Consider the following 72,089-nt stretch of genomic DNA (forward strand, 5'->3'; position numbering starts at 1 on the left):
CGAGAATGAATGTCGACTTGGAAAATCTTGTCAATTCTTAGTTCCAAAAATATTAAATTCAGGACAGACATTTAGAGTTTGATTTTTACATTAACTTACCATTCTTTTTTATTCTTTTTTAAGATTGTAGAATTAATTTTGTATTTGTAAAAAAAAAAAGTTCTTCCAATTTTAAAATTTAAACTAGCAATAATATTTGAGTGTTTATTTTATTTAGTTGTTGTAACAATGATAGGTTAGTTTATTTTACCACTGCAATATTTAAACTATTAACAAAAATCGAAACAAAATCTGCACTATGTCAGTGGTGTTACCCTGGGCAACATCAAAAGTACGATGTCAGTGGTGTAACCACTACTTTCTTTATACTCAGTTGTTTAACCATTTGTTTGATCAAGAAAACAGTGGTGTTATATTCAGTTGTTTATCCATTTGTTTGATCAAGAAAACAGTGGTGTTATATTCAGTTGTTTATCCATTTGTTTGATCAAGAAAACAGTGGTGTTATATTCAGTTGTTTAACCATTTGTTTGATCAAGAAAACATTGGTGTTATATTCAGTTGTTTATCCATTTGTTTGATCAAGAAAACAGTGGTGTTATATTCACTTGTTTAACCATTTGTTTGATCAAGAAAACAGTGGTGTTATATTCAGTTGTTTAACCATTTGTTTGATCAAGAAAACAGTGGTGTTATATTCACTTGTTTAACCATTTGTTTGATCAAGAAAACAGTGGTGTTATATTCAGTTGTTTAACCATTTGTTTGATCAAGAAAACAGTGGTGTTATATTCAGTTGTTTATCCATTTGTTTGATCAAGAAAACAGTGGTGTTATATTCAGTTGTTTAACCATTTGTTTGATCAAGAAAACATTGGTGTTATATTCAGTTGTTTAACCATTTGTTTGATCAAGAAAACAGTGGTGTTATATTCAGTTGTTTATCCATTTGTTTGATCAAGAAAACAGTGGTGTTATATTCAGTTGTTTAACCATTTGTTTGATCAAGAAAACAGTGGTGTTATATTCAGTTGTTTAACCATTTGTTTGATCAAGAAAACATTGGTGTTATATTCAGTTGATATGCTCTAAGAATAAAATAAGGCGTTGTACACAATTGTAATATTAAAGAATTATATAAAATATGATAAAAAAAAAGAAATGCAAAAATTGTAAATCTAAATAATTTGGTCTTTCCTGAGGTTTATTTGCATATATTAAGCATTCAAATGTGACATATAAACACTTGAACGTTAGCAAATACCATTTTTGTTTTAAATCTTATCATTTTGCGCTAATCCCAAATGCATTTTATTGTGTGTAACACCACTGACAAAATGTCCTGAGTTATATGTCTTTTAAAAAAAAATTCTAGTTCGGATCAATCATTTAAGCTGTAATTTTCACAAGTTCAGACTGTCTATATATTTTAAATTCACATATAGAAATCGTTTTCCGATTTTATACAACCCATAAATTCATTTCTTTATGGCTTAAAACTTGCACTTAATGCAGAATGACCCAGCTACTCTTTTTGTTGTTAAACTTAAATCATGTTTTTTGTTGTTGTTTTTCTTCTGTTATAACATGGGAAGCAGATCGAGTAGACATAAAACAAAAAAAAAAATATAATTTCAATAATTAAATAATAATAATTTAAAGCAGAAGAAATAATTTGAGTAAATAATAACAATAATTAACTACTTATTAATACCACTAGTATTTAGTAGCTTATTATAAGAAAAAGAAGATGATATTGATTTTGATCAACTTCTTCATCATCATCATCATCATAATAATAATCATCATCATCAATCATCATCATCATCATCATCATAATGCAGGTTTTCCTTAATACTTTAATACCGAAGTAGCTGCATCATCATCAATCATCATCATAATGCAGGTTCTCCTGAATACTTTAATACCGAAGTAGCTGCATCATCATCAATTATCATCATCATCATCATCATCATCATCATCATAATCATCATAATGCAGGTTCTCCTGAATACTTTAATACCGAAGTAGCTGTATCATCATCATCATAATCACCACTACCATCATCATCATCACCACCACTATCATCATCATCATCATCACCACCACTATCATCATCATCATCACCACCACCATCATCATCATCACCACCACCATCATCATCACCACCACCATCATCATCATCATCATCACCACCACCATCATCATCATAATCATCATCATCATTATCATAATGCAGGTTCTTTTAATACTTTAATACCGAAGTAGCTTCATCATCATCATCATCATCATCATCATCATAATGCAGGTTCGTTTTAATACTTTAATACCGACGTAATTGCCAGTCATAACCCCTAGAAGCAAACATCCACGGTCCCCTTATGAAAATGTACTCGTAAACAATAGTCTTTGAAACATCACTGCTCACTCTACAACATCCTTCCTGATTTTATTTCATGATTTACACTTTGTGTTACTGAACGGTGTGATGATTCTTACCAGCAGGCTTGCACTGTTCAGCTTGTCCATCAAAGCCACATCTAGGAACGTTGCTGGGTGGGTACAGAACACCTCCCGCCCAGTGAATATGCATCCCGTCGACTGGCGTATACCCCGGGCGTTCTCCCCAGTAGTTAGCTACAACCTAAACACAACTGGTTGTCATCAGTACTGGAATACTTTAAATTATCAATACTAAAATACTGCAGATACGGTTAATACTAAAACAAAATATATGCATACGATTAAAGGGACATTCCTGAGTTTTCTGTATTGTAAGATGTTTCCGACTAATAAATACTTCTACAATTAAACTTACATATTAAATATGACATTGTCTTCTTGTTTAGAATATCAGTGTCTATATATTTAATGTGTTTCTCGTCGTCTTAATATTTGTAAGAAGCCCAAACTGGATTTTGTCTCCAAATAATTTCGTACGTACAAAAAAAAGTATTATTTTAGGAAACAAAATAAAATTCAACATAGTACAAATATTAGAACGATCAGAAACACGTTTAATATACAGCCACTAATATTTTATGCAGAAAAATATATTTGATATGTAATTACAATTGTTAAAAAGTCTGTTAGTCGATAACATCTTAAAAACTCAAACTCAAACTTAGGAATGTCCCTTTAAAACTGAAATTATGTACATGTGGTTAATATGAAATACCGTTCATATAATTAATTATAAACTACTGTATATATGATGAACACTGAATTATTGAATTATTGTACATACTATTAATACTATATATATATATATATACTGAACAAAATAAGAAACTTCCGCTAACTTTGCTTGAACATAACTTGATGAAAACAAACCGGGGGAATAATTGTTATATATGCGTTTAAAGAGTGTTCCATGATGCATCGTTTGATGCAAAAATCATGGCCATAGGTTAACAGAAACTGGGAGAAATTTTGACCAAGTGTGGTAGGGGTTAAAAAAAAAAAAACACTTAATAACGGGTATGACCACCTCTTGAATTGACAACTGCAGTGCATCGCAGGCGCATAGAATTGACTAAAGTGTTGATTTCTGCCTGTGGAATATTGTTCCATTCCTGAATGAGCGCTTGACGAAGTTCGTTGACGTTAGCGGGTGGGTTGGGACGACGCCTCAATCGTCTGTCCAGACTATCCCAGACATGCTCGATGGGGTTGAGATCAGGACTTTTAGCGGGCCAGTCATTAATGAAATCAATGTTATTTGTCCTAAGAAAATGTATCGAGATGTTGGCGTTGTTATGGAACAGAGGAATGACGTGATGAGCGAGAATGTCATCGCGGTAACGTTGAGCATTTAAATTGCCATCAATGACGACTAGTGGTGAACGATAACCATGGGCAATGGCTGCCCAGATCATGACACAACCCCCACCCCCGAAACGATCTCGTTCAAGAACACAACAGTCAGCATAGCGTTCATTTCTCCTACGGTAGACGCGCACCCTGCCATCACCACGTTGTAAAGAAAATCTGGATTCATCCGAAAAAAGAACGGTATTCCAGCGTCGGCGTATCCAACGAGTGTGTACACGTGCCCAATTAAGACAATTTAGACGATGACGTTGCGTTAAAACGCATCCGACGTATGGACGTCGTGCATGCAAACCGTTCTCCCGCAGACGATTACGGACAGTTTGCCCACTGATTCGGTTATTATGAAGCCCAGGTGTGTTAGCAGCAGTAGCGTGGCAGTTTGGAATCGATTGCGCAAATGCGTGTTCATGATATAGCGGTCTTGACCACGCGTTGTAACACGCGGACGTCCACGACGTGGCAAGTCGTTGGTGCTTCCTGTCTTACGCGAAGATTTCGTATCGCTCGACTAGAACTCCCAACATGCCTTGCAACGTCTTCTGTCGACATGCCAGCATCAAGCATGCCAATCGCCCGTTCGCGTAACTTATTGGGTATTCTTGGCATACTAAAAATGCTACAATGTAAAAAACGTTATTTTTTTTTACAAATTTTGAAGCGTTTTCGTTCACTTGACAACAGTGTCAGTAAGTCAAGTAAAACAAATTGACCGAATACTACACGGGACATGTCGAACCATGCATGCACGTACAAATTGAATTTCACGTTGTCGACGATTAACAGTGCAAAAATAATCGATAAAATTCATGAATCCTGATAATACAGCTCAAGGCTAATACTACCTATATAATTTCATTACACAATGAATTCTTTAACACAACAAAAACTTATATGTACAAATCGGAAGTTTCTTTTTTTGTTCTGTATATATATATACTGTACATATTAATACTGAAATATTGTAAAATATTATTAATACTAAACTACACAACATATGATTAACACTGAAATAGTGAAAATATTATTAACACTGAAATAATGCATATTATTATGATTAACGCAGAATTACTGTGCGTATGATTAAAACTGAACTACTGTACATAAGATTAACAGTGAAAAACTTTACACATTATTAATACTGTACATATGATTAAACGTTAAATAATGTATATTATTGTGATTAACACAGGATTGCTGTACAAATGATTAACATGAAAATAAATATACATGTTTGTTATTAACAGTGACATTCTGTACATAGTACTAAGACTGAAATGTTGGACACCCGATTAACACTGACATAAGGTACGCATTGTGTTTAATACTGAAACACTGCGCATATGATTAGTTTACACTGTAACACTGAAGTGCACCTTGTATTAACGCTAGAAAGAAAGAAAGAAATGTTTTATTTAACGACGCACTCAACACATTTTATTTACGGTTATATGGCGTCAGACATATGGTTAAGGACCACATAGATATTGAGAGAGGAAACCCGCTGTCGCCACTTCACGGACTACTCTTTTCGATTAGCAGCAAGGGATCTTTTATATGGACCATCCCACAGACAGGGTAGTACATACCACGGCCTTTGATATACCAGTCATGGTGCAATGACTGTAACGAGAAATAGTCCAATGGGCCCACCGACGGGGATCGATCCCAGACCGACTACGCATCGAGCGAGCGCTTTATTGGAGTTCGTCTTAAATTGTAATTAAAATTAACACTGAAAGATTGTCACAGTGCTAAGATTTCAACGTTGTAACATTACAGTTTATATATTTAGTTTTACCTGTACATTAAGACTTATCTAAATGTTAATCTGACGTCTTTCATCTATTCTCCCCTGCGCGTGCTGTAACCTCACCGTGGTGCAGGGGTGTAACATTCTCTTTGAGAATGGCCAATACAGCACAAATTGAAGTTTAGAGTAAAATTCGGTGTCCGTAAAATTCTGTGATATTTGTATTTGTATTTTTGCACAGTTCTTTACACTGTTTTTGTTTAAACCTTGAATTTTTATATTGATGTTGATCATCACTTTATTTATTTGCATTACCTTAGTTTGACACCCAATAGCCGATGTATTTTTCGTGCTGGGGTGTCGTTAAACATTCATTCATTCATTCATTCATTCATTCATTCATCTATTCTATTAACATGGTCTCCACTTAGTTGGCGACCTGCTAATCAGACCAATGAGTGTCATGCTATAATAAAAATAAAAATATGAGCAATCAAAACCACAATGTATTTTAATTTACGGGTATACCATGACAGCGAAATATCACAACATGGATATGTGTTTATAGCGACTTTTGTACAAAGATGGCGGCCTCGGTGGTGTCGTGGTTAAGCCATCGGATATATATGGCTGGTAGGTACAGGGTTCAGGGATCGCAGCCCGTTGCCGGCTCCCACCCAGTTTTAACGACTCAGTGGGTAGGTATAAGACCACTATACCCTCTTCTCTCTCACTAATCACTAACCCCTAACACGCTGTCCTGGACACATAGCCCAGATAGCTAAGATATGTGCCCAGGACAGCGTGCTTGAACCGTAATTGTATATAAGCATGAAAATAAGTTGAAATCAAATCGATGGCGGCGTCCAATAAGGTTGTATTTATGGAATTACGCAATATTTAGTAATTGACCTCAGTGCAAAAAGATCTTTGCGAAATGCGGTATCGGTAAGTACAAGGAAGGAAATGGAAAAGTTTTATTTAACGACGCACTCAACACATTTTATTTACGGATATATGGCGTCAGACATATGGTTGAGGACCACACAGATATTGAGAGAGGAAACCCGCTGTCGCCACTTCATGGGCTACTCTTTTCAATTAGCAGCAAGGGATATTTTATATGCACCATCCCACAGACAGGATAGTACATACCACGGCCTTTGTTACACCAGTTGTGGAGCACTGGCTGGAACGAGAAATAGCCCAAATGGGTCCACTGACGGGGCGGTAAGTACAAAATGTGCAGTGCAGTGCAGATGAAAAGAAGAGATGCGATCAGAACGATCGGAAGTGTTGAAGCCTTGCATATTATTATATATTATATATATTACTTTGTACTGTGTTAATCTAGCCAGGGCTCGAATAATTCAGTAGCAAAAAAAAAAAAAAAAAATTAAAAAAAAAAAAAAAAAAAAGTCTGCCATCGACAAAGCCACTGACCTACGGCAATTTGTATCGCAGTTACGGCAATTGCTGTTTGTGCCGTCGTTAATTTCAAGCCCTGTCATGCTGTTAAATAAAAAATATTTTTCGGGACAAACTAAGTATTTCGTTGTTCTGGTAGATGAACAGACGTGCCTCCTTGAATATAAAAGTAAAAACAATGAGTCGACGAAATAAAAGAAAGCCCTGATAATTACAGTCTCTTGTTACTACCACAGAATGTTCACTATAATTATAATAATCATCGTGCATTTCTAATTAGTCTGTTGTACATGGATAATTACCGTCGTTGTGATTTAATTGATGTCGAGAGGGAAATTGGCCGCGATGGGCATGTATACATTATCTCTGTACTTTATTGATTACGGTCAGAATAACAAGCCTAAAGATAGCGTGTGATTAAATAACTCCCCACACGTTCACGTTGTGGCTAGTGTCAGCAAAGATAAACATACTATTTTATAAGTCTCTTTCTCTCTCTCTCTCTCTCTCTCTCTCTCTCTCTCTCTCTCTCTCTCTCTCTCTCTCTCTCTCTCTCTCTCTCTCTATATATATATATATATATATACACACACACACTTCAAAAATGTAGGGGAACTCTAATAAGAATTTACAGTTGCCAAAATTGTAAGGTATATTAGCTGTGGGGGATGGTTATATGATAATTATGAATAAATTGGGCAAACATTACAACTGGTAGTTCAGTATTACAGTAGGTTTTATGACCACCAAAGATCTTGAAGGACGATTGGGGTCTGAAGTCAAATTTGAAAGTTGACGTTTTTATCGGTAAATCGCAAATTCAAACAATAAAAATGACTATAACAAAACAATAACAACTGTATAATCAACAGAATGAAAAATATTTATTATTTCAGGTTCCCCTACTTTTTTTGAAGAGTATATATTATGTCTGACGTCATATAACCGTAAATAAAATGTGTTGAGTGCGTTGTTAAATAAAACATTTCTTTCTTCCCTTCTAGTACAATATTTTCGTGTTCAGTATATGTCTACCAAACATAACAGCAATTGCACTAATTTATGCGAGGGTGTTAATATACTCATTAGTTGATGTATCCGTACCCAGCTGGTCCCATCAGCAAATACCACGTACACACACACAATTATACGCACATACATATATACCCGATCACCTCGCACGTCATTAATTATATACGTTTACATCTCCTAATAAAGGTACTTGTACGAACACAATGCGAGTGTTTTTGTTTTCTTGTGAACGTGGGACTGTTGTCCATTAACGGGGAGAAGGTCACGAATCTCTTATCATAGCGTGGGCGATGATGGACAGTTTTTAAATGGGTCTTTATAGAATTGAAATCTTAAGTGGAATCGCATGACGTAAATCGTTGTTTCAGTTCGGGGTGGGGGTGGTTAGGGTTTTGTTATAGTATTTTTAGTCTCATCACTCCATGATGAGTGACTTTTAGCATGTTTAATAAACAGATAATATTTCATTTTTTTTGTCAAATATGATTTATATCTCATCGTGCAGTTTGCAATAATATCTCACAAGTAGCGCTTGCGCGACTAGTGTGATATGATAGCTAACTTTACGAGACGAGATATAAATCATATTTGACCAAAAAAACAAACACGAAATTCTCTATTTATTATATAACTTTTGGCAATTTACCTTTATGTTTTTAAATGCCAGCAGCAAAATAGTTCCGGCTTCTTACAGTGAAGATAGCACTTTCTACAGTGACGATAACACATTTTAGAGTGAAATAGTTAACTTTTCACTCTAAAATGTGTTATCGTCACTGAGTGACTGATAACACTTTTATTTCACTGATATTTTAAGATATTTCACTAAATATTATATCATAAGAATGTTTCTTATCTGTTTTATTGTATATGCGCATGTATCTATTACTTATTAGTACAAGAGCATTAGGGTTTGGGGTGGGAAAAAATGTAGAAAGCTGATTTTTTTTTCAGGAAACATTTCTGAAACATCCCTGATCACAAATCTGATGAGTTCCCAAAAATCCTCTTTGGGCATTTTGCATAATTAACCTAATTTGCATATTAATGAAAAAATTCCCCAAAAGTCCGAAAATGGACATGTGAAAATTCAACCCCAGTCAATTATGATGACAGTAAATAAAGATTCGCAATCACTATCAGGATTTAACTTTAATCAGTCATATCTAAGTTTCCATAAAAGATATCTAAGAATTTGATGATCAAGTTCTGTTATTTTATTTTGTGATGTGGATCGTCATCCCTCATTTTCCTTTAAATTATTTATTTCTGAATGGCACAATTATGCTAATCATATCATATTTTTCAATATTCACATTCCTGCACATATTGCAGTGCAAAAGCTCAGAGAAAAACTGTCCCACATTTCCCTGAAAAACAAATTAGATGCTCCAATAGTAATAGTATATAATTTGTCTGATTTTGGCCATTTTGCATGCAAATTATGCAATGTTCTGATTGGTCTGTAAGGCCCATAAATACTAAAAGTTTTAATAAAATATTATTAAACTCAAGTGTTTTTACTCAATTCAAAGTAATGGTTGATGATGCTGTGAGCTGTTTGGTCCATTTTCTGACTTTTGGGGCATTTGCTCATTAATATGCAAATTAGGTTAATTATGCAAAATGCCCAAAGAGGATTTTTGGGGACTCATCAGACATGTAATTGAGGATGAGTCAAGAATGTTTCCTGAAAAAATCAGCTTTCTAAAAAAAATTTCCAACCCCATATTTATAAACTGGCTAATGCTCTTGGGTGAGACTTTAATAAAATATGTCTGTCTGTTAGCGTTATTTTGATTCTTTGTTTGTTGTTTTGGGGGGTTCATCTTCTTCTTTGTTTTTTGGTGGAGGATCCTTTTTGTTCGTTGTTTTTGAATTTTTGTCATAGTTTTTTATGTTTGTTTGTTTGTTTGTTTGTTTGTTTTAATATCGGCTATGCTCTACTCCAATAACACCTGTATTTCCCACTCCTTTCATATTTTCCTGTCGGCCGATAAAACGCCTCATAGAAAGTGTACCCCCCCCCCCCCCCCACACACACACACACACATACACACACAAACAAACACACACACACACACACACACACACACACACACACACACACACACTCCCGTGTGTATGGCCCCTCCAATATAAATTCCTGTTTACGCTCATTCTAAGCACAAAGTATTAACCTCCTCTTTTTCACTAACCACTAATTGTTAGGCTCTGTCTCACTAACCAATAAGCTCTGTCCTGAGTTCAGCCAGACCGAGCAGAAAAACGTCCGCTAGACTGGTTTATGTGCTTCACGTTAAACCAAATGGCCACGTCGGGAACCAATCAAAGACCTCGTGAACGTTAGCGAAACGTTTGCCGGCTGAACATGGGGCTGGATAGATAACCCAGATAGCTAAGATGTGTAACGTGGGTGTACCCAGAACAGCGTACTTGAACCTTAAGTGGATACAAGGACGAAAATAACTAAAAAATGAAATGAAAACGCTTTTCAGTTAATATAACTATATCAAATGTAATTATTCTGCCCCCGGGTATGGCATATTGATTACTAATTACAACTGACTGAATCCAGGTGAAAATGTTTACATTGTGTGTTCCAGCATTAATTGTCATCATCTCACTATTAAAACTAGAGATTTATAAATCTATGGAGTTTGATGGTAATTTCTAAGAAACCTTTTCTATTATTAATTACACTGGAATTGTTTGGGTTTTTTTGTTTTGTTTTTTGTGGGGGGTTTTTGTGGGGGACGTTTGATGAGAATTGGTACGGGTTTAAAGGCAAATAAAATGTTTTACATAAGATGTATTATTATTCAGTATACAGTTATCGGTCGGTTAATCGGTTTCCTTTTGATGCAAACGGACTAAGAATAACCTAAATGTCAGCCAATAAGGATGCAGCCGAAGATCGGATGACGGTGGTTAATTAACGGTTTGTAATTGATGTTCAAATCAGAAATGAGTAGTTCACGCCACATAATGGCAAGGCAGAAGTCTTTGTTATATATTAAGGGGCGTAGACTAGTGGTAAAGCCCTCGCCTGATGCTCGGTTGGTCTGGGATCGATCTCCATCGGTGGGTCCATTGAGATATTTCTCGTCCCAGCCAGTACCCCACGACTAGTATATCAAAGGCCAGGTATGTGCTATCCTGTCTATGGGATGGTGCATATAAAAGATCCCTTGCTGCTACTAGAAAAATGTGTCGGATTTCCTGTCTAACAATATATGTCAAAATTACCAAATGTTAAACACCCAATAGCCGATGATTAATAAATCAATGTGCTCAAATGGTGTTGTTAAACAAAACAAACTTTCACGTTTTTATTTTATTCAATTTTTAGATTTTCGTGTATGGACCCCCAAGCACCATTTAACGACGTGACAGTCAAACATTTGATTTTGTATTGAAAATCTCCTGTCACTTATACTCACAAATGAAGCCTTAATCAAATTCAGTGTCTGATTTCATTGTGTAAGTCACGACGTTTCTTTTATTTAAAGCCGCACACCCTAGTTCCATCCAGCGAAAATAAATTATAATTTGGTTAATCTACAAACCTGTAACACACTTAGATCACGTTTTTATCAAATGGAGTGAAAAAGCAGGTTTTATATCGATAAATACCATGGGAATCCCCATGTCCCAATTGCTTGAAATAATTTTGAAAGTTAGTATTCTGATGTCACCGGTAGAAGCACAACAATGCCTACGTCACGACAAATTTCACAGACTTGGGGTGCGTTCGTTTCACCTCTCCTGGACATGTTCCAACTGTTCTGTCCTGGTTGTATCCCCTCTCCAGATATCGTAAGACTTAGCAAAATTATTGGTTTTAAGGGTTTGTAACGTTTTGTATTGAGACACTTACTTGTCTGAACTTTATTGTTACTGAAAATGTTCACGAACTGTGAAGAAAAATCTCACAAATGAACAACAACAAATCGGATATTGATTGCGCGAACCGTGCACGAGAAAACAAACCGAACCAAAATGATAACGGTCACGTGGTATACCAACGTCTGTGACATTAAAAATAGATTGGACCTCGCTTGCTTAACGGTTTTTTCTCAACAACACGTTTTGTGAAAAAATGCAAAAAATGCATTTCGTGGTTTTACAAACATCAGGATTACCAAAAAGCACTTCAGGTGAATGGAAATGTGTTTTCTAAATAATAAAATGTAAGTAAAGTGCAATTTTATTTGTGAAAAATGGGGTTTAATAGCGAAAAACAACGCCGTAATGGTTAACAAATAAACGTAACTAGGGCGTGTCCCTTTAAGCACATTTACCACATTGCTCAACCTTTTTTGGCTAAATATATATTTCAAAGCGGCTTGTTTCATTCCAGCTTATTTCCGTGCTTATATCCAATTAAGGCTTAAGTGCGCTATCATGGGCACACACCTCAGCTGTCTAGGCTGTCTGTCTAGGACATATAGTTAGTTGTTAGTTTTTAGTATCGAATCGAGTACATGTTCGCTTGGATGTAGGTGGTGTTGGTGTATATTACTATTTTCACTAATTAATGAGGAAAATCATCGGCGCGCCAAATACAGAGTATCATTACCTTTATGCGTGTGTAAAAATCTGTTCAAGGAATATCCTAGTATTAGCTTTGTAAACACTTCGATCCAATATTTTGGAATAGCTGTAAGGATGTGGTGTAGGGCATACTTAATTCGCACAACTAGTAAAATAAATAGTGTTTAAAAATGTCGAGACATTTCCGGACAACATTTTAACATGCGCATAAATCTAATCATATTTTGTCGTTCGAATGTATACTGAGACATTTTGTCACAATCAGTGGTCTCTCTCTCTCTCTCTCTCTCTCTCTCTCTCTCTCTCTCTCTCTCTCTCTCTCTCTCTCTCTCTCTCTCTCTCTCTTCTTTCTCTCTCCCCTCTATCTTCTCAAATAAAAATACAAATACAAACACAAATATAAACACAAACATAAACATAAACAAATACAAACATAAACATAAACACAAACACAAACACAAACAAATACAAATACAAACACAATCAAATACAAACATAAACATACACAAACACAGACACAGACACAGACACAAACACAAACACAGACACAAACACAAACACAAACACAATCAAATACAAACATAAACATACACAAACACAGACACAGAAACAAACACAAACAAATACAAACACAAACACAATCAAATACAAACATAAACATACACAAACACAAACACAAACACAATCAAATACAAACATAAACATACACAAACACAAACACAATCAAATACAAACATAAACATACACAAACACAGACACAGAAACAAACACAAACACAAACAAATACAAATACAAACACAATCAAATACAAACATAAACATACACAGACACAGACACAGACACAAACACAAACACAGACAAAGACACAGACACAAACAAAAACACAAACACAAACACAGACACAGACACAAACACAGACGCAGATACAAACACATACACAGACACAATCAAATACAAACATAAACATACACAAACACAGACACAGAAACAAACACAAACAAATACAAACACAAACACAATCAAATACAAACATAAACATACACAAACACAAACACAATCAAATACAAACATAAACATACACAAACACAAACACAAACACAATCAAATACAAACATAAACATAAACATACACAGACACAGACACAGACACAAACACAAACACAGACAAAGACACAGACACAAACAAAAACACAAACACAAACACAGACACAGACACAAACACAGACGCAGATACAAACACATACACAGACACAAACACAGACACAAATACAAACACAAACACAATCAAATACAAACATAAACATACATAAATACAGACACAGACACAGACACAAACACAAATAAATACAAATACAAGCACAATCAAATACAAACATAAACAGACACAAACACAAACACAAACATAATCAAATACAAACATAAACATACACAAACACAGACACAGACACAAACACAAACATAAACATAGACACAAACACAGACGCAGATACAAACACGAACACAAATGCAAATACAGACACAGACACAAACACAGACGCAGACACAGACACAGATACAGACACAAATACAAACACAAACATATACACAAACACAAACACAAATACAATCAAATAGAAACACAAACACAAACACAAACACAAACATAAATACAGACACAGACACAAAAACAAACACAAATACAAATACAAACACAAAGACAGACACAAACATAAAATCAGACACACACACACACACACACACACACACACACACACACACACACACACACACACACAAAACATAAACATAGACACAGACACAGATACAAACGCAAACCTTGAATTTTCCAGTTAGGGGGTCCATGTCTAAAATAGCGAAGTCGGTGTCACGGTCGCCGTTGTTATCTATGATGACGTTGCCACTGACACCTGAACAAATGAATGAATGAAATGTATGAATGAATGAATGTTTCACGACACATCAGCACAAAAGATACATCGGCTATTGGGTGTCATATAACAGTAAATATACGAGATAATGAATCGATGATTGATTTCAATATTAAAATTAAAATACTAAATCTTGGATATCGCTGTCAAAGTTATAGATAAACTATTAAAAATTTGAAGATGGTAAAAAAAATATGTAACACCGCATATTTGTGTAAATTGTATAACCAATTTCCAATAAATTAACCTACTTGTATTCAGTATACAGTTGTTTTGCAGAATACACTAGAGGTCAAAAGCATGAAAGTGTCATTTTCTTGCAAATTGGTTTCTGTTATTCAAAGTCACATTATTTGTTTTCTTCTTGTATGCCGAGGACAGCGTACGGTGATGTTCATACATAATTATTCGTATCAAAGTTAAATAATACCTATCTTCAAATCTGAAATTAGTCCCTTTAAAAACAGGTAATATTGTCAACTCTAGAATCGATTTCTCCGATCGGACCTTTAATGACGGATGATTGGAGGAAATTATGTCTGCTAGGAAATAACACAATGTTGACTCAGAAGAAATACTTCCAAGATGAAAAGATGACATTTGGAAAATAATGAATATTACTCTCTGACGGTACTAAAGAAGATCAAGAGACAACGTGGTGAATTGTTTAGTTTTACTTTCATTTTGAAATCACTGAACTTACTGAAGTCATTTAAGCTTATTTTAGTGTTTATATCAAATTAAGGTCCAAGCACTCAGTCCTCGCACACACCTCAGCTACCTTTGCTGTCTGTCCAGGACAGTGGGTGAGTGGTTAGTGAGAGAGTAGTCGGTGTAGTGGCCTTACAGCTACGCACCATTGCATCGTTAAATTTCTTCTGGATAGGTACCGGGATACGAATCCATACACCTTACGGGGCGGGACGTAGCCCAGTCGTACAGCGCTCGCTCGCTGCGCGGTCGCTTTGGGATCGACCCCCGTCGGTGGGCCCATTGCGCTATTTCTCGCTCCAGCCAGTGCACCACGGATGGTACTTCAAAAGGCCGTGGTATGTGCTATCTTCTCTATGGGATGGTGCATATAAAAGATCGCTTGCTGCTAATTGAAAAAGAGTAGCCCATGAAGTGGCGACAGCGGGTTTCCTTTCTCAATATATGTGTGGTCCTTAACAATATGTCTGACGCCATATAACCGTAAATAAAATGTGTTGAGTGCGTCGTTAAATAAAGCATTTCCTTCCTCACACCGTACAGCCTTTAAAGCCATCAAACGTGTTCAACATGTCCATGATCGTACAAAGCGTACGACGAGGGGCAGGGGCTTGTCAGTCATGTACGACTTTTATACTCCAATAAAATGTCGATATTTTTCAGACGACGGAACTTCTATTTTTCACACAGCAGAACTCACACTCGAGCTCCTACGGCTCGGTCCGGCGGTTTGAACAGACCACCAACTTAATATACATCCTTTTGCGTCACGCGTACCAGATACAGGCAAAGATTCAAGCATGGCGTGCCATCGTCTTATGGATTTGCATGCCTAAGTCTTAAAATGTGTGTGTATACTTAAGTCATTAAGTTCGTTTGTTTACACTTATTATACTCGTGCTGGTATCCATTTAAGATTCAAGCACGCTGTCCTGGGCACACACCTCAGCTATAGGGGCTGTCTGTCCAGGGTAGAGGGTTAGTGGTTAGTTGGTGAAGAGTTGATGAGCAAGAGAAGTTGGTGTAGTGGTCTTACACCTTCCCACTTAAACTCGCATAGCGTGGGCGCCGGCACAGGGGGGCGAACCCAGTACCTACCGGCCTTGGGTCAGATGGCAAAACCACTACACCACTAAGGCCTGTAGTTACTTAACTCCTTTTAAGATTTTTGTAAAACATATTTGTACAACCACCACCCACAAAATAACATTTTATTGAAACTTAGAATGAATATGAAAATGGCAGTCCTGTTGCTGGTGTAATTGGAACCATATATCGTGGTGAAGACCGGCTTTGTTAGACAGAGCACCTGACTGTTAGTTAGAACTGAACACCCTCAAGATTTCGAGATTTATTAAATAACACCCAGACACATTACAATGTAACACGAGGACAATACCAATACATAGTTAACATACATGACAAGGACAGACATCAGCATAGAACTCGTTCCAGCCAGTGTTCCACAACTGGTGTAACAAAGGCCGTGGTATGTACTATCCTGTCTGTGGGATGGTGCATATAAAAGACCCCTGCTGCTAATCGAAAAGAGTAGCCCATGAGGTGGCGACAGCGGGTTTCCTCTCTATATATCTGTGTGGTCCTTAACCATATGTCTGACGCCATATAACCGTAAAAATAAAATGTGTTGAATGCGTCGTTAAATAAAACATTTCCTTCCTTCTTCAGCATAGAAATATAGAAATAGCACCGGATATATAATGAAAATAGCTCAATATTGCGGACAAACGTCAGTTCACAAGATTAGATAATGTTGTAATAAATATAGCAAGGTTGGGGTTTTTTTTCAATGATGGTACTTTACACAAAGGAAACATACTTTTTATTTTTAAAAAACGTTGAGCCGAATTTTCATAGTCTGTTTTTCTTAAACGCAGGTGTTTAAGCATTGTAAATGAATGTAGTTACAAGCGTATAAGACATAAACAAGCTTTGTAAATTCGGTCCACTAGGATGAGTTCTATAATATTGGCAATATTACTTAAAGAGTCCAGTTTAAAGAGTCCAGTTTAAAGAGACCAATTTACCCATCTAAAGATAGGTATTATTTTCTTTTAAAGGGACATTCCTGAGTTTGCTACAATTTTTAAGAATGAATGAATGAATGTTTAACGACACCCCAGCACGAAAAATACATCGGCTATTGGGTGTCAAACCAATTTTTAAGATGTTATTGACTAACAGAGACTTTTTAACGATTTTAATTACATATCAAATATATTTTTCTTCATAAAATATTAGTGACTGTATATTAAAACGTATATTGATCGTTCTAATATTTGTACTAGGTTAAATTTCATTTTATTTCCTAAAATATATTTTTAATTATTTTGAAGACAAAATCCAGTTTGGGCTTCTTAGAAATATTAAGATGACCAGAAACACAATAAATATACAGACACTGATATTCTAAACAAGAAAATATATTTAATATGTAAGTTTAATCGTAGAAATATTTTATAAGTCGGAAACATCTTACAATGCAGCAAACTCGGGAATGTCCCTTTAATGTTCAATGTTATGATTTTTACAATTGAATACATAACAGTATTAAATCTCCAATATCAATATTACAGAGTTTGCACAGTCTTATTTTCTTTAGGAACGTTAACCCATCTATCAGTTTCAATCGGAATAAGTTTCAAAGTAAAATTCTGTTATAAATCATTTATAAGAATTCAACCCTAGGAGAGTTTGTAATATCCTAAAAACACTGTGGTATAAACTGATCGCAGAGTTTTCGTTTTAATTCTTGTTTATAAGATCCCATCATAACTTCTTTTGGAAGGAAGGAAATGATTTACTTAACGACGCACTTAACGCATTTAATTACGGTTATATGGCGTCGGACATATGGTTAAGGACCACACAGATATCGAGAGAGGAAACCAGCTGTCGCCACTTCATGGGCTACTCTTTCCGATTAGCAGCAAGGGATCTTTTATATCGATTATCCCACAGACAGGAAACTTCTTTAGGGAGCAGATTAACATTTGTGCAAAGATGCTGTATTGAATACGCTAATGGCGGGTTCCTGATCGTTACGTATTTTACGGCTTCGATCACACATTTGCATATTGTATTGCTGTATCACTGATTATCATCAATTGTCTAGAAGAGAAAACATATATCTTCCTGTTGAGGGAGAAGTCCATTTAAAATAAAATGTAGCATTGGATAGCGTGATTCTGGCCATTTATGAAACCAATTGCTTAAAACGGCGATCTACCGATTCGTTTTAAAGGAACTACGAGCCTATTATATCAATGTGTTTTACCCTTTTTTTAACATTAAGCGAAGCGTTACAATGACTTGCATCCTGAGTACCGGCCTCGGTGGCGTCGTGGTTAGGCCATCGGTCTACAGGCTGGTATGTACTGGGTTCGGATCCCAGTCGAGGCATGTGATTTTTAATCCAGATACCGACTCCAAACCCTGAGTGAGTGCTCCGCAAGGCTCAATGGGTAGGTGGTTCAACAAAGGCCATGGTTTGTGCTATCCTGCCTGTGGGAAGCGCAAATATTAGATCCCTTGCTGCCTGTCGTAAAAGAGTAGCCTATGTGGCGACAGCGGATTTCTTCTAAAAAAAACCAGTGTCAGAATGACCATATGGTTGACGTCCTATAGCCGATGATAAGACACAAAAAAAAAAAAAATGTGCTCCAGTGGCGTCGTAAAATAAAACAAACTTTTTTTGCATCCTGAGTTGGATCCTGAATATGAAATTCATTTAGCGCTGTGAAAACGTATTGTATGGATAAAACACCTTTTCAAATGTGTGAGGCTGACAGAGATAGTGTTATTAATAAAACAAGAAATTGGAGGACAGAATCGCGTCCTTCACCTTTAGTTGTTTGTATGTTGCAAGTAGTGAGCGTCAAGGTTATTATATGACTGTCACGGGGATCCTATAATACCCGTAACTGAATAAAACACGATTATCCAAATATTTCTCCTAACTGTATATCTATTAGATCTCTCTGTATCGGGCAGTCCAATACCCGAGTGGCTCGGCTCTAGGTATAATCAGAGATAAGATCTTATATAAATAAATATATATATAGCACGTTTAGTTCACTAGAAAACACAACAAAACACAATACATCTTGGAATCTGTATTAACACTACGCTGACAAATGTACTTGTCGCAGTAGTTAATTAACAACAACAAATATAACAACCCAGAACTAATCACTTAATTAGTTAATCATTAGGTGTCTAGTTTACACAATGTTCTAATCACTTCACCGTGATACAACACACACACGTGTGATAATTGAGAAACGCTTCCAGGGGAACAAAGGAATTACAACTCTATTCCTAACTGGTTAATTTTTAATTAACCCTTAACTACTCATTCAGTAACCTTGTAATACAGAATTAATACTGGTACCTATCACAATAAAGACAATAAACTACAGTTTACCTAGGTCCTCTAGGATGACCGGCTAAGCTTTATATTACCAAATACTCGTATAAAAATATTAGAACAGTGAAGCCTACAATTTACTTCGTCAGATTACCGGAAACACTGTCTAAAGAATATTGCTATAATACAGTATTAAAATATTTAAAGTCACATCAATCACATCAAGGTTATACAACAGAGCAGAAAAATATATTTACCAAGTCCGGACTGAACTTATATATTTCGTTCAGTGGACGACGTCCGTTCCCCAGGATACTTCCAGTGTTTCTCCTCGATATATCTAAAATCCTATCTATTTATTCAAAAATCTCAGAGACAGAGAATATCGCCTGGGGGCACAACGCGGTACCTCACCTATCATGTGAATTTCCACAACTCCCAGAGTCGGTATATTTTCTTAGAAGCCTAGACTGGTCGTCGCCTAGTTCGCTAGAGATTCCATGGTCGCGTGGAGGTATTATGTAACCACTCTCCACATGGCCTCCACACGTGGTCTGGGTGTGTATTAGTGTGTATTAATGTCATGTCATGTCATGTCATATGGTTTTACGTGCACATTCAAAACAAGCTGTTGTAGCGCACGCCTCTTCTGGGCGCAGGTGCCGACCTCGACCACCTTCTCCCTCCAGGACAAATGGGTGTAAAACTGTCCACCATTAAGACGAGAGTAGCAATGATGTTAACCTGGGGCCTAATTCACTTTATTACTCTTATGGGCTCAAATATACGGGGTAATATGTTTTCGATCTCTGCACAGTATACAAATTGCTTTTACAGCCACTGATTGGCTGATTTAAAAATCATGACGTTTGGTTGGTTGTCAGATTACACATACGTCATACGATCTACAAATATTTATAGAACAGTTTTTACTCATATGTTAATGGCTGATGGAACAAACAAGAATTAAAGTGACACTATTTTAACAATTTCATTAAAGTGCCTTTATCAGGGAATTGGTTTTGGTCCCCTCCCTGAAATATTTATTCAGTTCGCCCTTGTAAGAGAGTTTTGTAAACTAGACCCTATTCTATGTGTAAGTTTCTTTTCAGCTAACGCTCTCTATCATAAGCCGTTTAACAAATATTTTAAACAGGCAGCGTTAGGTAAAAATTATATTTTCTGATTCATGGCTACGAAGACATGACTTAATTATTTATCATATCATGAACATAAAGGGGAATTTGACGGCTATGTACCTGGTTGAATAAAATGAACAGAAAGAAAGAAACTACGCAACATATTTTCAGTTACGGTTGTTTGGCGTCGGGCATATGGTTAATGACCACGGAGATCACTGGAGAGGAACCAGCTACCGCCATTATTTTCCATTAGCAGCGAGGGATTGTATATGCATCATCCCAGAGACAGCATGGTATTCATCATCATCATCATCATCATTATGATCATCATTATTATCATTATCATCATAATTATGATTACAATCATTACCATCATTAACATATCATTATCACCATCATGATCATTATCATCATCATTATGATTACAATCATTGGCATCATTAACATTGTATCATTATCATCATCATCACTGTTATTATTATAATCATTATCACCATCATCATCATCATCATCGGTATTATTATCATCAACATATACCCTATTGACAAAGCGCATGGCAGTGATTCGTGGTATTCAGTATAAAATGCTTCCCTTTGATTCTGCCATGTTCCGAAATACGATTTCTGATTACGGTTGTCATTGTTGTGTCGTTCGGAGTGTTTACCTTGTGTGGTTTTGTTCCACATCCTCCTTGTAACAGTGTACCCATCCCGGATATCCATCCCCAGTTCCAGCGTCTCTTGAATGGCCGTCCCGTAATTAATCACCGCGTCGTGAAATGCGCCAATAAAGTAGTTCACCTAAAATTAATTCAAGGAAGACATTTATCACCTACTAAAGAAGAGTTTTTGGTAAGTATTTAACTGTACGTGTTTATAACGCGATGTTTGTTCACTGAGAGAAACAAAAACAAGAAGAAACGAAGTGAAAGGAACAAAGAAGAGAGGATTGGGGCGAGGAAGAAGAAAAGAAGAAAGAAGTAAAAAAAAACCGAAGACAAGAGTTTTAACATCCCTGCCCATTAATAAAGAAGAATGAGGAAAAAAGGGAAGAAGAAATGAAAGAAACGTTTTGTCAACACCTCTGATAATTTATAAATTTCATGTCTAACATATACAGCGAATACTGGTTACTATACCGTTAAGCCTATAAGCTAGTGGCATGATTCTGCGAAGGTTAGAATTGTAATGAAATAAATAAACATCACTTGCCATTCGACCTGGAGCCTATTTCACTAAACCCTCGTAACTTTGCGATCTCGCAGTACAGTTAAATGAAAAAGGAATTACAAAGACGATGCAATATTGCTTAAGAGAGATTAAAAGAGCTTTGTAGATTCGGACCTAGATCAGGATAAAGCCGATATCATAAGACTTTGTATGAAAACAACACATAGAGGACAGTCCATACTACGGTCTTTGATGTACCAGCGGGGGGCACTGGTACTGGTTGGAGGGGCACCTTGGCGGGTTTCCGTGGGTGAATTTATCTTGCGAGCGATCTACAAGTGCCCGACGATACTGACGGCTGGGATGGGGCAGCTATATATTCCTTCACAAATGAGGTGGGGCAATGAATCTCTAACTTGAATGGGGATCCCTCCCTCCTGCCCTCTCCCTCCCGCTTTCGACGCCTTTGCCACTGCAAATCAGACAAACGTTCTACCACTTGTCCCAAGAAGAAAGAAGAAGAAGAAATAGAAGAAGGAGAAATAGAGGAAGAAGACACAAGAAGAAGAAGAACTAGATGAAATAGAAGAAGAAAAACAAAACAAGAACAAGAAATAGAACAAGAACAAGAACAATAAGAAGAAGGAAGAAGAAGAAGAAGGAATTGTAGAAGACACAGAAGAGCAAAATGTGTTATTGGAATTACCCTCTCTGATCCGAAAGTAAAGTTGTACATATCACTCGACACCGTGATGACGTCACAGGTGAAATTGATCCACGTTTCGCTCTCAGGTTCGTGCAGGGAAATCTTCAGAAGCGATTCGTACGCCGACTTCGCCGATTCGTCCAGGCTGTCGCCTCTCGACCAGCTGTGGTCGCCCCAGTAGTCACCCGGAAAGGGAAACAGTTCGACATCCATGAAGACGAATTCCCCACTTTCCGTGTATCCCATGTCATGCGCAGTGAGCATAAACTCCCTGAGTGAGTTGCCCGGAAGAATCAAGATGATAACTAGTGAAATGAAAGACAACATTTTACAACTAGTGAAATTAAATTTCAGTTGTGTAAGATCTAAACTTAAGTTTCAGGACCCTTAGAATTGGTGGGGTGTTGGGGATTTGGGAAATCATGTTGCTAAAGGGACGTTCTCGTTATGCAGTTACTCGCACTGACTTGTCGCATGCGATCCAATCATACTGTGAGAACACATAAATCGGAACGGCTTTTGTCTTTGTCATACATTCCGATTTTTTGTATGGCCAACAAATCACATACCACAAGTCGGTGCAACTAATAGCAGAATGAGAACGCCGCTTAATGATCAGGGGCCTAATTCACTAAACTCTCGCAACTTTGCGATCTCACAGTGCAATGCTAAAAGACTTACAAAGAGGATGATTTGTTGTCTAGCAGAGCCTAAGAGACCTTTGTGAATTGCAGGGGTTGAATTGATATAAATATTCTGTGGTTTATGTTTGTTTTCTTATGTCCGTAAAGAAGGAGGGAAATGTTTTATTTAACGACGCACTCAACACATTTTATTTACTGTTATACGGCGTCAGACATGTGGTTAAGGACCACACATATATTGAGAGAGACAAGACTTTATTTACACTCGCGCCGTTACACAATGTGAGAGACAATTTACTGATATGAAAGATTATCTTATCCAGATATCACCCATTCCCAAATTATTCGGTGTGTTTTTAACAGTATTAATCCAGTTATAGTTAGTTCCGTTAGTAAGGTGATCATTTAACATAATTTTGTATAAAAGAGTAGACAATTTTGATTGTTTTCCTGATATCAGTCGCGCCCAGGAACCCGCTGTCGCCACTTCATGGGCTACTCTTTTCGAGTTCCAGCAAGGATATTTTATATGCACCATCTCACAGACAGGATAGTACATACCACGGCCTTTGTTACACCAGTTGTGGAGCACTGGCTGGAACGAGAAATAACCCAATGGCTCCACCGACGGGGATCAATCTTAGACCGACCGTGCATCAAGCAAACGCTTTACCACTGGGCTACGTCCCGCCTCATGTCCGTAAAGAAACCAGATACTGAATACGCATTACAGTTAAATGCGTGGTTTTAGAGACTATCTAGTAATCCAGATACTGAATACTGAATACGCATTACAGTTAAATGCGTGGTTTTAGAAACTATCTAGTAATCCAGTAAACACGACAAAGGTGCATGGTGATAATAATTATATATATATATATATATATATATATATATGTTCCATATTCCACAGACACATTAAACTCCACATAATTAAGAAATAACTTGATTTAATCTACTTTTAGAACGTATACTTATTTTTGTATTGTTTTTGACATTTACCATATAATGTGAAAATCACTCCCCACTATTGTACTGTACATGTTGTATATAGACATGTATTTATTATGTATGCTCAGGAGTTTTAAATTTTAATTATTCAAATTGCTAAAGAAAACAATGTCTGCATGGGTATTTTTAATCATCTCTATTTGTTATTTTAGGGGATTTTTATCACAGTTCTTCGTTTATAAATAGATGGCAAGTCCGTGACAAAGACTTTAAAATTGGCTATAAATTAGAAGACTAATTTCTTTTTTATGACAAAAGTCTACTGTACAATCTTATGCCACCTCGCAATAACTCATGACATGATAAAAGCCAATCACTTTTTACTAGAAAGTGGAGCGAGGCCATCATCAAACAAACAAACAAAATTATTTATTAAAACTAATTTAAAGTAACCGTTGTGTTTGCAATTTGCATTAGGAAGCGATGTTGTAAGAGTCTGATGATTTAAATACGACGATGGAAAGAAATAAGGGATCACACGAACAGGAAAGGGCGACAGCAGTGCTCGGTCAAAACTCTTTTTTTATCTATAGTGTCCGAAAATGTGTGTGTGTGTGTGTGTGTGTGGGGGGGGGGTTGTTGTTTTGGGGGGGTTTGGGGGGGATTTGGGGGGGTTTCCATTTGTGTTTTATCCAACTGCCTCCTTTCCTATCTCTTCTTTGACTTCCATCTCATTTCTTCCCAATATGGCAACTCCTATCTTTCAACTTCTTTCGCTGTCCACCTCCACAACCCAACCCTTGTCTCTCCAACAGCGACAGGTGCTTGTTTCTTGTGAATATCCGTGCCACACACCTGCCATGTCCCATCAGCTTTTAGTTGTGGGCTTAGTCTGACCACTTCGAGGAGTGTTAAGTAGTTACTTCTGGCATTGTTAAGAGGCACTTGTAACCACCTACTATGCTCCCCTACTACCAGCGGTCGTTAGTTAGTGCCGTGAGTCAGACGAGTTTTATTAGCGACAGAGGACGAGGGTGCCAGGTGTCGGGAAGAGAACCACGCTACAGACGTGAGTCCCACATTACATCGTTTTACTTTGTACAGACATTCCTGTGCTAATAGTGACTGAAAATTTGTCTACAATATCAAGTGGTCCCTGATTTGTTTTTCTCAGTGTAAATATTTGTATATATATTTGATGGTGGGCTACTATCCACTGTCTAACAAAAACGTGATAGGCTTTTGTCCAGTGGACTATTACGCGGTTATTGGTGATATTGTCCGGTAGGATTTTGCCCAGTGGATTAAAGTTAAAGTGTGTTTCGTTTAACGAGACCACTAGACCACATTGATTCATCAATTTAATTAAAATTAGCTCCACTGGTTAATTACTATTACCTATGCCAGTGATTTGAAAAGAATTTGAAAACATTCGGAATTATGCCGAGGGTATACGAAGTGATTCGGGTGAATTACGAAGTATGCCGGAAACTAATTTCAATATAAATTTTTAATGTTGAACTTTCGTTTATGCCAGTATACAACCCAGATTTTATTACTGCACACACACACACACACACACACACACACACACACCCCCCATTTTTCAATGTTGAAATAGACCAACAAGTTCGTCCATTGCATAAATAGTCTCGCCTGATATTTTTTGAATGTGTATGCACCCGAAAAATGCTATAAAAGGAGAAGTGTGATTGGTCGATATTTAAATTATTATTTATAGATGAAATGTCACCTGGAGACATTCCCAGTCTGGAGCTCCACGCGGTAAGACGTGTTTGTTTCGCTTGTGCACACTGCACGTGCTTTCATGTGCTCGACTTGGGCGTCTTTCATTTCGTTGTTTTTGTCAGCGAAATGAAGTTTTCTACTGGGATGTATGCGGCCATTGGAACTGATTGAACGCTGGAACGCTTCTCATTTCGACAGTCTGCACCACCAGGTTGGATTCTTTTTCAGCGAGATTCCTCGCCTCCACGTCATTTCTCCGTCTGACTATGTTGACTTGTTTTTTCGTGACTCGTATGACGACCATTCTGCAGAACGCCACGGTTGTTCGCGTTTAGTCTCTACATGTCCGAGCCTGTCCTACCAGCACTGGAAGATTGACCGCCCCACTCTAAGAAGAAATAGGAAGCGGGGTCGGCCCCTACTACTCTTTTTCTAGACTTTACATTGCTTTATAATGATACCATCTCGTATCCTCCGGAGTCGGGCCCGTCCGCACCACTATACCAACCCATGACGACTGGACTATACCCTAGTCTGATACTCTACTCGTTCAGACGGATCCGGCTTCTCAAGATCTGTATTTCAGCACAGCACTACACCTTCAACGTCTATCGACTGTCAATCTGGGGGTTTTCTTGACGGGATGCAACCCATCTCGTCCCTTTAAGCTGTGCACCCAAACGGCCTTAACGAGGCCACTCGCGTGGACATATCGATCGGACTTTAAACGTTTAGATCTGCGTTCAAAATTTTATGTCGAAATTACTTCTTTTTTGTAATATTATTAAATAGTCCGATCCTCTCTTCTTTCTCTTATTTAATTTTGGACTGTCCTTCTAAACTGCTCCAAATTATATAAATATTCGGCCGAGCAGTCAATTCTTTTTTATTTTTGGCTTGTAACCTTTTTATTTTTTTATTTATTCTATTAACGTTTTTACTAATTGCTATTTTCAAAATTCTGCCCATTTTCAACCCTCCCCCCCCCCCCCCCCCTCCATCCCGAGTCAGGCCACCGATCTTATCGGAGGTCGGACTCGGGATGGGCGTGTTCGAAACCCTAGTGGTATATGGGCACGTTAAACTAGTTATCATCATCACCTGGACATGTTGTTAGATCTACTGGTAGACCAGTAGAGCTAATTTTAATCAGATTGATGGGTTATTGGATGTCAATTGTTTTGGGTAATACAGTCTTAAAGAGGAAACCTGCTACGATTTTCATTAGTAGCTAGGGATCTTTTATATGAACCATCCCACAGACAGAATAGCACGGTATGTTATATACCAGTCGTAGTGCACTGGCTGGATCGAGAACTAGCTCAATGGGCCCACCGACGGGGATCGATTCTAGACCGACCGCGCATCCCGCCCCCACCCCCACCCCAAGTGGATTGCTACCCGTTCACCAAACAAACCCACCTCTGGCATTGGCCGCCGCGACTCTCAACAACATCCGTACGTCCGTCCGCTTCTTGCTGTAGTACTGGATCATGTAGGGGTAGATGCCGCCCTTCTGCAGGCCGACCTTCAGGGTCTCCCCGAGCACGTCTGAGTGGGCGTCGTTGACGTCGTAGATGACGACGATGTTCTTCCAGCTGAATCGCTTGAAGACGCTGCCAAACACCTTGCGCAGACGACACTGGCAGTAGGCGAAGCGCGTCATCGTCGGGTAGTCCGTCTTGTTCTTGAACATTCCGGCGTCGCCAAGACCTGTTGGGTTGAAAGTTATGGGTAGTTATAGGTAGCAGTATATCAAATAGTATATATGTGCGGGTCAAAGTTCGAGGTGCACTTTTTAACTTGTGATTCAGTAGTGCAGGCTACCAGCCCTTTATTGTTTTCTTGTTTGTTGTTTGTTGTTGTTGTTTGTTGTTGTTGTTGGGGTTTTTAAGATTATAGTTTTTGTTTATTTTATTTTTATTTTGTTTTTTTGTTGTTGTTTTTGTTTTGGGTTTTTTATTGGTTGTGGTCGTGGTGGTGATGGTGCGGAGAAAGGTTTTTTCTGTTGTTTATTGGTGGTTTGGGTGGGGGGTTATTGGTAATTTTTTGTTGGGGGTGGAGGGGTAGGGTTGTGTACATGAGATGTGCAGTCTCGACCCCACCTCCTTTTTTAACAGACGATGTATACTTTTTTCTTACAAGTTCAACCGCCTTGGAGTACACAAACTATTTCGCACACTCCCTTCCCCTTCAAAATCGTTGTATTTGCCCCATATTTACACTTCGTAAGTCACGTAAATTTCTTTAAATGTACGAGAAAACCTTGGCAAGCCATTTAGGACTTTGTTTAAGCAGGAACAAAGTAAAGTGCAGCGTAACTCCATTGTTTGTTGTTGAGTTGGTTAACATACGGCTAAAAACAGACCTGAATGGTAACCGAGTGTTGAGATTAATCAATAATACGTCATAATGGACTGAGATAATACGCGATAATGGATTGGAAGCCATTCGCCTTAATAGAGAAGACGTTAAGACATTACGCCTTTAAATATAATATTCCGAAATGGCTTTATAATAATATACTCAGTGACAAAAGATGTGACGCGAGATGCACTATAATATTAAAATATGTTGGTGTAATCGAATGAATGAATGAATAAATGAATGGATGGATGATGAATGAATGAATGAATGAATGAATGAATGAACGTTTAACGACACCCTAGCACACAAACCATACACCTCGCCTATTTGGGTGTCAAACAAAGGTAAGTATTTGCATAGTATTATGGTTTAACGGATGATATGGAATAGATAGTTTTGTTTTGTTTAATGACACCACTACAGCACATTGATTTATTAATCATTGGCTATTGGATGTAAAACATTTCGTAATTCTGATAACGTCTTAGAGAAGAAACCCGCTACATGTTTGCCATTGATAGGAAGGACATTTTTTATAAGCACTGTCCCATAGACAGGGTAGTACATACCACGACCTTTGATATACCAGTCGTTATACACTGGTTGGAACGAGAAAAGGCTCAATGGGCGACGGAGATAGCAGAGCGTTGAGATGTAGTAAGTTTGTGATTTCACGCTAACAAACATTTACATGAAGAAAAGGAAGAAAGGAAAAACCTTTTTTATTATTTCACGACACACTCAACACATTTTCAAATTATGGTTATATGTCGTCAGGATCACACTTCATGGGATACTCTTTTCGAATGCCAGCAAGGGATCTTTTATATCACAATCCTACAGACAGAATAGTACATGTCACGCCTTTTGTTACAACAGTTGTGCAGCATCGACTGGAACAAGAATTGGCCCAATGGCCTCACTAACGGGGATCGATCCTATATCGACCGCATGTCGGGCAAGCGCTATACCACTGACCTACGTCTCGGCACTAAAAGACGAGAGTAGTGTATGATATGTGTACATGGTATCTTTACCACTGACCTACGTCTCGGCTCTAGAAGACGAGAGTAGTGGATGGTACGTGTACATGGTATATTTACCACTGACCTACGTCTCGGCTCTGGACGACGAGAGTAGTGTATGGTATGTGTACATGGTATCTTTACCACTGCCCTACGTCTCGGCCCTAGATGACGAGAGTAGTGGATGGTACGTGTACATGGGATCTTTACCACTGACCTACGTCTCGGCTCTGGAACACGAGAGTAGTGGATGGTAAGTGTACATGGGATCTTTACCACTGACCTACGTCTCGGCTCTAGAAGACGAGAGTAGTGGATGGTACGTGTACATGGTATCTTTACCACTGACCTACGTCTCGGCTCTAGAAGACGAGAGTAGTGGATGGTACGTGTACATGGTATCTTTACCACTGACCTACGTCTCGGCACTAGAAGACGAGAGTAGTGGATGGTACGTGTACATGGTATCTTTACCACTGACCTACGTCTCGGCTTTAGAAGACGAGAGTAGTGGATGGTAAATGTACATGGTATCTTTACCACTGACCTACGTCTCGGCACTAGAAGACGAGAGTAGTGTATGGTAAGTGTACATGGTATCTTTACCACTGACATACATCTCGGCTGTAGAAGACGAGAGTAGTGGATGGTACGTGTACATGGTATCTTTACCACTGACCTACGTCTCGGCTGTAGAAGACGAGAGTAGTGGATGGTACGTGTACATGGTATCTTTACCACAGACCTACGTCTCGGCTCTGGAAGACGAGAGTAGTGTATGGTATGTGTACATGGTATCTTTACCACTGACCTGCGTCTCGGCTCTGGAAGACGAGAGTAGTGTATGGTAAGTGTACATGGTATCTTTACCACTGACCTACGTCTCGGCTCTGGAAGACGAGAGTAGTGGATGGTAAGTGTACATGGTATCTTTACCACTGACCTACGTCTCGGCTCTGGAAGACGAGAGTAGTGGATGGTAAGTGTACATGGGATCTTTACCACTGACCTACGTCTCGGCCCTAGATGACGAGAGTAGGGTATCATTATCTTTACCACTGACCTACGTCTCGGCTCTAGAAGACGAGAGTAGTGGATGGTAAGTGTACATGGGATCTTTACCACTGACCTACGTCTCGGCCCTAGATGACGAGAGTAGTGTATGGTATGTGTACATGGTATCTTTACCACTGACCTACGTCTCGGCCCTAGATGACGAGAGTAGTGTATGGTATGTGTACATGGTATCTTTACCACTGACCTACGTCTCGGCTCTGGAAGACGAGAGTAGTGTATGGTATGTGTACATGGCATCTTTACCACTGACCTACGTCTCGGCTCTAGAAGACGAGAGTAGTGTATGGTAAGTGTACATGGGATCTTTACCACTGACCATCGTCTCGGCTCTGGAAGACGAGAGTAGTGTATGGTAAGTGTACATGGGATCTTTACCACTGACCTACGTCTCGGCTCTGGAAGACGAGAGTAGTGTATGGTAAGTGTACATGGGATCTTTACCATTGACCTACGTCTCGGCTCTAGAAGACGAGAGTAGTGGATGGTATGTGTACATGGTATCTTTACCACTGACCTACGTCTCGGCTCTAGAAGACGAGAGTAGTGGATGGTACGTGTACATGGTATCTTTACCACTGACCTACGTCTCGGCTCTGGAAGACGAGAGTAGTGTATGGTAAGTGTACATGGGATCTTTACCACTGACCTACGTTTCGGTTCTAGAAGACGAGAGTAGTGTATGGTAAGTGTACATGGTATCTTTACCACTGACCTACGTCTCGGCACTAAAAGACGAGAGTAGTGGATGGTACGTGTACATGGTATCTTTACCACTGACCTACGTCTAGGCACTAGAAGACGAGAGTAGTGGATGGTATGTGTACATGGTATCTTTATTTATATCGAATGGCGGGACGTAGCCCAATGGTAAAGCGTTCGCTTGATGCGCGGTCGGTCTAGGATCGATCCCCGTCGGTGGACCCATTGGGCTATTTCTCGTTCCAGCCAATGCTCCATAACTGGTGTAACAAGGGCCGTGCTATGTACTATCCTGTCTGTGGGATATGCATATAAAAGATCCTTTGTTTCTAATCGAAAAGAGTAGCCCATGAAGTGGCGACAGTGGGTTTCCTCTTTCAATATCTGTGTGGTCCTTAACCCTATGTCCGACGCCATATAACCATAAACATATCGTGTTGAGTGCGTCGTTAAAGGGACAGATCCTAGTTTTTAAACTAAGGCATATTTTTCACCTAATCCCTAGTTTCAACCGATAACTAAGTTTGGTTAATTTACAAACCTGTTGCACGTTTGGATACAATAGAGTCTGTGACGTTGCAATACAATTAAAAATAGACTAAAACGCGATTCAGTAATCATTACTTCTCAGACACACGTGCGATTTTACAAATATGAAAAATGCATTATGTGGTGTTAGAATCATCAGGATGACCAGAAACACTTCGGCTGTACAGAAATGAATAATCTAAACAATAAAATGACCAGAAACACTTCGGCTGTACGGAAATGAATAATCTAAACAATAAAATGACCAGAAACACTTCGTTTGTACGGAAATGAATAATCTAAACAATAAAATCTAAGTAATGTTTGATTTCAGTGATCATAAATCGCTCTAATAGTGAAAAATATGCCTTAGTGTTTAAAAATTATCGTATGTCACTTTAAATAAAATATTTCCTTCCCTCCTTTTATTTTCTCGTGTTTGTCTTGTTGCTCTGTATACTTGTGTTCGACAGTTGATGACTCTTTAATATGTACGTTTAGAAAACAAACAGTATATATTTAAACGATTGATGCAAGATGGATTCAAATGTTCAGAAACACAGTTGACTTAGTAAACGGCTCAATACAAATATACCTGAACAAATATGTACGTTGACTGTGTAATGAATGAATAAATGAATGAATGAATGAATGTTTAACGACACCCCAGCACAAAAATACACATCGGCTATTGGGTGTCGCAAATGGTAAGTATATGAAAATATTATTATTTATATATATTTATGTAAAACCAGACACCTGCTTATTCCATTAAGTTACATGGTCGTTTTTGTACATCAACAAATATTTACATTAGCTACGTCTCGCAAAAAGTATCTTCTTCCACTTGTGACGTAGTCATAGGCGTCGGGATATGCCGGTGGGGTGGGGTGTTGGAGGGGGGGAGCAAACTAAAGGGACCAGTTAGATTTGTTTTTAATAGGTTCGACATTTCATTTCATTTCAACTTATTTTCATGCTTATATCCAAGCACGCTATCCTGGGTACACACCTCAGCTATCTGGGCTATGTCCAGGACAGTGGGTTAGTAGTTAGTTTGGGTGGTTAGTGATAGAGAAGAGGGTATAGTGACTTTACCCATCGAGTCGTTAAAAGTCGCTTTGGTTGGGAGCCGGTACCGGGATCCGAACACAGTACCTACCAGCCTTATGTTTGATGGTTTAACGACGACACCCCTCTAAAAATGAGGATGGGGTGGGCAACGCATACCCAACCCCTCCAGATTCAGAGTTTTGCGGGCCAGTCCAAACTCCCGCCCACACATCCCCCTTCGGACTGTTTTATTACCTGGACAAATAAATACATTAATTATGTTCTGGAAAGTACTTTACTGTAATTGTTACGTAGTTGTTTTATTACTTGAACAAATATATATAATTGTGTCCTGGTTAGGTACTCTATCCTACTAACTACGTATTCATTTTATTATCTGAACAAATACAAGCATTGTGTCTTAAAAAGTTCTTTATTCCACTAACTACACAGTCGTGTTATTACCTAAACAAAAATATCCATTACATTTGTCTCGCAAGGTACTCGAATCAACGAGCTATATAGCCATTATATTCCACTTGCTGTCCACTATAATATTGGTTTTAAAATGGAATTAAGGATTGTGACCTAGCTTAGTTGATACAAGTACTCTGATGAGGTGCTTGAGTCGAAGGATCGAAGGTTTTTTTGTCCCTCCAAACAGAACCCTACGACTGATATATCAAAGTCTGTGATATGTGCCGTCCTGTCTGTGGGGAAAGAGCATATAAGACTGTCTTTGCTGCGTACACCCAGTGAAATCGCTGAGGATGTTAAATTTATATAAAGTATTGCGTCGTGGATCAACACAATCGTGTTAGGCAGTATTATTATTATATATTTAAATTACTTTTTTTTTCTTTTTTTTTTTTTCTTTTTTGGTGTTGCTGGGTTTGTTTTTCGGGGGGGGGGGGGGGTTTGGGGTTTTTTTTTTGTTATTTTGTTCTTTTGATTTTTGTTGATTTGTTGTTTTTGTTGTTGTTTTTTATTGTGGTTTCTTTTTTTTCTTTTTTTTTGTGTTTTTTTTCTTTTTTTTTTGGGGGGGAGGGGGGGTAGTATGGGAGGTTTGTTTGCTTTTTGTGGGTTTATTGTTATTCCTCTTAATCTTCTTTTTTTTTTTTTTTTTTTTTCTTTTTTTTTTTTCTTTTTTTTTTGGGGGGGGGGGTGTTTTGTAGCCGATACACCACTCCAACCACCCATCCACTTACCCACCACAAACCTATTTTTACAAAAGTATTTCCAATAGGCTCGATATTGATCCGTTTAATGCTTCTATGATGTCAATTATTTATTTATTAGGCGGAGCTGTTATCACATTTTTGCCATTTATAATAATTATCAAGCATATTGCCTCAAACAGTCTTGCACAAACAGTAATCCATAGTTTATGTTTATTCATTTTTTATATAATTTTAAGAGAAAACAATTTCATATCGTAATTGCTCAATAATGTCTAGCACAAGCACAAATTCACAGTTCAATAACTAAAAGCATTTGGTTTTATTCCTTCTTTTTCTTTTTCTTTCTTTCAATTTATTTTTAAGAGAGAGAACAATTTTACATAGAACTTGCTCAAAACAATCTGGCACAAATTCATAGTTCAGTAAGTAAACAAAATAATGACGATGACAATGTTTTCATTCTTTCTGTTTCTCAAGAAAGAAAATAATTTCACATAGTAATAAAGTCTAGCTCAAGCAGAAATCTACAGACTTTCAATACGTAAACAAAATTATTGGGAAGGATTTTTTTAAATTATTATTATTCTTTCTTTCTTTCGTTTTTTTAAGAAAGAAAACAATTTCACATAGTAATAGCTCAATAAATTCTAGTACAAGTAGTAATCGAAAGACTCAATAAGTAAACAAAATAATAGCGTCTTTCTTTAGATTTACAGGGTGGTTTTTTTTAACTATTTGACGTATAACAATGACTGATTAAACAAACTCTTCTTTCCTCTTCCATTGTTGATCAAAATCTATACTCTTGACCGAAAACTGTGAAACGCGTATTAAACGAGAGACGTAACGAAGGAACTGAATCGGTTTTTATTTATAACTAGACGTTAATGGACTTTTTCTTTCTTGCTTTATTTCTCTTCTTGTTTTTTGAAGGGGCGGGACGTAGCCCAGTAGTAAAGCGTTCGCTTTATGCGCGTCCGGTCTGTGATCGAACCCCGTCGGGGTATTTTTCGTTCCAGCCAGTGCTCCACAACTGGTGTAGCAAAGGCCGTGGTATGTACTATCCTGCCTGCGGGTGGTGCATATAAAAGTTCCCTTGCTGCTAATCGAAAAGAGTAGCCCATGAAGTGGCGACAGCGGGTTTCCACTCTCAATATATGTGTGGTCCTTAGCCATATGTCTGACACCATATAACCGTAAATAAAATGTGTTGAGTACGTCGTTAAATAAAACATTTCCTTCCTTCCTTCTTTTCTTGAAAGTCAGTGGCTTAGCCAGACTGATACGCATGGGGCACACATCGGGAATTCCAAGAAGGTGGGAAACGTTGGTTTACTTTAAATTAAGTATTAGTATATTATCAATTTTTTTTTTTTAAAGAGGAGTATGAATGTGAAGTGCAGGTGCAATTGGGGATTTGGGGTGTGGGGTTTTTTGTGTGGGGTTTGGGAGGGGGTGTTGAGAACGATTTCGTATTGCTGGGTTTTGTTTTGGTTGGTGTTTTTGTTGTGTATGTGTGTGTGGGGGAGTGTTGTTGTTTTGTTGTAGGTGGCGGTGTTTGTTGTTGTAGTTGTTGTTTTCTTGTTGTTATCACTAAAAGCAATACATGCATTGTTACATAAATTACGTGACGTCACAAACTACCTTACTTACAGAATGACGAAATTCACAGGTAGCAATGGCCGTCTACCTCCTGAAAGACGAGTCTAATTAACGAATGAACAGGGCACATTACTGTCTAGTGGCGTGTGCTATCCAGCACGGCTATCTGGCACTTGTGTACTGGTTCACTGAACTAGAATATAGAGTCTGCCTCAGTTTGTCATAAAGGGCACAGATTTTCGAAGCCATGTTAACGCTACGATATTATACAACCGTTGTAGGCTATGGCGTTTGACGTAGTGATGCCATATCCTATTACGGTTTCACGATATCGTAGCGCTAAGATAGCTTATGTAGCCTGTTTTTATTGTTGTTGTTTCTGGAATCAATTAACACCACTTGCCCCTATCCAGTTATGGCCCTGATCCTACCCTGGGAACACTTGCGTATTGTGATTATAAAAATAATAATCTGATTTCTTTATTATTATGTTGACATACAGGGTTGAAAATGAACATGAAAATCATGGTCGCCAGCAGGGCCAGTTGAAGAATAATCTTACTGGCCCTTCTCAAATTTAACTAGCCCTCCAATTATCACACTGAAATTTAACTGCACAGCCAAAATGAAAACTAGAATATTCTTTGTTGAATAATAACCATGTCTCACCGTATATAGTCCGTTTACTTCAAAAGAAAACCGATGAATTGGCATGTAACTTCATAATGAATCAAGTTAAAATTCATATAAAAACATTTTCATAAGTTTTAACCCCATACCAACTTAAATAACATTTTAAAAATAAATCCAGTATAAATAAAAATTATTCTTTACAAATTACCATTAAATTATACATATTAAATGTCATTTTTAATATAGGGGTGAAGACAAAATGCTAGAACAGCCAAGTAATGCGGCTTGGCATGCATTGCCTCTGAAGTAAAAAAAAAAATGCAGTACAACGAGAATAAAGGTAGAAATGCGCGTGCTGTAGTATATACTACTCAAAAGAATTTAAGGGTCAGACGATATTTTCGACAATTATTTTCTGAATGTCAATTATATTAGCTAGACCATAATGTCACGCATGGTATTGTTCCATTTTGACGAAAGTGGGTCTAAGCAACCCATAAATGAATTAAAATCCACTGTCATTGACACTGTCGACTAGTTCTAATGGCGAAAACATGCTTACATTTGCACGTAAATTAGGGCGAAAGCGAAAGGTCTGCTAAGTGCCCATAACTTGCTTTTTCACAAAGCGCTTCATTTGCACGCTTTGCACGTGTATTCCATGTTCCCAATGCTGAATTTTCGTATAATTGGAGCTTGCGTTCGTGTACGGTGCACACTCCAAATTCGACAATGGTACGACTTCAACTGACTATCGAAGATCGAGGAAGGGCTATTGCTTGGTTTCAGGATGGCAATACACAAAGAAATGTTGCTCTGAGACTTGGTGTCAGTCAGTGTCGTTGGCCGACTGTGGCAACGGTACCAAGCAACGAATTCTGTTCGAAATCGTCCACGTTCGGGAAGACCCCGAAGCACTACAAATAGAGAGGACCGCTACATCACCAATATGGCTCTACGTCAACGCACAACCACTGCACGCCGATTACGTGACAATCTGCGGACTGCGACTGGAACTCGAGTGTCTGATCAAACCATACGCAATCGTCTGAGAGCCAATAATCTACGCTGCCGTCGCCAGGCTGTTCGACCACCACTCCTACCACGTTACAGAACGGCCAGACGTCACTGGTGCACGCTTCATCTGCGGTGGCAACGTGTTCAGTGGGGTCGAGTGATGTTCACTGATGAGTCCAGGTTTAGTCTCCAGTTCAACGACGGTCGGGTTCGTGTCTACAGACGTCCTGGGGAGCGCTTCGCTGACGTTAACGTTAGACAACGTCACCGTTTCGGTGGTGGCAGCGTCATGGTGTGGGGCGGCATCTCTATCCACCACAGGACCCCCCTCTATGTGGTGGATGGGCAATCTGAATGGAATCCGCTATCTGAATGAGATTATCCGGCCGTTGGTTCTCCCAGGCCTTCAGCAGATTGGCGGCGGGGCAGTTCTGCAGGATGACAATGCCAGACCCCACCGCGCCAGGGTGGTAACGGACTTTCTCAGACAACAAGGTATCGCCAGGATGGATTGGCCAGCGCATTCGCCTGACTTGGTCCCAATAGAGAACGCCTGGGACGAATTAGGCAGGAGAGTTCGGGATAACCATGCCCCTCCGACCAACCTTCATGATCTGGGTCAACTTCTTATGGCAGAGTGGCAGGCCATTCCCCAAGAGTTCTTCAGACGTCTGATCAACAGCATGAGGCAACGATGCGTCGAGTGTATTCGCGCCAGGGGTGGATTCACACACTATTAAACGAATGTTCTAATGTGTAAAATCCATGTTTGACTACCTTCAACTTTGACAGCATGTCATGTGACTTTCTTGTATACAGTGACGTTTATTTGTGGTTTTTTGTAAATATGGAACAATAAATAACAATTTTGGTGTAGTTTACATCATCAATCTAATACACTCTGAAACTTATTTGGTTATAAATTTTTGACCCTTAAATTCTTTTGAGTAGTAAACTAGTATGGGGTGGCAAGCGGGATGAAATAAACTTTGTGGCAATGCAAGAGGGTAAAATTTCCAGTACAGGATTTCCTCGGGAGTGGCTGTCCTATAGACCCCACACGTGTACGTTTAATCCTCCCCCAAAGTTCCCTTGACATTCCGCCTCATGTCATTGTCCCCCCAAAATGGATTTTCTAGATCCCCCACAGCTAGTTTTTATGACTCGATGGGTAGGTTACGGCCACTATACTGACGTCTCTCTCACCAACAACTAACCCACTGTCGTCCCTAGACTGCTTTTTGCATCTAACAGTATACAAATGTAATGTGATAGAAGATGATTCGTACCAGTCAATTTGTTAGCAAGTGTCCGACCTCCTGACATGTCACTGAACAGACAGCCAGCCCAGGCAGCTGAGGTGTGTGTCCAGGAGAGCGTGCTTGAGTATAAACATGAAAACCAGTTGAAATTAAACGAAATGCTGGTAGGTACCGAGTTCGCATCATGGTATCGACTGGACCAGCCGTCATTCTCGAATGTTAGTGAAAACCAGGAACGAGATCATACGGTAAAATGCCCACTTTTCTTGAGTTTTCATTTCATAAGCCATAGAAATTGTATTTTTTCGCGCAATATTTTTAGCTGTCGAAATACAGCCAAAAGGTATTTCATCTTTCTTGGAAAAAAATAATTAATGCCTTTCAGACATGTAAGTTATGATATAAAATATTATATAATAAAAAATTTAACACGTTTCCTTAATCCCTAATTTTCGCTTCTAACAAAAGTCATCATTTCAAAAAAACAAAATTCGATAAATATTCAATGAAACACGTCTGTCTGCTTTGTTTACACCCAGTGCCAGGAACTGACAGAATGGGAAACATTTAAAGGTTAAACTGGACATTATGATTGGTTTTAAGTGGACAAAAACAGTTAATGTACGAATATTTTCCCTAATCTGTGACAGTTTTAGCCGTATATAAACACTCAGATAGTCATGTTTTATGTTTAAATGTATTATTGCGTCACACTATTTATTGAATTGGACTAACCTTGTACACTTTGCTAATAGCATTATTCCAGTTTATTTCCAAAATAGTTTGTTTCTGACAGTCAATGCAGGAAGAAGACGTTTGTTTTGTTTAACGACACCACTAGAGCACATTGATTAATCAGTCATCGGCTAATGGATGTGAAACATTTCATAATTCTGACTCGTAGTCATCAGAGAAAACCCGCTACATTTTTCCTAATGCAGCAAGTGATCTTTTATATGCACTTTCCCACAGACAGGATAGCACATACCACGGCCTTTGAAATACCAGTTGTGGTGCACTGACTGGAACGAGAAATAGCCCAATGGGCTCACCGACTGGAGTCGATCCCACACCGACAGCGCATCAATCGAGCGCTTTACCACTGGGCTACGTCCCGTCCACACTGTCGGAAATACATACGAAAATAAGTTCTGTGCAAGTTGAGCATCTTGGTTCATAATGTTTCTTTACTCTTCTGGTCTTCTGTATCGACATTATTGATAAACGAAAACAAGCCACCGTTTTTAACATAAGAATTAAGTAAAAAAAAAAAAAAAAAAAGTTTGTTTTGTTTAACTACACCACCAGAGCATATTGATTAATTAATCATCGGCTATTTGGTAATTTTCACACGTAGTTATTAGAGAAAACCCGCTACATTTTTCCATTAGCAGCAAGGATCTTTTATATGCACATTCCCACAGACAAAAAAGAACATACCACAGGTTTGACCATTTGTGGTGCATTGGTTGGAACGTGATCACTGGTCGGTGCAAGTGGTTTACACCTACCCATTAAGCCTTGCGGAGCACTCACTTGGGGTTTGGAGTCGGTATCTGGATTAAAAATTCCATGCCTCGACTGGGATCCGAACGCAGTACCTACCAGCCTGTAGACCGATGGCCTAACCACGACGCCACCGAAGCCTGTCAGCATTTACCAATACCCAAGCAGATGTAAGTGCTCTCAAGACATAAACCAAAAACATATATTTAGTCGATTATATATTGATCATTAACACTACTTGTGTAGAATATTTATTATCAAACACCTGGTGGGAGGCAGCGGGTGGGGTCGACCGACACATCCCCACCACCACTACCGCCATCCCCATCCCACCCCCACCCACCAACACCCCCACCCCTGCAGAGTTTAAAACATTGTTCACAATCAATATTAGGCCACTAATATTTACAAGTGTCCAGGGAGAATGTAGACAATAGGGTCCGCTAGGTTCATATTCAACCCCCACCACAACCAACACCACCCCACCACACCACACCCCACCACACCACACCCGGTACTGACCACGCTATGCCCCTGAGAGGAGGAAAGGAGGAGCTGGGAATAATAATAATAATTGTACGAGTCCAAAACACTGTTGGACGAAGCTAAAAGTTTGTTTTGTTTAACGACACCACTAGAGCACATTGATTAATGAATCATCTGCTAGTGTAAGTCAAACGTGTTAAGTTTTACTCGTAGCCATAGAGGAAACCCGCAACATTTTTTCATCAGTACTTAGCAAGGAGTCCTTTGTGTGAACTTTGCTCAAACATAGGACAGCACATACCAAGGTTTTCGATATGCCAGTTGTGGTGCACTAGTTGGGATGGGATCATTTGTAACATGACTGATAATTATTCGTTGTTTAATTTCAACTGTCATCAACTCTTGACTGCACCTAGCGAGAAATCAGATAAACCCAATCATCATGAAACAAAATATGAAAGCATTGCGGGTTTGGGGGTTAGGTGGGTAATATTGTGGGGTAATTATTTATTGGGGGTCTTCTCCTTTTTTTTTCTCTCTTTTTTTTTTTTTTTTTTTAGTGGGGAGGGTATTTCTTTTTTGTGGATTTTTTAAAAGTCATTTTGTTTAGTTTCAGAAAACGTTATTACAATGTTCTTGTTTCTTTTACTTCCCCAAATCCCCTCTATTTGGTTTTGAACAGGTACGGAACAGATAAATCCTACCGCCATCAAACAAAATATGAAAGCATTGCGGGTTTGGGAGTTGGGTAGGTAATATTGGGGTGTAATTATTTATTGGGGGTCTTCTTTTTTCTTTTCTTTTAGTTTTATTTATTTATTTTTTTAATTTTTTTTTGGGGGGGGGTTGGGGGGGTATTTGTTTTTTGTGGATTTTTTAAAAATTCATTTTGTTTAGTTTCTGAAAACGTTATTACAATGCCCTGATTCCTTTACTCCCCCAAACACACACCCCCCCCCCCCCCATTTGTTTTGGGACAGGTACGGCCCTATAAGTCAATATTATAATTACAACAGGTACAAACTTGCAATCCAATGTTATAATTGTATGAGTATTTTTAAATTATATGTTACCAAGAAATATATTATGCGTTTCGGTTAATCCATACTGACAATTTTGGCGGTGTATTGAAACGTTAGTGTTATATCTGCACACACGGGAACTAAATGTAATTTTATTATCCCTGTGTGTATTAAACATAATATAACATATAAATAAAAGATGAGCTGGGACAGATTTAGCAAGCGATGGAAGCCTACAATGTATTAGCTTAATGGGTTTGTGTCTATTGCTTTTTTAATTCCTTTTAGGGCGGGGAGGGGGATGTCTAATTTGTTGTTGTTTTGTTTCTGTTTCAGTATTATTGGTCTTGTGTTGTTTTTGTTTGCGTGTTATTGGTCTTGTTTTGTTTTTGTTTGCGTGTTAATGGTCTTGTTTTGTTTGCGTGTTATTGGTCTTGTTTTGTTTTTGTTTGAGTGTTATTGGTCTTGTTTTGTTTTTGATTGAGTGTTATTGGTCTTGTTTTGTTTTCGTTTGAGTGTTATTGGTCTTGTTTTGTTTTTGTTTGAGTGTTATTGGTCTTGTTTTGTTTTCGTTTCAGTGTTATTGGTCTTGTTTTGTTTTTGTTTGAGTGTTATTGGTCTTGTTTTGTTTTTGTTTGAGTGGTATTGGTCTTGTTTTGTTTTCGTTTGAGTGTTATTGGTCTTGTTTTGTTTTTGTTTGCGTATTATTGGTCTTGTTTTGTTTTTGATTGAGTGTTATTGGTCTTGTTTTGTTTTTGTTTGAGTGTTATTGGTCTTGTTTTGTTTTTGATTGAGTGTTATTGGTCTTGTTTTGTTTTCGTTTGAGTGTTATTGGTCTTGTTTTGTTTTTGTTTGCGTGTTATTGGTCTTGTTTTGTTTTTGTTTGAGTGTTATTGGTCTTGTTTTGTTTTTGATTGAGTGTTATTGGTCTTGTTTTGTTTTCGTTTGAGTGTTATTGGTCTTGTTTTGTTTTTGTTTGCGTGTTATTGGTCTTGTTTCGTTTTTGTTTCAGTGTTATTGGTCTTGTTCTGTGTTTGAATGAGTGTTATTGGTCTTGTTTTGTTTTTGTTTGAGTGTTATTGGTCTTGTTTTGTTTTTGATTGAGTGTTATTGGTCTTATTTTGTTTTCGTTTGAGTGTTATTGGTCTTGTTTTGTTTTTGTTTGAGTGTTATTGGTCTTTGTTTTGTTTTTGTTTGAGTATTATTGGTCTTGTTTTGTTTTTGATTGAGTGTTATTGGTCTTGTTTTGTTTTTGTTTGAGTGTTATTGGTCTTGTTTCGTTTTTGTTTGAGTGTTATTGGTCTTGTTTCGTTTTTGTTTGAGTGTTACTGGTCTTGTTTCGTTTTTGATTGAGTATTATTGGTCTTGTTTTGTTTTTGTTTGAGTGTTATTGGTCTTGTTTTGTTTTTGATTGAGTGTTATTGGTCATGTTTTGTTTTCGTTTCAGTGTTATTGGTCTTGTTTTGTTTTCGTTTGAGTGTTATTGGTCTTGTTTTGTTTTTGTTTGAGTGTTATTGGTCTTCTTTTTTTGTCTTTTTTTTTTAGTTTTATTGGTCTTGTTTTGTTTTTGTTTGAGTTTTATTGGTCTTGTTCTGTGTTTGATTGAGAGTTATTGGTCTTGATTTGTTTTCGTTTGAGTGTTATTGGTCTTGTTTTGTTTTTGATTGAGTGTTATTGGTCTTGTTTTGTTTTCGTTTGAGTGTCACTGGTTTTGTTTTGTTTTTGATTGAGTGTTATTGGTCTTGTTTTGTTTTTGACTGAGTATTATTGGTCTTGTTTTGTTTTTGATTAAGTGTTATTGGTCTTGTTTTGTTTTTGATTAAGTGTTATTTGTCTTGTTTTGTTTTTGATTAAGTATTATTGGTCTTCTTTTTTTGTCTTTTTTTTAGTTTTATTGGTCTTGTTTTGTTTTTGTTTGAGTTGTATTGGTCTTGTTTTGTTTTTCTTCTTGTTTTTTGTTTTGTTGCTGTTCTTGCTGTTGTATTTGTTCTTGTTCTATTGGGGGATATGGATGGTGTTATACATTTTATATATACAAACAAACAAACATACATATATACATACATACACATACACATACACATACACATACACATACACATACACATACACACAAACACACACACACACACACACACACACACACACATATATATATATATATATATATATATATATATATATATATATATATATATATATATATATATATATACACGTACACACATATATATATAGAATGAACTGTTTTAATTTACAATTCACTATTTCCAGAGTTTTATGTCCCCACGTGTGGAATGCCTTGTTGCCTACAATATCTACACACCAAAACAAAATAGTTCTTGTATTTCTTATTTTTAAAATAAAAATACATTGTTTTCAAAACGGTATTTAATATACAAAACAATCAACTGGAGTAAAGAACAAATAACTTTCAACAATACAGCATTCCTTTGCTGATCATAAAAGTAGTTCCGTCCCAAAATGCTATATTTTTTATCAGTGGCCGAAAATATAGAGATTTATCTAGTCATCATATCTTAACAATACATAGTATGGTGATTGCAGGATAAATAATCAATAATACAATTATTTTGCATTATGTTAGTTTCGTTTGTTCGGTGTTGTTAGCGAGTCACTTTTCCCATTTTGTAGATTGTATTCCTTTGCTGGATGTTACACATTTTAACAGTCACTGGTTCACTGATTAAAACACGCTGGGGGGATCATTAAATATTTATTCTTCCACTTTTATTTTATTAATGGTTCCTAGGTGTTTAAATTTCGTGATCGATATTCTTGTAAAGAAGAATCCCTTCCAGTTATTATAAATCTAATGTGTAATCTAATTGTTAACAAGCTACACTATCCAGACATAATTTATACTTTATATCCGAACATAATGTATACATTGTATCCAGACATAATTATACTTTATATCCAAACATAATTTATACTTTATATCTGAACATAATATATACTTTATATCTGAACATAATTTATACATTATATCCGAACATAATTTATACATTATATCCGAACATAATTTATACTTTAAATCCGAACATGTTTATACTTTATATCTGATTTTCATTTCATTTCAACTTATTTTCGTGCTTATATCCAATTAAGGTTCAAGCACGCTGTCCTGTTCACACACCTCGGCTATCTGGGCTGTCTGTCCAGGACAGTGGGTTAGTTGTTAGTTGGTTAATGGTTAGTGAGAGAGAATAGGGTGTAGTGGCCTTACACCTATCTACTGAGCCCTTAAGAACTCTCTCTCTGGGTTGGAGCCGGTACTGGGCTGCGAACCCTGTACCTACCAGCCTGTGGTCCAATGGCTTAACCACTACGCCACCGAGGCCGGTTTTATATCTGAACATAATTTATACTTTATATCCGAACATAATGTATACATTGTATCCAGACATAATTATACTTTATATCCAAACATAATGTATACTTCATATCCGAACATAATTTATACTTTATATCTGAACATAATGTATACTTTATATCCGGACATAATTTATCCTTTATATCCAAACATAAGTTATGCTTTATATCCGAACATAAGTTATGCTTTATATCTGAACATAATTTGTACTTTATATCCGAACATAATTGTAAAATATCGTATCATATTTATGTTCCCAGTAAATTATTTTCAATTGTCACGAGATTTAGTGAGTGAAAATAAAAATTATTTCACAAGGGGCATACACATGATACGAAATGGTAGCGAGTCTAATATCCTATTTACTACCCATAATCGATCTTAAAGGGACAGATCATAGTTTTTGCCCACGAAAATGCACACTCAGTTTAGTTAATCTACAAACCTGTAACACATTTGGATAAAGGTTGTGTTTGTTTTTTGTTTTGTTTTTCTCCCTTTTTTTATTGCTCCAGATCAAAGTTACAATTGAGTGAAAAATGAGTATGTGACTTTGAAACGGTGAAATACCCTTTAAAAATAGACTAAAACTCGACTCCATAACTGTTACTTCTCAGACGCACGTGTGTTTTTAAAAATATGAGAAATGCATTTTGTGATATTAATAACACCAGGATGGCCAAAAACACTTCGAATGTACGCAAATGGATAATCTAAACAATAAAATCTAAGTAAAGTATGATTTCAGTTATCAAAAACGGCTCTAATAGTCAAAAATATGCCTTAGTGTTTAAAAACTACGGTATGACCCTTTAATTTATATCACTCCACGCGTTTGGATGACGTTCCTGTAAGGTTGTAGTGCGCCAATCGATGACGTCATCGTGTGACTTGGGATGTATCACTTTGATATGTACCCAGATATTTGTAACCATATGGGTAATACTTTATACTGTATAATATCTCTGATCAGTGTCTTAAAACACAAATCTGTAAATAATTCAAGTGGGAAGCCGCCATTATGAAACTTTAATAAACGACCTTTAAAATAATAGCTTTTTTGCTGTCACGTTTTATATTTATAGAAAATGAATTAAAATGGAGAATGCATCCAAATTGTCGCACTTGCTCGTACAATTTCCAATAACTATTACGCTATTTCGTCAGTGCAAAACTATAATTGTTCATTGTAAATGTAATCGATTGTTGTTTTAATAAAAGAACCTATTGTTATACGCATGTCATTGTGCCATTATCGACTGGTTCCAGTGCAGTTTTTGGTCAGCTTTGTAAAGAATAGCAGTTGACGATCAATCAGAATTAAAACCTATTATTATACACACTTTTCTTAATCGTATACTTTACGTTCAGGTTGTTTTTATTTGTCTGTTCTTATAGGGTGTATACTACCAAATTAAATCCCATAGACGACAATAGTAACATATGTGGCTAAAACTCCTACCTGCAACGTATCAACCGACATAAACGCCCCGGATATAAATACTACCACCCCTCACACTTAAAGTGAATCAGAAAAAAATTGGGGGTCAAGCTGCTCGTTTATGAGATAATGGGTAGCGTCTATGACTACCCTAGTTCCGCACAAAATTCGAGTACTTTTTTTTACAGGTACCCCATACATGTTTCAAGCACAAGGCTACTTGACACATTGGTTCTAGATGAAATAAAATTGCATATTTGTTTTACCAAGATGAAACTATTTTTTTTTCAGAACCAACACACTCACATTTATCACCAATCACAGGGCTTGTGGTGTTCACTTCTCTATCAAACGTTTGGTGCACCTCGAACTTTGACCCAGCCGGAAGTTATTTGGTTTAGTACTACCTTTAGGGGCGGGATTTAGCTCAGTCGGTTGAGTGCTCGCTTGAGGTGCTTACGTCGCAGGATCGAGCCACCATTCAACTGATTGGGTTTTTCCTCGTTCCAATCAGTACACCTCAACTGGTCAAAGACCGTGGTATGTGCTTTCCTATCCGTGGGAAAGTGCATATAAAAGATACCGAGCTGCATTAGGAAAAATGTAGCGGGTTTCCTCTGATGACTACGTGTCAGAATTACCAAATGTTTGACATCCAATAGCCGATGTTAAATTACTTTCTTCGAAGGGACACGAAATGTTTTCTTTGTTTCTTTCTTTTTTCAGGGTTTTTTTTAACAGAGAAGCTTTTCTTTTAGATTTGAGATATAAGATCTTAGTGGTTTGGTGTTTCTGGGGCGGTTTGCTATATATACTATACAACAGTGTACTTTGGAATACTTTTTTGTTGTTTTTGTTTTGTGTGGTTTTCGTTTTATTTTTGGTTTTGGGGTTTGTTCTTTTTATCTTTCTATTCTTTTTTTTCTTTTTTTATTCTTTTTTTCTTCTTTTTTTTTTGGTGGGGGGGGGGTCTTGTTCCTTTGTTGTTGTTTTTAAATTGTTTGTTTCTGTTTGTTTGTTTGTTTGTTTTGTTTTGTTTTGTTCGTTTGTTTTTGATGATGATGATAACTAGTTTAACGTGCCCATATACCACTAGGGTTTCGAACACGCCCATCCCGAGTCCGACCTCCGATAAGATCGGTGGCCTGACTCGGGATGGGGGGGGGGGGGGGGGGGGGGGGGGGTGAAAATGGGCAGAATTTTAAAAATAGCAATTAGTAAAGAAGTTAATAGATTAAATAAAAAAAATAAAAAGGTTATAAGCCACAAAAAAAAAAAATTGACTATTGAGCATTTTAGAAGGACAGTCCAAAATTAAATAAGAGAAAGAAGAGAGGATCTTACTATTTAATAATATTTTTTTTAAAAAAGAAGCAATTTCGACATAAAATTTTGAACGCAGATCTAAAAGTTTAAAGTCCGATCGATATGTCCACGCGAGTGGCCTCGTTAAGGCCGTTTGGGTGCACAGCTTAAAGGGACGAGATGGGTTGCATCCCGTCAAGAAAACCCTTAGATTGACAGTCGATAGACGTTGAAGGTGTAGTGCTGTGCTGAAACACAGATCTTGAGAAGCCGGATCCGTCTGAACGAGAGAGAGTATCAGGCTAGGGTATAGTCCAGTCGTCATGGGTTGGTATAGTGGTGCGGACGGGCCCGACTCCGGAGGATACGAGGTGGTATCACTATAAGGCAAGGTAAAGTCTAGAAATAGAGTAGTAGGGGCCGACCCCGCTTCCTATTTCTTCTTAGAGTGGGGCGGTCAATCTTCCAGTGCTGCTAGGACAGGCTCGGACATGTAGAGACTAAACGCGAACAACCGTGGCGTTCTGCAGAATGAACGTCATACGAGTCACGAAAAAAACAAGTCGACAGTCAGACGGAGAAATGACGTGGAGGCAAGTAATCTCGCTAAAAAAAAGAATCCAACCTGGTGGTGCAGGCTGTCGAAACGAGAAGTGTTCCAGCGTTCAATCAGTTCCAATGGCCGCATACATATCAGTAGAAAACTTCATTTCGCTGACAAAAACAACGAAATGAAGGACCCCCAAGTCGAGCACACGAAAGCACGTGCAGTGTGCACAAGCGAAACAAACACGTCTTACCGCGTGGAGCTCCAGACTGGGAATCTTTGTTTTTGAGGGGGTTATTGTTTCATCCCTTCCCTAAACAAATCCTGTGTCCTCTCCTAGTATGTAATACCGTGTTTAGTACACACCTGTTAACATTACTCGAGATGGACGTGTTAAATCGACACTGAGATAAAATCTCGTGTCCGGCCATTCTCCCCAGAACCGCTGTGATTGTGATGGATTTTCTCACGGAATGTATGGGTCATTTATTTGTTATCTGCTATTATATTCTGATGGAATTACTATTAAGCATAATTCTCGTAAAATCTGTAACATCTCGCAGTTCGACGTATATCGTCGTTGAGGAGACTGCGAAGGATTGGGAAACTTAAAATAGATATACTGAAAACCAAAAGCAACGCGAATATTTTAATATATATACAGGCCCTAATATAGAACTGAAAAAGTAGAAGTGACTTCTCCCTTCCCAGAAAAAAGGGGAGAAGTTTGATAAAAATAGGCGAAGTGAAAATTTTTTGGTATGTTTCGTAACGTGTCGCCATCTTCCGCGTTCATTCGGAAAAAATTCCGAATTATACACTCGGTTCTAATCGTAATATTTCAATAAAAAAAATACTTCTTCCGGAAATAGAATTTAAACAAAACAATTGTATGTTTCATTAAAAACGTGATACTATTTACTTGATAATGTGTGGTTATGTTAAAATAAAAGCAATAATTAGTACGTTCTGTCGTTACTGAAATGAATATGGCCTAAAAATGTCTTGGGTGAAAACAATAGCTGGGTTTGGGAATTTAAACGAATATAATTTTTAGTTTTAATCCATATTTATAGAAATACGGTCCTGTAAATCCGTGATGCTATTTTTTACGGCGATATTTTAGATGTTTTAATGTTGACTTTAAAGTTTTTAAAGCATAGGTCCAGCTTTTACTGGTTACCTCCATCTTTCCCCTTTCCCCTAGACACTGTCTTGTACATATATAGCTTTTGGTATGCTAGCAATCCTTACCAATCCTCACAGGCAAAATTACAATAATGTGTGAAATATAGTAGCTAAGACGGAAATAAAAATTAAAAGGTACGGTTTTCGATCTCGGACTGGTCTTTTTTAAAACATTTCGATCCCTGCACTCACCAGTTATAATAGGAATATTCCAAAACGCAGCCATCCGGGCAACTCCGTCCAAGGCGTATGCGCAGGCTGGACCAATCAGAGCGATGATGTTTTCTCTGTAGTACAGTTCAGCCGCAACACCTTTAACGAAATAACAACATCAAAGTAACAAAAAGGAAAGGAATAGCGGGTTTAACGACATCCAAACATATTTTAAACTGCGACAATAATATGAGAGAGAGAGAGAGAGAGAGAGAGAGAGAGAGAGAGAGAGAGAGAGAGAGAGAGAGAGAGAGAGAGACAGACAGACAGACAGACAGACAGGCAAAGAGACAGACAGATACAGACAGAGAGAGAGAGAGAGACAGAGATAGACAGGCAGAGAGACAGAGAGAGACAGTGAGAGAGACAGAGTTTGTTTTGTTTAACACCAATCATCTATTGGATGCTAAACATTTGGTAATTCTGAAAGTCTTAATGAGAAAACCTGTTACATGTTTCCATTATTAGGAAGAGATTTTTTATATGTACCATCCTACAGACAGGATAGTACATATCACGGTCTTTGATATATCAGTCGTGGTGAACTGACTGGAACGAGAAATATTCCAATGGGCCCACCGACGGAGATCGATCTTAGACTGACCGCGCATCATTCGAACGCTTAACTACTGGACTACGCCCCCCCCCCCCCCCCCACCACCACCACCACACCCACATATAACGAATTAACAAGATCAAAGTAACAAAACGGAAGGGAGTATTTTGTAACTGAAACCGCTATTGTAACCCGTTAACACCAAAGGACGGCCATTTCAGATATTATTTGGCTTTATTTTGTATACTACCAAATCAAATATCATAGACGACAATAGTAACATATGTGGCTAAAACTCCTACCTGCAGCGTATCAATCAACATAAACACCACAGATATAAATACTGCCACCCCTCACCCTTAAAGTGAATAAGAAATAATTGGGGGTCAAGCTGCTTATTTCAGAGATAATGGGTATCGTCTATCACTACCCTAGTTCCACAAACAAATATGAATATGTTTTTACAGATACCCCATACAAAAGTTCGGTGCACCTCGAACTTTGCCCCAGCCGGAAGTTATTTGGTTTAGTACTACCTATAATGAGTTTAAGCAAGCAAGCAATAAAGGGCGCAGCTGAAGCTACTGTTGTCACTTGTTAACACTAATGGGCGAAATCCAACCATTAGTGTGAGTTAAGCATAAACATTGGGTATGGCCTTGAAGTGTAAAGTTGCTATTGAAATGTTTTTGCTTGATGACTATGAGTGCATACGTCAATTAAGTATCGAGTGTCACCGTAGTACATTTGCTTAAATGTCAATAAACATATTACCGTGACATTGATTTATCAAAGTTATTAAATTCTGAAATATGTGATCTGAAAAATATCACAAACTTTGACTACACTGGATATGCTAGCTTTTATATATATATATATATATATATATATATATATATATATATATATGTGTGTGTGTGTGTGTGTGCGTATGCGTATGTGTGTGTGCGTATGCGTATGTGTGTGTGTGTATATGTGAATATGTGTATATGTATATGTATATGTATATGTATATGTATATGTGTGTGTGTGTGTGTGTATATATATATATATATATATATATATATATATATATATACACCTGTGTGTGTGTGTGTGTGTGTGTGTGTGTGTGTGTGTGTGTGTGTGTGTGTGTGTGTGTGTGTTTGCGAGCGTCTGGCGATTGTTATTATGAATATTACTTTTAACTTGAATAACTGGCACCGTTTAAAAGCTATGACATTGGTGCCTTATAATCTCTAAAATCATTTTTAAAGTATATAGATTTCATCGTTAAACGTTTGGATACAAACATAGGGTGTCCAGAAGGATGACAGAAGTCACAAGTTTATTTATGCTGTGATATATCTGTGGGAAAGCCCATTGGAAAACCTAACAAATTTCCTCTGGAGACTGTGTCAGTATTATTAAATGTTTGACATCCAATAGCCGATGGTTAATTATTAATCAATGTGCTGTAGTGGTGTTAAACAAAACAAACCTTATTTTCCTTATTCTTTTTCCAAATTAGTATTCTATTGCACTACTGAAGTTCAATTATGGTGGGGCATTTTGGTAGACCACTATTCATCTTATGTTAAAATTAATTCAATCAAATCGGACATTACATTCGCGACACATTTTATGTCCGTCCCTTAGACTATTGAGCATGTCAGTATAACGACAATATGTTGATGCCATTGGCGTTTCACTAATTGTGCACGTACGTCTGTCACACGCCTTTGGACTACCATTCCAAAATTTATGTCAAGACAAATATATTGAGGGCCCTAATATAATAATCTAACTAATGGTTAAATAAAGTCCTGAGTAACTTTATCGATTTCTATTTACTTGTTTACCTATTTAGTACTTTAATCGCCCAATATGTACGTCCGTCACAATGGAATTGCCATTTGGGTGAAGGAAGGAAATGTTTTATCTAACGCCGCACCCAACACATTTTATTTACGGTTATATCGCGTCAGACATATGGTTAAGGGCTTATGAAGGAGGAAACCCGCTGTCGCCACTTCATGGGCTACTCTTTTCGATTAGCAGCAAGTGATCTTTTATATGCACCGTCCCATAGATAGGATAGCACATACCACGGCCTTTGATGTACCAGTCGTGGTGTATTGCCTGGAGCGGGGATCGATCCCAAACCGACCGCGCATCAAACGAGCGCTTTACCACGTCTCGCCCGCAAATCATATATAAATATTATTTAATATATTTTTTAAATGTTTTGTTTCACGATACCACCAGAGCACATTGGGTTATTAATCATCGTCTACTGGATGTCAAACATTTGGCAATTTTGACATAATAGTCGCTATATTTTTCCATTAGTAGCCAGGGATATTTTATATATGCACCATCCCACAGGCAGCGTAGCACATATCACGGCCTTTGATATACCAGTCGTGGTGCACTAGCTGGAACGAGAAATAGGTCCACCCACGGGGATCGATCCCAAAACGATCGCGCGTCGGGCGAACGCTTTACCACTGGGCTACGTCCTGCCCCTTAATATATATATATATATATAAGTGTTAGTGCTGGTCGCCTGTCGCCTGTCGCCTGTCGCCTCTCTCATACATTGTCACAAAACAGACAATATGATTAGCTCAATCGGTAGAGTACATGACTTAGGTGTTTGTGTCGAAGGACTAACCGTCCTCAGCGGAACCATTAGGTTTTTTCCCCGTCCCAACCAGTGCCATTCGACTGGTATATCGATGGCTGTGGTATGTGCTCTCCTGTCTGCATTGTGCAGAGATACGGTCTTGGTCATTTGGTCCTGTGAAGACTATATGTCAGAATGATCAACTGTTTAACATACAATAGTGAACGGGTAATTAATCAATGTGCTCTAGTGGATGCATAATTACTGATTGCATAATAATAATATTACTTTATTGCTAACTACCTATTTTTAATGATATCTTGGTTGTATTCCGTCTCTTATAACTCTATGTCGGACATATGGTTAAGGACCACACATATATTGAGGGAGGAAACCCGCTGTCGCCACTTCATGGGCTACTCTTTACGATTAGCAGCAAGGCATCTTTTATATGCACCATCTCATAGACAGGATAGCACATACCACGGTCTTTGATATTGAGAGAGACAGGAAACCCGCTGTCGCCACTTCATGGGCTACTCATTTTTGATTAGTAGCAAACATCTTTTACATGCACCATCCCACAGACAGGGTAGTACATATCACGGCCTTTGACATACCAGTCGTTGTGCACTGGCTGGAGCGAGAAACAGCCCAATTGGCCCACTGACAGGGATCGCGCATCAAGCGAGCACTTTACCACTGGGCTACGCCTCGCCCCCGATCCACTATTAGGTGCACGTCCTTAGGAGGACCGCCACTCCCCTAGGAGTATAAAGCCACGTTTTCATATGTAGTAGTCAAATTCAATTTCCAAAACTAAAATTGCTTGTTAATATTACTGTTAACATTTCTTTAGCACCATATTACACAACAAATTTCAAACCTGATTTGGGGAAGACGATTTCTCGTTGACGGTCCAATAAAGATTTATTATTGAAATTCGATTTGAGAGAGAATCGACTGGACGTTGTATTTCATGTTATCGATTTAGGTGTAATGTGCGATTGGAATCTGTTTGAACCCATTGAAATTCGCACGTATATTTTTTTTTGGGAGGGGGGGTTGGGGGGTGGGGGGACATGATCGATGGTTGATGCAATCTGATTAAAATTAGCTCTGCTGGTCTACCAGTAGATCTAACAGCATAGAAATTGTATTGGACTTCATGGAACTTAATGGTGGTGTGTCACCTTTAGTGTTATACTGTAGCCTTAGTACTCTGCCTTTCCAGAGCTAGACGGACATTTGGACATCGCCATCTCAGTTAGAGACAGGTCTACTATATCAAAATCGTTCAAAATGTGCCTACCAAAAAGGTAGATAGAGTGATTATAATTGTCCAAAAGACAACTCGGGCTAGCTATATATAGGTATAGGAGCGGATCCAAGGTTTAGTAACAGCGTGGGTCACCAATCTGATTAAAGTTAGCTCTACTGGTCTACCAGTAGATCTAACAGCATTGTGTGGACTCTCGTGTCCAGGTGACATTTCATCTATAAATAACAATTTAAATATCGACCTATTACACTTCGCCTTTTATAGCGTTATTCGGGAGTATATACATTCTAAAAATATCGGGCGAGACTATTTATGCAATAGGCGAACTTGATGGTCTGTTTCAACATTGAAAAAAAACAGGGGCAAAAGTGCAGTAAATAACTCTGGATTGTATACTAGTATAAACAGATTTTATGGCTATACCATCACGGGTATTTTTTCGTCTTGAAACGAATTTCATAGAAAATTTTATATTGAAATTAGTTTCCGGCATATTTTGTAATTCACCCGAATCATTTTGTATACATTCGGCATAATCCCAGATGTTTTCAAATTCTTTTCAAATCACTGGCATGATTTTGCAAGTAAGGTTTTGATTGGTCGAATGAAATTTCAACTGGACATGAGCTCCAACGGGATGCTGTTAGATCCGAGGTAATAGTAATTAACCAGTGGAGCTAATTTTAATTAGATAGCGGTTGTTGGTAAACCGAGTTTATCTGACCTGACTGAACATCGTTCATGATCGAAGCCAAACATATTTTAACCACCGATGTGTAATCAGGATTTATTGATTTACTTGTTTATTAAAGTGTCAAATAACAATGTACATAAAATTATTCAATACAGACATAAAATATATTGCCACCTAGCCTAAATAGCCTTATTAGACATTTTATTTCATGAATCTAAAAATAGTGTTACATGATATAAAACTACAAGGAAAAGAAGGAAGAAAATGTTTTATTTATCGACGCACACAACACATTTTATTTACGGTTATATGGTTAAGGATCACACAGGTATTGAGAGAGGAAACCCGCTGTCGCCAGTTCATGGGCTTCTCTTTTCGATTAGCAGCGAGGGATCTTTTATATGCACCATCCCACATGCAGGATAGTACATACCACGGCTTTTGTGGAGCACTGGCTGGAAGGAGAAATAGCCCAATGGGTCCACCGACGGGGATCGATCTCAGACCGACAGCGCATCAATCGAACGCTTGACCACTGGACTACGTCCCGCCCCCACAAGAAAAAGAAATAACACTAAACTATGTATACGATCATGTTTCTGCCAACTTTAGATGGTTAATATGTTTTATTTGTTTTGACTCAGCAACCCAAAATTAGCTCGAAACTCTGTGTGGAGTAAAAAAAAAAAAATTGTTTAACGACATCACTAGAGCACATTGTTATATTAATTATCGGCTATTGGATGTCAAACATTTAGTAATTTTGACATATAGCCTTAGAGAGGAAATCCACTACATTTTTTTCATTAGTAGCAAGGGATCTTTTATATGCACCATCCCACAGACAGGATAGCACATACCACGACCTTTGATATACCAGTCTTGATGCACTGGCTGGAACAAGAAATAGTCCGATGGGTCCACCTATGAGGCACGATCCCACACCGATCGCGCATCAAGCGAGCGCTTTACCACTGGGCTGCGTCCCGTCCCTCTATGTGGCGTCAAAGCCTAAACTAATGCTCCCAAGCTTTACATGTTGTGAAAATAGGACCTGACTAATGTACGTCACTCCTGATTACCCTTAAGGGTAGCGATCCCTCGGTGATTAATTCACATGCACGTTCTTCATACTCATAATTACATCTGTCAGTTCTTATTGTTCAACCATGATGACGACCGTCGCAGTTCCCTAGTGACGTCATTTCCTAAGAGAGTCTGTGATCCATGATTTATATCTGTACGCGAAAAAATTGCTTTAAAAGCAATTTGAAATCTGTGTACGGATCATGCATGGATAACGCATGGATTACGCATGGATAACCCATGGCGTGGAAACGGATAAAGAAAAACCTCATTTTAAAAATATTGGCCTGAGTTTGTCGCTATGGTAACACGTTTTAATTGTTGAAATTTCAGATGAGATGCATGTTCGTGTTTACAATATCAGTATCTGTATATACATGGTCTTTAGAGAGAGAGAGAGAGAGAGAGAGAGAGAGAGAGAGAGAGAGAGAGAGAGAGAGAGAGAGAGAGAGAGAGAGAGAGAGAGACTCCGCTTTTGCGACTATCACCATATTATTTATTGCTTGTCGTTTGACTGACATGACAGGTAAATGCTGTGCTCGCATTTTTTATGGTGGGGTCAAAATGTGCAGAAAACGACTATTCCGTTTGACCTTACTTGTCGTAATTCGTAATAGCGGGGTGGTCTTAATATCGGAGTAGTTTAACAATAAAATAAAAAGGAAATATACCGGTTTTTAAATAATTGGCCTTTTTGGCGGGATGGTCTTGTATATAGAGAATACTACACGAGCGGCCGTTGAAATACCGTTTATCTTACAACTCGTTGTTTATAAACGTATCCAAAATGTTTAAAATAAATTTAAACGCCTTTTTCAACTAAAATCTATGTACGGCCCTGGCGCTTATAGTTAACGTGTGCGTCAAAGACATGTTAATTTTAAGTTAACTTGTACGTCACAGAGTGATCGATTCGACCGTGCTTTTTGTTTTCCATTGGATGGTATGGCATTGGTGACCTGGTTATCACCTAGGAGCAGACAGTCGTATGCCTTTAAAATGTTATCGCACATATGTGTGTTAACACTATATATGTTATCAAAAATAACGAATTATGTTCTCACCAACGGGTGTGTAAGAAATATATATAAAGTGATCTGTTTAACCGGGATGGTGGTAAAGCGCTCGCCTGATGCGCGGTCGGTTTGGGATCGGTGAGCCTATTGGGCTATTTCTTATAGGAAACATGTCACGAGACCATATTATAGCTCATTTTAAAAGCAAAATGATATAAAAATAATATACAAATAAGTTTATAACAATAAAATACGTGTAATTGTCTTAAAACGTAGAAATTACACCAATCAGTATCAAAGTTCGATTTATGCATATTTATCGGTGAGCTCTCGGAAAAAAACGGAAGTGACGTCATTCACGTTGTACTCTTCCATTGCTTTTAATTGTTTATATATATATATGGAGTAAGGGGCTACGATCTTTTCAGAGCCCAACAATGCCCAACGGCCTTTGGGTGTAAAAATAAACAGTTTAATTGATGGGGATTATCTTTTTTCGGTTTTCCAAAGAATTGTATTCGAAGAAAGTGCACCACGACTGGTATACCAAAATGCCGTGGTATATGCTATCCTGTCTGTGGGATAGCGCTTATAAAAGATCACTTGCTACTAATAGGGAGATTTAGCAGGATTCCTTTGTAAGACTACGTTAAAATTACCAAATGTTGGCCATCCAATAGCTGATGATTAATACACCAATGTGCTCTAATGGTGTCGTCAAACTTTACTTTCATGCGTTTAATCTGCGAGAACACATTTGTTTAATTAAAATAATAATAATAATAATAATACAAATCTGATAAATGAACTATTATTGGTTGTAGTCTTCCTAGTGTAAGGTGTAATTTTTATATATCAATATTTTTGTTAGAAGCCTCTGTTATGTAATTTTGAGACATCCCCTTTAAATCCTGCTGAATTTTATCCTAATAATACTATCACTGGCAGTAAACATTCATTGAGAAATTTTAATGGCAGGGTAAAAATAAAATCATTTTAAGAGATGAAACATTCCTGGAAAGCTGATTATGAACGTGTCTCCAAGATCCACAGAGGGGATCTACTGTTCAAAGGCATTGCATTGCAGATGAACAGATGAGTTTTCATCTTTCTTTTATGTATGTATGTCAGGGCTCGAACTTAATGGCGGCACCGACGGCAATTGCCGTCGTTGAGATACAAATTGACGTAGGTAGAGAGCATCACCGATGGCACTTTTGTGCCGTCGATAAAGCTCCTCAACAATGGCGAAATGTATACAACTGGTGTACATTATCTGCCAATATTTAACATTTCCACATTTAAAAGATGTCTACATATGACAAGATAGCCTTTCAGTCAGGTTTATTTGCTGCTAATATCACCCATGTCAATTCTTTTTAAAAATTGCCGTGGGAGACAAATTATTCAGCTCGAGCCCTGGTATGTGTGTGTGTGTGTGTGTGTGTGTGTGTGTGTGTGTGTGTATATATATATATATATATATACATATATACATACATACATACATACATACATACATACATACATACATACATACATACGTATATATATATGCTAATAAAGATGCTCAGAGACGCGTTTTCATATCAGTTTACTGTTTTGTGGATGATAATTTTAAAAACAAAAAACAACAACAACCCAAAAGTCATCAAAAAGGACACTTCTAGTGATGGAGGGGGGGGGTCACAGGACCGCTGTGACACCCCTCCCCTGTCTGTGAAAATGCCCACTAAGTTTGGTCAATCCACAAATTTGTAACACATTTGGATAACGTTACTTAAGAATTGTCTGTTATTTTTTTTACGTTCATCGGGGTATGAACAAAAACAAATTATCCGGAAAGTGTGTGAATCGGCGAAGCCGTTGTCATATAAATTTGCGGATGATTTGTTGTTGTTGTTTATGTCCAGATGAACGTAAAAGAAATAACAGACAATACTGATAATTAAATTTGAATCATACAGGCTAATAATAACACTAACACGTCATAATTTATTTTGAATTATGTTTTATCCATAAACAATCATGCCCACTAGGACAACTTGGCCATATAAAATGACGTCATCAGATATGACGTTCCCCGACGACGTAATTTTTACGTTCATCGAAAAATGAACAAATTCCCATTGCTACGGCTGGACCAATAGGATGACGTTACGTTGTAATGAATAACAGACTGAAATAAGACCCTGTGACGTTAAATCGGGGAAATACTCTTTAAAATAGACTAGAGTTCGTCTTCATAACCGTTACTTCTCAGACGTACGTGCGTTTTCAAAAATATGATTTTTGTAGTATTAGAAACACCAGGATGACCAGAAACATTTGATATACATGTACGGCAAAGACTGGTCTAAATAATAAACTCTAAGTAATGTCTGATCACAATTATGATAAAGCGTATAATAGGGGGAAATATGCCTTAGTGTTTAAAAAGAAAACCCTAGTGTCTGTCGCTTTAAAATACCTGTTGCGTTCCTGGCGCTGCACGTGTTATCGTACGCTCTCGTCACGGGCACCAGTTTGTAGCTGGAGTTCAGAATCTCCGCGTTCACTTTCTCTATGGCGATGTGGATCCCTGGCCCCACGCGCTGCATCGTGTATGGGGCGTCCGCGTTCGAAATGAGCATGACGCCCACCTTGAGTTCCACTGGGGAAGAGGAACAGAGGTCCCGGTGGAGCGCAAACGTAAAAACAACTGTCAAGACTTTCCCGACATCAAATAAACTCTCCATGTTTTGGTTATGAAAAAAAAACACACCACGAAACAGTCCACACAGTACAGGAAACAGTCTACACAGAATAGAACAGAACAGAACAGAACAGCGGCAGTTGTGTTTTCAATCCTTTTTTTTTTAATCAAGTTTTCCAGTCAGCTGCATTTTCAAACTAAAAATTCAATTTCACACGGTGGATTCAAGTGTAGAAATATCTTTCAATTAGTGTCAATCTATTTCCAGTTAAGCACGAGCGATTTCAATAAGATGGCAACAGTTATCTTGGTTAAGGTAATGTGTATCCGTCCATAGAATCCAATCAAGTTCATGTTAACAGATTAATAAACTTTTAAAGAAATAAATCAATATCCAATGATAAAGAGTTTCACACCGGATTGCACACAATAATATCATATGATACTAAACTTCTGCAATCTGATAGGATTCGGTTCCTGGGAATGTTGCACTTCCGCGACACGTCTGGAGTTTTCATCAAAACAATAGTAAGACATAACTCATCTATCGACTCCGAATCTGAACATCCAATTCTATACGCAAGTGATGAACTCCGAACTAATGTAGCATTCGCCAATGCAAAACAGGATTGTATATATCCGGGGTTGTTATTTTTTTACGTCTAGAGCTGGGTGTATGGGCAGGGAATTGTTGTTATCGCTTTGAACAGCCGTCGAAGAAAAATCGAATGTTAGACGGCGTGACGGAATAGACTCGCCAAATGAACCAATGCGGTGTAAGATCATTTCCTTACGCATCCTATTAGTGTGAGGATGGATGACAAAGATAAATCTACACACATGTTTAACAGTGTGACGTCAAAACACTGACCCTTGCATTGCTGTTAGCCAGGCTACAAGATGTCGGCTATTACAGCCTTCCTATTTGTTTTGCAATTAATTTGCGCATTACTTCCTCATGCTTACTGGCGTATTCAAGAGGGTGGGGCATAGCCCAGTCACACATTTGTTTTCCTACAGCTTTTTATATACTGAGATCCATAAATAACGCAATGGGTATTTCACTGAATAATCTCTTATAGAAATGTCAAATCACATATATTAACTATGCGAACAAATAACATATCTGTAATAATTGTAAGTGAAAGAAGATTTTGTTCAAATCGGAAAAAAACATTTGAATAAAATGAGTTTTCAGCAAAAAGCATAACTGGTGTGTTTATTACAACAACACAACCTTGCATATGAAAATCGTTTTGCATGTACATTGCCTTCTCTCGTCTTCCTATAAAAGCAACCATGTTTTGTGTTTTCTGTCTTTTTTTAATGTTATGGTAAGTAATGTTATTGCCAAAAAAAAATACTTGTGGTTTTTGTTTAAAATCACATTCTATTTTTTTTTAATGCGTGTGTGTGTCTGTGTGTGTGTGTGTGTGTGTGTGTGTGTGTGTGTGTGTCTCTGTCTGTCTGTCTGTCTCTCTGTCTATTTGTATATGTCTATACGTGTGTCCCTGAATTACAATTAGTGTCATGTCTACTTTCTCCCTTTTTATTATCTCACACACATACATTTTCAACAGTCCCTGCAGATGTTTGGTTAATTACAGACAAATCTCTCCAGTGGCGAATTATTCACAATACTAAAAGCAAGGTAAATGTGTTCGCTAAGTGAACTTTATTTCTACCTCATGTATACCTGCATAAAATGTTAATGTATTTATTTATACCTGGCTGTGTAACTTGTCATCCGTAATTCTTGTGTAATTCACTTATTTGTCATTTCATCACTCGAATAACAATAAAGAACAATTCAATAATTTGAATCAAGGTTATTGTGTATAGTTCAATAGCCTGGTGGTTTACTGTTAGACCGTAGTCTGGTTTTACAAAAGACAAAGGAAATAAAACATATATATATTAATTTTGTTTAGCAACATCGCAGCACGTTTTGAACTACAGTTGTTTGGTGGCTAATGTTAGGCTCAGAATACCAAATGTCACGACGGAGTTGGCTAACTCGCCGATTTCTCGACTTCTACGACTGTTCAGTTGCTAGTCTTAGCGACTCGATTATCGCCGTATACATCTCCTACTTCCGATTAGTTGTTCATCTCAGCACACCTGTCGAGTTGGGGAAATTACAACGTAATTTTTGAGTTGGCCAAGTCTGTCGTGACAGTTGATAGTATGAGCCTAGCATAACATGGTTATTTCAGCATTTAGTCGAGACAAAAAGAGTGGAAACTCCACATAGGCTATTCCTGAGAGTATTTCTCATTATAAATAGTAGTGTGTGTGTGTGTGTGTGTCTGTGTCTGTGTGTGTATGTGTGTGTATGTGTGTACGTGTGTATAGTGTGTTTGTGTTTGTATGTGTGTATGTGCGTGTGTGTGTGTGCGTGTGTGTGTGTGTGTGTGTGTGTGTGTGTGTGTGTGACTATGTGTGTGAGTGTGTGTGTGTACGTGTGTGTATGTGCGTGTGTGTGAGTGTGTGTTTGTGTGTGTGTGTATGTATGTGCGTGTGTGTGAGTGTGTATGTGTGTGTGTGTGTGTGTGTGAGTGTGTGTATGTGTGAGTGTGTGTGTGTACGTATGTGTGTGTATGTGTGTACGCGTGTGTAGTATGTGTGTGTGTATGTGTGCGTACGTGTGTGTAGTGTGTATGTGTGTGTGTCTGTGTGTACGTGTGTGTCTCTGTGCATGCGTGTATGTGTGTGTATGTGTGTGTATGTGTGTATGTGTGTACGTGTGTGTAGTGTGTTTGCGTTTGTATGTGTGTATGTGCGTGTGTGAGTGTGCGTGAGTGTGTGTGTATGTGTGTGTGTGTATGTGTGTGTGTGTGTGTGTGTGTGTGTGTTCATCTCAGCACACCTGTCGAGTTGGGGAAATTACAACGTAATTTTTGAGTTGGCCAAGTGTGTCGTGACAGTTGATAGTATGAGCCTAGCATAACATGGTTACTTTAGCATTTAGTCGAGACAAAAAGAGTAGAAACTCCACATAGGCTATTCCTGAGAGTATTTCTCATTATAAATAGTAGTAAGTGTGTGTGTGTATGTGTGAGTGTGTGTACGTGTGTACGTGTGTATAGTGTGTGTTGTCTGTGTGTATGTGCGTGTGTGTGTGTGTGTGTGTGTGTGTGAGTGTGTGTTTGTGTGTGTATATGAGTGTGTGTGTGTGTGAGCGTGTGTGTATACGTGTGTGTATGTGCGTGTGTGTTTGTATGTGTGTGTGTATGTGTGTGTGCGAGTGTGTGTTGTGTGTGTATGTGTTAGTGTGTGTATATGTGAGTATGTGTGTGTACGTACGTGTGTGTATATGTGTGTGTGTACGTGTGTGTATGTGTGTATGTGTGTACGCGTGTGTAGTGCGTGTGTGTATGTGTGCGTACGTGTGTAGTGTGTGTGTGTCTGTGTGTACGTGTGTGTCTCTGTGCATGTGTGTGTGTGTGTGTGTGTGTGTATGTGTGTATGTGTGTGTATGTGTGTATGTGTGTACGTGTGTACGTGTGTATGTGTGTACGTGTGTGTAGTGTGTTTGCGTTTGTATGTGTGTATGTGCGTGTGTGAGTGTGCGTGAGTGTGTTTGCGTTTGTATGTGTGTATGTGCGTGTGTGAGTGTGCGTGAGTGTGTGTGTGTGTGTGTGTGTGTGTGTGTGTGTGAGTCTCTCTCTCTCTCTCTCTCTCTCTCTCTCTCTCTCTCTCTCTCTCTGTACATGTGTGCGTGCGTGTGTGTGTGTGTGTGTGTGTGTGTACGTATGTGTACGTGTGTGTACGTATGTGTACGTGTGTGTGTACCTGTGTGTGTGTGTGTGTGTGTGTGTGTACATGTGTGTGTGTGTGTGTGTGTGTGTGTGTGTGTGTGTGCGTGTGTGTGCACGTGTGTGTGTCTCATTTGCTATTTTCTTTTTTCATTCTTTTTCCCCAACAATTTTAAATACCCATGAAATAATATGTATGTGTTTTTGATCACCTTTCTCTGTAATCTGGCTATCATTTACAGCTCGTGGACTATGCGCGGTTTTATTTACGATTATTTCTAATCCAGCTATCGTTTTAAGAATATAATTAAGTTATTTGTCACTCCACTTCACAAACAGGCAGATAACCTATACCAGGAGTAATCCAGTATACATCGCTCCGTACGCACGGACCAGATTCGAGTCCTTATCTATCGATTCGAAAAGTCATTTGGGAGTAACCTTTTTATTTCCCCGCTTCATGGCTGTAAAAATAGTAATCTCAGTGTATATCATTACACTACAGTAACTATGAGTTACTTGCAATTAAGCTATGTTTGTGCTTTAAAGTAGGAACAGGTATGTATGTATATACTGGTGGTGGTGATTAAAGGAGCTCAATCACGGATTTAGTGGGCCTTGTTTCTCTAAATATGCATTATAAATGAAACTTACATTCATTTGGAATACCAAACCTAGTTATTGTATGATCCAAAATATTTTAACTGAACTACGATCGAGGGAATTCCATGAGACGCTTCTTTTTTAAAATTTGGAACTCTTCTTGTGATGAGACATGAAAAATACGAAAAAAAACAGACTCGTAGTAATGAGGCTATATATATGACAACCGTATAATGTATTTTTGGATTGTATATAAACGATCGCCGTGTATAGAGACTTGGCAAATGAGGGCCGGCTGTATACATGGCAAATAATAAAAAATATATATTATTTCATGACGAAAATAACCGTGAATACGCTGAAATAAAATAATAAACAGTCGGAACATGAACTCACCATTTATTATTATTATTATTATTATTATTATTATTATTAGGCGCGTGTGCAAATTATTTGGACTGGTTCGCAAAGTGGTATTTCGGTTTTAATGTATAGAGTAAAAAAACAGTGTACTGTTGCATGTTTTGTCGTCCAAAGGTTGGCTAATTATTATTTAACCCAGTAAACCAGGAGCCCAGAAAGGTTTAATTAGCAATGCGAGTACAAAAGATCTGAGACCTGGAATATGTAGGTGTGGGCTGTGGGACCCCCAAACGGCCATTCTTAAGTGTCATCTCCTGTACCAATCTGAGGGGCCGCCCCTCAAAATACCCCAAATTTTAAGTTTAATTAGCATGGTTGAGTACACCAATCAAACCTACACCAAAATTTTCTCTGTTGATGTACTAATTAAGATCCACCATTCTTAAGTGTCAGCTCCTGTACTTAGTCCACTTAAGAACGCCCCTAATTAGCACTAATTAGAAGTTTAATTAGCATGGTTGAGTACATCAACGAAACTGATGCCAAAATATTCTTTAGGGTACCCTGACTAAGGATCAGTGATTTTTAAGTGTCAAAACCTGTACCGAATCCACTTAAGAACGGGTCAAAGGTCACATTCGATCCAATTTCAGGTTAATTAGCACGATCGAGTACATCAACGAAACTAACGTTAACATTTTCTCTGTTGATGTACTAATTAAGATCTACCATTCTTAAGTGTCATCTCCTGTACTTAGTCCACTTAAGAATGCCCCTAATTAGCACTAATTAGAAGTTTAATTAGCATGGTTGAGTACATCAACGAAACTGATGCCAAAATATTCTTTAGGGTACCCTGACTAAGGATCAATGATTCTTAAGTGTCAAAACCTGTACTGAATCCACTTAAGTACGGGTCAAAGGTCAAAATCAATCCAATTTCAGGTTTAGTTAGCACGCTCGAGTACATCAACGAAACTAAGATTAAAATTTTCTCTGTTGATGTACAAATTAAGATCCTCCACCATTCTTAAGTGTCAACTCCTGTACTTAATCCACTTAAGACTGCCACTAATTAGCGCTAATTAGAAGATTAATTAGCATGACTGAGTACATCAACGAAACTGATGCCAAAATATTCCTTGGGGTACCCCCACTAAGGATCAATGATTTTTAAATATCAACCTCTGTACTGAATTCACTTAAGGTCAAAGGTAACAATTTGGCCAATATTAGGTTTATTAGCATTCATGAGTAGATCAAAACATTAATATGTTCTCTGTTGGTATGGTAAACAAGATCCGTCATTTTTAATGTCAACTCCTGTAGTTGATGTAGGTTTGATTGGTGTACTCAACCATGCTAATTAAACTTAAAATTTGGGGTATTTTGAGGGGCGGCCCCTCGGATTGGTACAGGAGATGACACTTAAGAATGGCCGTTTGGGATTCCCACAGCCCACACCTACATATTCCAGGCCTCAGACCTTTTGTACTCGCAATGCTAATTAAACCTCTCTGGGCTCCCGGACTACAGTTGAATCCATTTCTACTTGCAGGGACAAGTTCAGCCTGCCGTTTGTTCAGCCTGCCGTTAATAATAAGAATAGTAGTAATAGGAATAATATAATTGTGTATTATTATTATTATTATTATTATTATTATTACATGTATTATAATGTTGGTAGAATCACGTCGCGGTGGGGTGGGGTGGGTGGGGGCAGTTGTTACAAAAACATTACATAAATTTAGAGGGGGACCCGGGAGTGGTATCAGCTTCAGTAGTAGCCTTTAAAAAAAATGTATTTTGAGTTTTATTGCCCCTTGCAATTTTGAGCATTTGAAATGTGACTAAATAAAGCAAAATAACCTTTTAGTCATATTTGTTTACGGTAAAATTAACTTTTTTACAAAATTAACGTAAGCAGCCTCAAAATTGCAATCAGTGAAAAATGATTAAGTTCAATACCTGTTGTTAGTTTGTGTACTGTCCGTAGTTAGTTTCTCTTTCAGTTAATCTACCTCAGCCGCTTATAATTTGTAATTGTTATTTTTATTTATTTATTTATTTATTCATCATTATTATTATTATTATTATTATTATTTATTATAATTAATTTTTTGTTAGTACTGTAGGAACAATATGATGCTATTCATATATCTATGGAAAACGTACACAAAAGGGTCCGCTAAATTCATATACTCCCCCATCCCATGCACTGTTCGTACAGTACTTAGTATGTATTCCTCCTGTTCCAGATGGTTCGGTAATATGGATCAATCAAATACATGTACTTATTTACTGCCTATATACATTTTTGCGGTGAATATAGCCAGCCCTCGTTAGTGGAGGCTATAGACACGGCCTTCGTATATATAGTCACATCGTATATAAACACCGTCTAGTTCAGAGTATTCTTTAAAAATGTAACAATACCTATACCAAGTCAGCTATTATGGCATATTTTGTATAATAATGAATTTGACAAGGTGGAAAATGACGGTGTTTGTGATCCAGATGTTTAGAGTTTTTCGCGTACGACTAACGATAAATTTACCTATAGATGCAAAGGCCTAACTAGTCGGGATTGTCGACGTTTAACATGTTTCTGTTACTAAAATAAATTAATGTATAAGCTTATTATCATTCAGTACATGTTTTTATTATTTTTTAATAACTTATTTTCATTTCGGGGGGGGGGGGGGTTCTGACGGTCAAGCGTTCTCGTTAAACGAGCTTGGTAAATCGTTTTGGCACTGCGGTTATTCGGGGAATGCCCGTCACGTGACTCAAAATAATACGTCACACCTCTGCTCTCCAAATAGCCGTTATTTTTCTCAGAATTATGGACCGTACCCATAATTCAATTATTTTTATAAATAATCAATAATAAGTGTGATATGGTGGTTATGTAGATGGTTCAATAACGTACTTTTAGGTACAAATCAATTTTATATTGTCATATAATACCTTTTTGGGTCAATAATTAGGTCAACCATTTATGAGAGAGCGCGTTTAAATCAGTGTTTTGAATTTTTTATTATTGTTTTATTTTATAGATGCATATCAATTTCGTGATACATTTATATATACAAACACAGACAGATACACAGATATGGACACATAAACAGACATATACACATTTATATCCACTCACATACACATACGCGCGCGTGCACACAGACACACACAGAGACACACACACAGAAACACAAAACACACACACACAGACACAGACACAGACACACACAGAGAGAGACATTCACATACATACATACACACACTCACACACACACAAACACACACACACAAACACACACACAGACATACATACACATACACACATAAACACACAGACACGCACACACAGAGAGAAACACACACGCACATACACACAGACACACATACACACAGATAGAGACACACACATACAAACACAGACACACATATGCACACACAGAGAGACACACACGCACGCACACATAGACACACACGCATACACACACACACACACACACACACACACATACACATACATACGTACAATGTGAGATTGACAGTAAGACAGACAGACAGATGGGCGGGCGGGTGGATGGATTATTATAAACAGATATTAAACATTTACAAATTTAAATTTTACAGACATTGTTAAATATATGAAAAATAATATAAACAAAATTTACAATAAAATTGTGTGCATATTCAGTTGGTTGAGGTTCCGTTTTCTAAAACACAAATACTACTAATTAATTACACGTATATACTATTAACTATATTGTTTTGTTTTTTGATAAGATTAACACCCCTAAATTATTTGAAAGATGTAATCATATTAATAGATAGTATTACGAAAAGAAAGGAATATTTATCTAACAACATCTCAAAACATTTTAAACTACGGCTGTTTGGAACGAAAGAAGGAAATGTTTTATTTAACGACGCACTCAACACATTTTATTTACGGTTATATGGCGTCAGACATATGGTTAAGGACCACACAAATATTGAGAGAGGAAACTCGCTGTCGCCACTTCGTGGGCTACTCTTTTTGATTAGTAGCAAGGGATCTTTTATATGCACCATCCCATAGACAGGATAGCACATACCACGGCATTTGATGTACGGCTGTTTGGTTTCTAACATAAGGTTATTTCACCTGGTAAAGATGAGTAAAGTTATGTAACCTGTGCTAGGTGGGGTTTGGTGGCCGTACACTGGGTTTTCACAAAAATATATAACCGCCGTGTAGATAGCCAGCCCTTGTTAGCCGAGTCTGTATACACGGCGATCGGGTGTATAGGGTGTATACTACCAAATCAAATCCCATAGACGACAATAGTAACATATGCGGCTAAAACTCCTACCTGCAACGTATCAACCGACATAAACGCCACGGATATAAATACTACCACCCCTTACACTTAAAGTGAATCAGAAAAAATGGGGGTCAAGCTGCTCGTTTCTGAGATAACGGGTAGCGTCTATGACTACCCTAGTTTCGCACAAAATTTGAGTACTTTTTTTTACAGGTACCCCATACATGTTTCAAGCACAAGGCTACTTGACACATTGGTACTAGATGAAATAAAATTGCACATTTATTTTACCCAGATGAAACTATTATTTTTTACAACCAACACACTCACATTTATAACCAATCACAGGACTTGTGGTGTTCACTTCTCTATCAAAAGTTCGGTGCACCTCGAACTTTGACCCAGCCGGAAGTTATTTGGTATAGTACTACCTATACTGATAACATACATTTTTAAAAAGTGTCCAGCTACGTGTCTTTATGACAACCAGGATCTGGTGTATTCTGACATAAACTGACAACCTCACTGAAAGTGTTGTTTCTACAGTGCAACCTAATATAATGTACACCTCAAAAAGCATATATATTGCATATAGTTTTGTACAAATGCAATATGTCATATTAAACAACAAAATGTTTTAAAATAAAACTCCTGAAGATATTTACTTTCAGTTGGGTGTGTGTACTCAGGTATATATGTAGAGACAACAAAGATAGTCAGAGTACCTCTACCCTTTTAAAGAATGCCATTAAAACACATGCACTTGATTGACCCCTAGACTATGAAGACCTTGACAGGCACATCAAAGAAATATCAGTATTAAAAAAATACACTGTCTGAGGAAGGAAACACAAACATGACTGTACCTGTATGAAGTAATGACTTAATGTGCTGAACATTAGTGTTGGGAGGAAATCCTGTATGCTGGGTGTGGGTGTCTTCAAGTTACCAGGTGTGGGAATTTCAAATCCATCGGCCATGCTGATTTTCATAATGAACCATCAAAACCATTGGCAGCCACCAATATTCCTGACTATATTTTTATTTATAGCCTACTGTAGTTGGAGGTTTTAATAGTTGTGATATCTGGAATAATCATGCAGCTTTAACACATTTATTTTTGATTAATTACTGAAAAAAACTATTTTTAAATGAAAAAATTACCCGAACATCTATTTTCTTGCATTATTTTCTAATCCGGATGAATACAATATGTACATTAGATGTATTCCTACAATCTGTAATCCAGCATTTTATTTAGCTAGTAACATTAGGTAATACAGCTTTAACAATAAAATATATTATCAACTTAATCCAAGGCAGATAATCAAATCTGAAAAAATTGGTTCTGAATCTAGTATAAACTCAAAATGCTTTTCATGAGAGCTAACTAAGTGATTATTAAGAAACAAAAATGATCTGGAGATCTAAGTATATGTTTAACAACCTTATTGTTATGTACAAATAAGAACAGAAGGCACAATAGTGACAACAAATTTAATTATGTTTTTGGTAAGTTTTTCTTCAAATTTACTTTAAATTTTGCATAAAACTACAAATTTGTCTAAAATATAACTTAGCACCCTATAAATATGTCAAAATGACAATAAAAATCAACTTCTTTACAAATTTGAGTTTTCAGAATTTCATACATAAAAAATTAACAATGTTAATGGAAACTAAAGACATTAACCCACTATTGGCACATGCTATTTTTAATATAAAAATAAATTGCTATTAAAATCTTAGTTCAGGTTGCCTATATATAATACCATATTTAAGAGCAGTTGTATATGGCAAGTCAAATACCATGTAAAAAGAAATTATTGAAATCTTTACAGTATGAATTATAGGCCAAAACCACTTTTCTTCAGTGCTAACTTTGATTCAAACTCCATTCAGAGCCATGTACAGAGATTATTGTCAAGGTCAAGGTCATTGTGAACTTGCATGATCGAGTGATGGCTAATTAATCAACCAGTATAGTTTAATTAAATAAAATGACAAAATCATAATATTTTTTATTATGCACTGAATATGTGTATACTACCAAATCAAATCCCATAGACGACAATAGTAACATATGCGGCTAAAACTCCTACCTGCAACGTATCAACCGACATAAACGCCACGGATATAAATACTACCACCCCTTACACTTAAAGTGAATCAGAAAAAAATGGGGGTCAAGCTGCTCGTTTCTGAGATAACGGGTAGCGTCTATGACTACCCTAGTTTCGCACAAAATTTGAGTACTTTTTTTTACAGGTACCCCATACATGTTTCAAGCACAAGGCTACTTGACACATTGGTACTAGATGAAATAAAATTGCACATTTATTTTACCCAGATGAAACTATTATTTTTTACAACCAACACACTCACATTTATAACCAATCACAGGACTTGTGGTGTTCACTTCTCTATCAAAAGTTCGGTGCACCTCGAACTTTGACCCAGCCGGAAGTTATTTGGTATAGTACTACCTATAACCACTTCTGTGTTAAGTAAGGGATTCGGAAAAAAGTATACAAACTTAAAGAAAATTATCTTCTTAAAGGCATATTTTCACAGACCACTGACCTATTTAATGGTCTAACAAAGTATTTCCTGAACAAAAATAATTTGATTTGTTCCTAAATGTACTTTATTCAACCATCTTCCTAACCACCATACTCCATTTATTAATGATATTTTGTAAAAATAATTGAATTATGGCAATGGTCCATAATTCAAAAACTAAAATTGAGAGAAGATTGACATGGATTTTACTCCTCCATGGTTCAGTTAAGGGGATGCAATACAGCTAGATTTGGTTTCCAACAATTAATGTAATTTTTATTTATTATCCATTTTTAGAGAACTAAGGTCCTTAAATCCGTAACAGTATGCCTTTAACCGTTTAAGGAGTTTTAGACTATTAACTACTCATGAATTGGCTTGCCTCTGACCTGTATATAGGTTTAATTTATCTAGTTATGAAATAGATTTGTATATAATAAAACGTTCGTAAAATCCATCACGAACGCAGTTCCTGCGGTGCTCCAAAGAAGACAACAGAGGAATTTACAACCAAATGACCAACTCGATCATGACTAAAAATACAGAAAGTTGTTCTTCAAAAAAACAAACCTCCCTGAAATAGCTGCAAAATGATATTTGAGAGCCATCCTAGCTACGGCTCTAAAGGCCTTGCATATTATATTATAGATACGTCTTTCATCATGCGTACAAACACTAACACTATTACACCAGGATGATGACCGTATAGTCAGTTTTACAAACAACCTTTGCGAATCCCAAGCGTAAATCACCCCAGACGAACGTACAGAGATAAATCCAGTGTGGATGAAATCAATACAAGATATGCATCGTCTTCCTGGTAATTACATTATTAGACTATCTTATTAATTAGCAGTGGACGCAGCGTCCATTAGACGCCAAGTTGCTCTTTGTAACCGTGGTCAGCAAAATAGGTATATGCTGATTAAAAGGGTATGTAATTATGTCGACTTATAGTCATGAGAAAGTATGTGACCATAGATCACAATTGTTTATTATACATGTTTCTAT

General features: G+C 37.6%; 1 protein-coding gene across 1 annotated transcript; it reads right to left on the minus strand.

Annotated features, from left to right (window-relative positions):
- Positions 1-20,514: 20,514 nt before the first annotated feature.
- LOC121388666 (atrial natriuretic peptide receptor 3-like) lies at positions 20,515-59,519 on the minus strand. Its single transcript, XM_041520111.1, has 6 exons — positions 59,252-59,519; positions 49,519-49,638; positions 27,413-27,703; positions 22,647-22,951; positions 21,436-21,571; positions 20,515-20,534 (listed from the first exon to the last, which is right to left on the minus strand). The coding sequence occupies exons 1-6, from the start codon at positions 59,517-59,519 to the stop codon at positions 20,515-20,517; spliced, it is 1,140 nt and encodes a 379-aa protein (XP_041376045.1).
- Between the last annotated feature and the right edge of the window lie 12,570 nt (positions 59,520-72,089).

Source organism: Gigantopelta aegis, chromosome 2 (assembly GCF_016097555.1).
Source record: "Gigantopelta aegis isolate Gae_Host chromosome 2, Gae_host_genome, whole genome shotgun sequence".
Classification (NCBI taxonomy): Eukaryota; Metazoa; Mollusca; class Gastropoda; order Neomphalida; family Peltospiridae; genus Gigantopelta; species Gigantopelta aegis.

What these genes read in the sequence shown, in the direction of transcription:
- LOC121388666 (XM_041520111.1), bottom strand. Translation starts at nt 59,519, where the DNA reads ATGGAGAGTTTATTTGATGTCGGGAAAGTCTTGACAGTTGTTTTTACG. An exon ending in CAGCGCCAGGAACGCAACAG is followed by an intron (nt 49,639 to 59,251) that starts GTATTTTAAAGC and finishes ATTTCGTTAAAG; the next exon opens with GTGTTGCGGCTGAACTGTAC. An exon ending in CGCGGCGGCCAATGCCAGAG is followed by an intron (nt 22,952 to 27,412) that starts GTGGGTTTGTTT and finishes TCATTTCACTAG; the next exon opens with TTATCATCTTGATTCTTCCG.